This window comes from Ceratotherium simum, chromosome 9 (genome assembly GCF_057802395.1).
Source record: "Ceratotherium simum simum isolate JZ-2026a chromosome 9, ASM5780239v1, whole genome shotgun sequence".
NCBI lineage: Eukaryota > Metazoa > Chordata > Mammalia > Perissodactyla > Rhinocerotidae > Ceratotherium > Ceratotherium simum.
Window position 1 is genome coordinate 63,832,500 of NC_141908.1, and position 72,089 is coordinate 63,904,588.

The 72,089-nt window shown below is 35.3% G+C and overlaps 1 long non-coding RNA gene across 1 annotated transcript; it reads right to left on the minus strand.

The window, feature by feature from the left end:
* Positions 1 to 12,842: 12,842 nt before the first annotated feature.
* On the minus strand, positions 12,843 to 38,132 carry LOC147916321 (uncharacterized). The gene is made up of 4 exons (XR_015553234.1): positions 37,972 to 38,132; positions 31,093 to 31,316; positions 14,488 to 14,547; positions 12,843 to 12,883 (listed from the first exon to the last, which is right to left on the minus strand). It is a non-coding gene; the product is annotated as an uncharacterized LOC147916321 (long non-coding RNA).
* Positions 38,133 to 72,089: the final 33,957 nt, after the last annotated feature.

Below are 72,089 nucleotides of genomic sequence, written 5' to 3' on the forward strand. Positions count from 1 at the left end.
GACACATGTGTGTGGTGATTGACTGTAATTAGTATTTGGGTGGTGAACATGAGAACATGATGTAATCCATGCAGAAATAGAAGTATAATGATTTACGCCTGAAATTTATACAATGTTATAAGCCAATGTTACCACAATAAACAACCAAAGAATCAACTGTAAAAATAATCTAATTCAGAAATGGGCAAAAGATCTGAGGCGACATGTCACAGAAGCTATATCAATGGCAAACAAGCACATAAAAGATATTCAACATCACTGGCCATAAAGACCAAGATGATATCACTACACAGTTACTAGAACAGCTAAAATAAAAAGTGATAATTTTTAAATTATAAAAATAGTAACCTATGTTAAAAATATGTAACTAAAAGATTTAGTTAAATAATATTAATTCTAAAAATAGTGATAACCAAATGCTACAAGGATGCAAAAAACATGATTTCTCTTACATTGCTAGTGAAAATGTAAAATGATACAACCATTCTGGAAAACTAGTTTGGCAGTTTCTAAAAGAAAACTAAACATCTGCTTACCATACAATCCAGCAATTGCACTTCTGGGCATTTATCCCAAAGAAGGAAAACTTATACCCTCACAAAAATCTGCACATGATTGTTCATAGTGGCTTTTTTTTTTAATTGTGGCCAAAAACTGGAAACAACCAAAATGTCCCTTGATGAATGAGTGGTTAAACACACCAGAGTACATCCATACCATGGAACACTACTCAGCAATATAAAGGAACAAACTATTGATACACACAACACCTTGGATGGATTTCAAGAATATCGTGCTGAATGAAAAAAAGTCACATACAGTATGACTTCATTTATATAACACTCTTGAAATGTCAATATTATAGAGTTGGAAAACAGATTAATGGTTTCCAGGGTTAGTGGGGATACAGATTAGTGGTTTCCAGGGGTGGGGTGGCAGGGAACGGCCATAAACATGCAGCGTGAGGGAGAACTTTGGAGTGCTGGAAGAGTTCTGTATCTCTGCTACAGTGGTGGTTATATAAATCTACTCACGTGATAAAATGACATAGAACTGTACACACCAATGTCATTGCACCAATGTCAAAGTCCTGATTTTGATATTATTGTACTGTAATTATGTGAGATATAACCATTGGAAGGAAATTGAGTGAAAGGTACATGGGGCTTTCTGTCCTTTGCAACTTCCTTTGAATCTATAATTATGTCAAAATAAAAAGACTTTTAAAAAATGGCAGCATAATGTACATATTTCTTTGCACTTGGAAAAAAATTTATCCTGGAGATTATATACCATGCTGCCTACTTCTTTATCATGGCTGTTTATTATATCAATTATTTTATTCTGGCATTGTTTGATATTTTGTTTTTTCCTGACTTTTTGGTATAATAAACACTGTTGCAATAAATATAAATAGCATGTGATATCAGTAAGTGCTTATCACAGTACGTTCATAATAGTTGGTTGCAGTGGTAATCTACTCTAAAAGACTGGGCATATAATTTGATGGATAAATTGTATTAAAGTACTCGCTGTAAAAGTTTTATATGTTGTATTTATCTATATGATAAGTTTCTAAGAGTGAAATTACTGGATAATTCTATTTTTATTAAGCAAATTTTAAATTAGTTTTAATATTTAGAAATAGTATCTCTTTGTTACTTTTTACTTTTATACAATTTCCTGGGAATCTATTTATTTTAATGTGAATTTAGAATCAATTTACTAACTAAAAATTTCACATTGGCATATTATTGGACATATGTTGAAATTATAGATTAAAATAGGGAGAGATAGTGTCTTTCTCATATCGAGTCATCTCAAGGTCACACTGTGAGTATAATTACTACGATCTTCTTAACTATTCCTTAATTTTTCATATAGATTTAAAATATTTCTTGTTAAATGATTTCCATTTTTGAGGCTTTTGTAAACTATATGTGTTCTTCTAGTACATTTCCTAATTGTACTGAAATTTCTATATGATAAAATCATTGATTTGTGTATTAATTTTAAAAACTCCTCTCTACAGAATATAGTTCAATCAACTATGTCTATAACTTGTTTTGTTTTCCTCCTGAGCACACAGTCAACACCTCCCAGGCATAGCGTGCTTGCACACATGTGCGAACACACATACACACACACACACACACACACAATCACCTTGGAGTTAGGTATATCTATGTGATTAAGTTCTGACAAACAAATGTGGGCAGAAGACATGGGACACACATTCAGGCCTTACCCGTGAAAACTACCTGTATAATCTACAAATTCTCTCTGCCAACCAGTTGTGGAGGGTCTAACAAAGGACTCTAAATCCTAAGGGATAGCTTGGTCTTTAAATCATCCAACAGAAGGCCAAAGGGATGATCAATTGCTAGATGCCAGCATTAACCATGGGGAGAAATAAAAGCAAGCCGTAGAGGCTTTTCTGAAAGCAGTGTGTGTGTGCAACTGTTTCATCATCCTTCAACTGCTATGAACTTTGAAAATGTATTTTTATAAATATCAAGGGATTTTAAAATTTACCTGTGGAATTCCTTTTTATTTTTGGATTCAGAAGAAATCACTGATATTTTAAATAAAATTATATAGTTTCGGAGATGTCCAAAATTAGATTTTTTTAAATCCTTAAGACAAGGAAAAAAAAAAACCTAGTAAAGAATATTAAATTATCCACTGTGAAGTTTATCTTTTAAAGATAATCCTGCCTATTATTTAAATACAAGAAATAAAAATGCACTTTTAACTTCAAAAACTACTCACACTATGATAAAATTTTTAAATAAATGCTTCTATACATTGCAAATTTTATTTAAATAATATATGCATTCTATCTGGTTTCCTTCAAGGAACAGATACAGATATAGAAGCATGGAGATAGGTAGGTAAATAGATGATAGATGATCAGATAGATAGATAGATAGATAGATAGATAGATAGATAGATAGATATAAATATATGGATAGATATTATATATATATAATTTAAACTTTTCAAGATGTTATAAACATTAAGTGTTGGGAATTTTTCATGATTTCCAGTAAATTGTGTTTATCCAAAAAAAGTGCTATTCCAGATAAAGTGGTTTATTGAAGGGCACCTAATTTTTGCGGTATAAGGATAAAATAATAGGAATTTTAAGCATTTTGTTATCTAGTTTTCTATTGGACATCATAAGAATTAATATAATGTTCTCTCATTTATAGAAATAAGAAAATTTTATTAATTCTAAGTTAAATCAGAGTTTCATAAGTAGAAACGTATTTTCTTCTCATAATTCATATTTTTCTTTTTCTCATTTTTCTTATGGCATTTATCCTTCTTTATCATGTCTGAGATTATCTTCATTATATTGCTTTATTTTTAAATGTCTTTTGGTAAACAGGCACCTGAGGGTACCTCGTATTGCTTTTCTTTGTGTAAGGGATCAGCTTGAATTGGTCTGGAGGTTATTGAATAATGATGTTTAAGATACTCTGTAAAACTCATTAACTCACATAGCTCAGTACTGCCAGGAACTCTTAAAACATTTATTTCTCATTCCCACTGGTTTTCGAGTTCCATACTCCTCTAATATTTTATATTATTTTTAATTAATATCTCTATTCAATTGAGAAAAATTAACATCCTTCTATATTACTTCTAAATATTTTTTCTGAATGGGTTTCTTAAATCTAGTTATTATTTACTATTTATTTTCTTTCCCTAACGTTATAGTGTTTTCTATAACTTCCAAAAATGTTATTCGTTTGAGTTTATCACCCTCCCAGGATAGTTTCATGCAGCTTATATCTTTGTTTAGTTAGCCTTTCCTTTAAACAGAATTTTTTTCTAATTATTCTGACATAATTATTAGTTATTAAAATGTGTTACACTTCTCTGACTTTTACTATCTATTCCTTTTCTTATTAACAATTAGGAGGCACTGATAATTTTTATATATTCAACTACAACTTTTTCCAATGTTTACAAAATATTGTGAACAAGTCAGATAGTCAGCGTTAAAGAATTTTTCATTTTCTTTTTCTGTTATACTAAATTTGTATATTTTTTGGTTTTCAGGAGATTTAAGAGTATTTCTAATTGGGTCACAAGAGATATTTGAAATATTTTATTTATATATTACTTTTAAGTCCTTGTTTGTAGTGAATGTAGGTATTTGTGTGTGTGTGTGTATCTGTGTGCACAACGTGTGTGTGTGTGTGTGTGAGAGAGAGATTCTGCCTATGTGCCTCTGCATGTGCTTTTATTTTTTGTCTTGTTGTTTTCTAACTTTGTTATGTATGTGAAAGTAAATAAAGCAAACTTTATTTAAACTGAAGCCAGGAGGACCAGAAGGGGGCGCTCTCACACGCTATTGCTTGCCTGTTGTTTGCAGCCTCCACAGGGAGGACCTTCTTTACATACCTCAGCAAAGAGGAAGGAAAATATCCTCCTTGCCTAGCAACAGCCCAGCCAATGAGAAATGCTGCAGCTCAGCCAATGAGAAGCTGTCACCACTCTGAACTCAAATCTTCTTCCAAAGAACTTTTGTTCAAAATAGCCCTCCCCAATTTCCTCCTAAAACGTAATAAAAGTTCATCTTCTGTTTGTCTCTTCTGACTTGCTTATGGCCAGCCATAGCTTCCTTGTCCTAAATTGCGATTCTCTGCTATTCCCGAGTAAACTCACTTTGCTAAGAAAATGACTGGCTATATTATTTTTAAGTTTGACAGTGATAGAATAGTGTCTGTACTGGAGCAGTACAATACAACTGGAGCAGTGCAGGGGAAAATTCTGTTTTAAATATTTACATTTCAAAAAGGAAAAATGAACATGAATTAATTAAAAACTCACTTCAAGAAATTAGAAAGAAAACAACAAATGAACCTAAGAATATTTGATGAAAGAAATTAATAAAGAAAAATGCAAACATTAATAAATTAGAAGACAGTAAATGTATAGAAATAATCCATAAAACCAAGTGTTGGTTGTTTACAACAAAAGCAAATCGTAAAGTAGATAAACCATTAGCTCTCCTAAGCAAGAGAATAAAGACAAAAACATGCAAAATGAAAAAGAGCACACATTTTAATTTGTATGGGAAAAAAGCAATCTTAAATTTATTCATCCCTCAATTCAGGGTGAAGATTAGATGGCAATCTACTGAAAAGAAATTGATTATATCCTATAACTCTCCAGAATTTCAAATAATCATAGTCTATCCTAAAACTCAGTTATGTCACATAACTCAAACATTTTCTGCATTATCTGTATTCAGAGTCCAAAATATAAAGTGGAGACCAGAAAAACAGTATTGGGAATTATAGTAAAGTGTGGGTCACAGAATGCTAAAGTAAAAAGTATTGATTTTTCAGAATGTGTAAGAGTCAAGGGATTCAACCAAGCCATATCAAGGAATCAATGAAACTGATCACAGGCAGCACCAATCTCTTCACACTGAGTTTGCCTTTATTTAGATAGGCTTAGTCCTGGATTCTTTTTTGTGTCCTGAATTTGTCATTCCCTTGAATAAAAAGAATAATATCTTAGTTTCATGAAAAAAATAGAGTACACCACTTTATGACTGAGAACAGGGTTCAGACTGACCTTAACATGCTCTCCACCCCTGGGTTTCAGGAGTGAACAATCAGGGTGATGTCAGTGTTTCCATGAATGACATTACTGTAAGTATTGTGGTATGAAATACTCCAGAACCAAGTGTTCAAGCCATCTAGGAATCCAAATTGTCTAAACAAACCTGGTTTGTTGTTAAGCTGCCCATTTTTCTTCACCTTCTGCCAAAGGAGAGACTTGAAATTTGACATTGTTGAGTCCCTCTCATGAGGCTAAAGCTGTCTATAAACATCTGCACCTAAAAATAACAACAGCAAACAAGGAAATGTTGAGAAACTACTGATAAATATCTAGGGGAGGGTCTACAGTAACAGACCATGGAGAGCACCCTGGCAGCACACTGCAGTGGGAGCCAGAACCTGGCCCCCTGTCCTATTTCTCTCTAGTCTCCAGGGAGTGCAGTCATCAGAGTGGGTAGGCAGCAGAAATAGACACAAAATGGAGTGCCATTTTAGAACTCCTCCTCAGTCATCACAGAACTACCCTACACACACACACACACACACACACACACACACACACACACACACAGAGCTGACTAAGGGTTAGAGCTCTCGGAACATTCTGGGTGTTCCCCCATCAAGCAAGGGCTGCAGCAAGGCATGGTGCAAAGTGCCTCTTTGCTTTAGTAGAGTGTGGACCTAAAAGAAATCCTCCATATTTTGCATAAGAAATGTTTTCAGGTCAAAATCGAGAATCAAAAAATAAGTTGTCAATGAAGTGTCCTGGCAAATTCATGGAACAGAAACAAAATAGGGGCCAAAAAATCAGGTTATTTAAAACCTGGAAGAATACTGCAGAGGAACCCAGGTACTCCGAGTGACTTTTACATGTCAAGAACTAATGTGTCTACGTGTGTCTGACTCTTCAACAAGCGGCAGCTAGAGCAGTGGTTTCTAATCTTGACTGCTTGTGGGATCTTTAAAAATTACTAGTAATGATACCAAAGCACCACCCAGCCTTCTCACTTAACTCATCTTGGCCTCGGCATCAGATTTTTTAAAAGTTTCCCAGAGATTTCTAACATGCAGCAAATGTTGAGATCCACTGAGTGAGAAAGACACCATTAGGATAAACGTCCCTGTCCTCCCCCGCCATCCCATCCCCCAAAGCATGCAGCTTCTCAAGCGTCCCTACACCTGACCAAGTAACAGGATAATAAAAATAGGATTCTTTTTTATTTTAACTTGGGCTCTAGGGAAGAGATTGGCAAATTGTGTCCCTCTGCCTGTTTTTGTAAATAAAAATTTTATTAGAACACAGCCATGTTCTTTCGTTTATTTGTTGCCTGTGGCTGCCTTTGTATTACTACGGCAGAGCTGAATAGCTGCGACAGAGACTGTGTGTCTGGCAAAGCTGACGGGCCCTGTACAGCAAAGGTTTACTGACACCCTGACTGAGGACCTGGCTGGACCGTTCCTGCCACTCGCTTCTCCTCCATCCACACCCCCTCACTATAGCCAGTGAGCCAGAGGAGAGGCGAGAAGAGCAAAGCAGGCAGGGAGATACAAGATGCCACAGTTTTGAAGGCAGTTCATGATTTTTAAATTTTACTCTGCAATAGACATCAAAATTACTGAACTGATATTGCTTGAGACTAAAGAGAAAACAAAACTTTCTATTTACTAGCTGTTATGGACTGAAGGCTTGTGTCTCCCCCAAATTCATACATTGACGCCCTAACCCCCAGTGTGACTGTACTTGGAGATGGAGCCTCTAAGGAATTTAGGTTAAGTGAAGTCATAAGAGTGGGATTGTGATAAGATTAGTGTCTTATAAGGAGAAACAACACAGAGCTCAATCTCTCTCTCTCTCCATGCACACACAGGAGGAAAGGCCATGTTAGGACATAGTGAGAAGGCAGCTGTCTGTAAACCAGGAAGACAGTCCTCACCAGAAACCAAATCAGCTGGAATCTTGATCTTCGACTTCTAGGCTCCAGAACTGTGAGAAACACATTTCTGCAGTTTGAGCCTCCTATTCCATGGTATTTTGTTATGGTAGCCCGAACAGACCAAGACCTTAGCAAAAAGTCAAGAGAGAAGCTGCAAATCTGCTCAAGTTTAAACCCAGAAAGAGAGGAAAAATCAGCCTCCACATACAGCTTTGAAAGGTAGATATGGGGAGAATAAAATGGTTTTCTAATTGGATGCTGCCTCCGACTATTCTTTGAACATTTGCACAAAGCATTCATTGTCAACTTGACAATTTTTAAAACAAATTTTGGACACAAGACAGATGTTTCCTCTGATAATGACCAGGTTTTGTTTCTTCTTCTCTTTTCTGTGTTTTGTTTTAGTTTTTGATGTTATTATAGTTTGTTTCCATACTTTGGGGGAAATGTTTTAATTTACTTCTTTATATAAATTTGCGATATGTATACAGAATGTGTTGAAAAAATTACTCCTTGTTTAATTATGTAATAAAACCTGACTACTGTTGTGAGGGACTCTCCCTTTCTTTTTCAATCCACCCCCATCTATACCACATTCCATTAGCAGGATCTTATGGAAATAGGAGAACACACACATATATATATGCTTGTTCAACATATACATAAAATTTTCAGAGGAAATTGTCAAAGCTAATTTTCCCTAAAATTATTATTCAAAGTAACATACCTTGAAAAAATTAAAACAAGATGACAAGAAATATTTTCCTTTAATATATTCTGGTTCTAACTGGGAAGAAAAACTGTTCTGTTTTTTTTTTTATAAAAAGGCTTGCTTGTGGAAGCTGGGGAGATGTTTCATTTCACCCTTATTATTCTCTTGACACTACTTAAAAGAGAATTTCAGTTTAGCACTTTGGAAAGTCTGACTGGTTAGATTATTAACATTCTTTGCATCTACTTATGAATGACTTGTCATTTTGCATTTATTAAAACCAAATATGTTACATATATTTTAATGTTACCATAGAAACATTTTAAGTAGTTTGGAAATGAACTGTCATAGAACTCAAAACAGACAACTTATATAGTGTCTTTTTTTCAAAAACACTGGAACCACATTTTCTGCAAGCACAATTTCTGTTTACCAACAGACTATATAAGAGATCGTGGTGCCAATGTCTTCTCTCCCTCTAGAACGAAATGTAAGCAAGCTTACTATCCATTATTAAAGATTCATGCTCCCTAAGCTCTAAGTCCTCATGCAACACAGTCACTGTTTCTGCAGGCATTACCTGGCCCTCGTCACATCTTCCTGTGGGAATTGGGACTTGGGAAACCACTGCAAGAAAATTCTGATACTCTGGCTAATGCTATTTCTGTGAGAACTAAAGTCCTTTATCTATGACACAGAAGTTGTGTGTCTGCTCCCAGCATCCATGAAACTGTGGCAAGTGTACTTGCTAGCTTGCAAGTAGGGTGAAAATCTCAGACCATTCACAATTCTTAATAACTTTCATCCTTTAGTAAACTAGACCGGCTGTGATGGGCGGAGTCTTAATGTAGCCTCATGATCATCATCTCTTGCTGTTCACACCCTCATGTGATTCCCTCCTCTTCAGTATGGCCTGGACTGAAGATATGCTTCAAAACCAGTAAAATATGGCACAGAGGATGCTATATATGTGGTTATGTATATGTGATTATAAGACATAAGATTTTGGTACTTATCTTTTCAGTCTCTTTCTCCTTGGCTGGCTTTAAGGAAGTAAGTGATCATATCCAGGAGCCCCACATGGCAAAGAATGGCAGTATGCCTCTAGGAGCAAAGAACTGAATTCCTCCACCAACCTGAATGAGCATAGAAGCGGATCTTTACTCCGGCAAACCTCAGATGAGACTGCAGCCCCAGCCAATACTTTGATTGCAGCTTTATGAGACCTTAATCAAGAACTGAACTAAGCTGTGCTTGGGCTCCTGAATCACAGAAACTGTGATAAGATAGATAAACATGTGTTGTTTTAAGCCACTAATTTGTGGTAATATTGTTATGCAGCAATAGGTAACTGATACACAGTCTTTCTCACAGAGGAGCCTCGGGGAAGCATTCTAAGGGAATAAAAGTGGAAGCTGCAAGACCGCATAAGTTCTAGCCTCCAAAGTCAAATAACCTCACTCTAGTGACATTCTATTGGTTAAAGCAAGCCAGAAGGTCAGCTTGATATTCAAGGAGTGGGGAAATAATCTCCAAGTCTTGATGGGAGGAGAAAGTTACACTGCAGAGGAAAATGGGAGGAACTGTTTCAAACATCTTTAAAAACAATCCATCACAGTCTGCTCTGTGGTCTCAATAATTATCATCCCTACCACATGCAAAGTAAACTCATTCCCCTCTGTCAAGACTCCCCAAATCTCACTGGTCATGGCTTCAAGCTCAAAGTTCACGAGATGTAGATTAGACTTCTTGAGCACTATCATTTTAAAGGTTTTAAAACTTGTGTTTTTCTTTTTTGCGGCTAAAATAAGTCAAGAAGGAAATGTTCTCTGTTAATGTAACAATAATCATATGCTATCAAAACACCAAATTACTGGATAAAAGCCCATTCTAAAAACAGAAAAATATTACTATCTTCCACCTCACCTTTACTCCTTCTCCCCCTCTCCAAACTCTCAATTTAGTTTTACTTTCTGTCTTAAACTTTTCCTCTTCATATAAAAACTACAACCACCACTGAAATCACCAGCTCACTCACTTGCTTGCTCTTTAGCCAAGTAGAGTTTATAATCCATCTTTCTTAAAATTGGCAGCAATGAAGTTAGCAGCAAGAAAATATAACAAGAGCGTGTTAGAGCAGGAAGGGAGCATACGATTATCCTAACCCAGGAATAGGGATTAATGAAGTATAGATTATTGAAGTTTTTTGGTTCATATTATCATTGTTTTATCTTCTTTTTCTTTAAGTGAAATAGCTACAATTTCAGGCACTGCAACGTGTATATTTTTAAAATGATGGGCAGGTCCCCTACCTTTCCCCTTGCAGGCTTCTATTCTCACCCACAGATTCTTCTTGTGGGGATGAGAAAAAACCTGAAGATTAATGTTAAATAAATCTGCCCAATGTCACCTTATGCTCTAGAGCAAGGGGTTCAAACTTTTTCTGTAATGAGCAGGATAGTAAATATTTTAGGCTTTGCAGGCCGCATATTGTCTGCTGTAATTAGTTAACTCTGCCAACGTAGCTTGAAATTACCAATAGACAATGCGGAAACTCACTGGTGTGGCTGTGTTACAAAAATGGTCTGTGGGGGCTGGATTTTGGCAAGCAAGATATAGTTTACTGACTCCTGCCTTAAAGCAGCACTGTCACCTAGACATGTGAGCCACATACCTAATTTTACATTTTCTATAGCTTCATTTAAAAAAATAAAAAGGAGCAGGTAAAATTAAGTTTAATACTATACTTCCTTTAACCCACTATATCCAAAATATCATTTCAAGATGTAATCATAAAATATATATAAAATATATATTTTCTATTTTATAGCAATTTTCTTATAGATTACTATATTTTGCGTGCTTTTTTATATCTTAATAATATCTTTAAAAAATATCTCTAGATATTTCACATTCTTTTCCTTTTTTATACTAACTTAAAAATTTAGTGTGCGTCTTATCCTTTATAGTACATCTCAATTCGGACTAGCGGCATTTCAAATGTTTAATAACTACATGTGTCTAGTGGCTTCCTTATTGGACAGCACAGCCTTAGAGTATGAATAAAATGAAAACAACATGAAGTGTGGCCTCTTGTTAATCATGTAGAATTCTCCCAGAGAGTCCAATTCAATGGGACTAGAATTTGACCTAAAAATTTATATTTAAGAACAATTTCATATAGTTTTTTAGAACTCAAATATGTTTATACAAAGTTATCTAGTGAAGATTAAAACATGCATATGCATGTACATTGATTCCTATAATAACCTGGAAACTGAAGTTTATTCTTTAAACACTTGCACAAACAAAAATGAACAAGAAAAAGCAGTCCCTTGGTATAGAAGTGGATTTTGGAAATTTCCATCATTCCTTCACTCAACAAACAATCCTTATCCATTCTCCATTTTATTCGCTTTATTTTCTCATTTGTCCTTTCTTGGTTTTATTTTCTCTTCATTTTCCCATTATCCCTTACAAGCTGAACTTCTTTCTTCAGGTGACTTTTCTCTCACCATCTTTAGAGTTTTACTATCAATTTCTCATTAATAATTTACGCTTTTTCCTTTGTCTTTACTCTTACTTCCATACTTGGTTCTCTTAGTGCCACTGTATTCCTTATAACATTCCTTCATTAATCTACAACTGCATCCATGACTTAATCATCACTTCAATAACCAGCTTTCACTTTGTCTAGTTCAAAATTCTTCTTCAATAAAACTGACTGAAATAGAGCATGAGATTTCGTGAATTTGCCATAGACTATTAAAAATGAAACAGATCTCAAAAATATTTCCTGCCCTTAGAGATCCCTGCTCCAATGGAGAGAATTTTTCACTTACGTGATACATTCCAGAATGTTTCCAGAGGACGGGTGACTTGCTGTTTTCTACCTCAGTCTTCAACAGCTACAATAATTTGGTACAATATAAAACCAAGTAATAAATGTAAAACACTGTGGACATTTTAATTGAAGAACAGAAAGGGAAAAGCAGAGAAAGTAACACAGAAAAATAAAGAGGCAGAGATAGGAGTCAGAGAAAGGCAAAGAGGGACACAAACAAATACAGAGAAACAGAGAGACAAAGAAAGGAAAAAGACAAAGAGAAAAACAGGAAGGAGGACACTCAACAAGAGACAAGAAATACATAAAAATAGATAAAATTAGGGCCGGCCCAGTGGTATAGCAGTTAAATGCATGCGCTCTGCTGCTGGTGGCCCAAGTTCAGATCCCAGGCACGCACTGACGCACGGCTTGTCAGGCCGTGCTGTGGCAGCGTCCCATATAAAGTGGAGGAAGATGGGCACGGATGTTAGCCCAGGGCCAGTCTTCTCAGCAAAAAGAGGAGGATTGGTGTGGATGTTAGCTTAGGGCTGATCTTCCTCACCAAAAAAAAAAAAAAATAGATAAAATTAAATACATAAAAATAATATGATTAAGTATCTTTGGATGACATCACTATATTTTCATTTTCTATCTTTATTTTTCATGTTTTTTACACATAAGCATCCATTACTTTTATAACTAGTTTAAAGCTACATTGCATGTCACCATCAGAAAAGTAACATAGTTTTTAAGTAGAATTTAATATAAAGAAAAATAATTTTACTCACCGTTATGTAAAAGTATGGCATATATTCACATTATTGATCTGAAAAAAAAGTTTTAAAATCATAGATGACTCTAAAAAGTTTTAGTATAATTATGAGTTTTAACCTCAGAGCTGGTTAACAAAGTAGTAGTTAAGCTTTTGAAGTTGAATCTGGGCTCTCAAAATTCTAAATGCCCTTGTTTTCTAAAATGTTAGTTTTCTTATCATTTTTCTAATAAGCAAAGTTATAAGAGCATCTAAAATCTTGACAGTAAAGATCAAAATAAAACTGTAAATCTATTCCTCTGTAAAACTCTCAAATATTATTAAAAGACAATAAATTAGAAATTCTTTTAAAAATGAATTAACAACAGAAGTTTAATATTGAATTGTGTGAAACATACACAAACTCTCATCATTATATTCAATTCACATTTTGTATATAAGAGGTTCTGACTGGACTTCCTGAATTCTAAGGCATCCTCTTTCAGGGCTATCTATCCTCTTCTAAAAAACTTAATTACCTAAATCAACTATTTAGTCATTTGATAAATGTATTTTAGCTTCTGCTTTATGCCCAGAATTGTTACAAGTCCTTACTATAAAATGATAATTTTAAAGGGCACTGCCTTTAAGGTCTTGTAAAATAATATCGATAGGTTAGTGTTATAAAAGGTCTAGAAAAGATAGGAATGAAGGACTATATTCAATATCACCATGCATTCAGATGAAATTTAATAAATAGTAGATGCCCAAAAATATAATGATACATTTTAAATTAATAAATTGGGTAGTACATAGTCAATATATCTGACATTTACACAGAATAGATTTTCTCTATTTTTCACAAATTAAAAAGCAATGTTGTAATCTATGCAGAAATAGAAGTACAATGATGTACACCTGAAATTTTTACAATGTTATAAACCAATGTTACTGCAATAAACAAAAAATTTAAAAAAATAAAATAAAATAAAATAAAATAAAATAAAAAAAAAAAAAAAAGCAATGTTGGCATGGCCCAATTCCTTTATATATAACTTAGTCATGTATCTTGGGGAAATTATTTATTTATTTATTTATTTTTAAAAACAGAGTAAGTAGTGCTGCTGGGAAAATAATTTACCAACAAGCTATCTGAAGAACCAATACAAGATAAGTATATCCTTTGAGGATTTTGTTTGAATTCTGTCTTTTAGAGTTTTATTTATTCTCTATCTGCCCTTATTTTTTATAAATCCTTTCTATTTAAATATCCTTTAAATCTTATTCTTTTCTATCTTTTCTTTTGACATAATATTTGAAGACATTGTAACTTGAAATAAAAGACTAAAAGGGTAAAAAAATAACAAGTAAAAAAAGATTTTTTGAGGCATATTAACCTAAAACTCTGAAACAAAAATAAACTCAGTCTTCAAATGGCAGTAATTTTAGCATGCAGCAATTTGTATAGGTGTGCTTCACCTCCTTTTAAAAGCCCCTTAGTATCAAAGGAAGACATGCAAAAAGTAAGAGGGCTTCAGACAGCAGTTTTCAGAATGAGAGAATTAATAGGAGGAAGCAGTTCCTTTTATCTTTCAGTCCTTTGTATGTCAGATACTTGTGTTAACCTAACTATAATCTAGATTTGGAGCAATCAAGACACAAAGATGGTTGGTTTTTACCTTTTATTTATATAATCTGGTGTTGAGTAGATTCAGCCATTAAATCATGAGAAGAATCATCTATGAAAATAAATACCACATAAAAATAATAAATAATGAAATAAATGCACAAAAGAAGTCATACTGATTAATAGCATTTTATTATAATCCTCTAGATATACAGTATTGGTTTATTACGAGTTTCCTTGGAAACTATTCTAAGATATTTTGTTTTCGGAGCTAAAATGATTTTCCTGATGAGACTAAAGGAACAGTAAAGGTATGCAATCAATTCCTCTGCCACTCCTCTAAAAAAGAAATAATAAATGGAAATCCTTTGTGCTTGATGTTAGCTGCTTAATGCAACCACAAATTTCATACTTTAAGAAAAATTCTCTGTTTTCAATAGCAGAGGAGGGTAATGCAGTGCTGCTATTACAAAGTTGTGTTTCTGTGCTTTGTTACGAAGTCATTGTCCAGAAATTAAGCAAATGGTTAAGCCAGAAGGCTTTGGGACCACATGGCTTGGGTTTAAATCCCAGCTCTGCAACTTATAGCTGGGTGTTCATGGATAATGTTTTCAAACTCTCTGTGTTTAAATTTCTTCATCTGCAAAACTCAAAGACAGTTTTGTACATGGCTCATAGTACACATAGTACAACCCCATAAATGTTGATCATCACTGATAAAGAACAGGAATAACAGGTTACCAACAATACTGTGGGAACACAATCCTGTGAGGTACCTACTGCTATTTTCCAGTTTTCTCCAGTTTTCAGCTAAGAAAATGAGACAGTTAAGAAACATATCCGCTATTTAGTTACAATCTGTAGGACTAGGGTTCTTCCCCAGATCTTCTGACTGTAAATGTACCATCCTAATCTAGAACTTGGTTCATATCCTGATCAGCATCTTCCTCTATCTTACCTTCTTCTGCTACCCCACCCCACCCCAGGATCTTCATCATCATCACTACGACCACCACAGTCAGGAGTCAATGATTAATGATTTCTAACCATGTGCCAGTCACTGTGTTTGTTATTTTACAATCATTACCTAATTATGTCTCATAACTCTGGAAATTTGGTATAACTTATCCTCATTTTACAGAGGAAGACACTGGAGCTTTAGAGTGGTTAGGTAAATTTTCCAAAGTCTTAGAGCTAAGTGATGAAATGGAGTTGAAACTTTTTTTCATGCTGAAGTCGAGACTATTTTTTTAAAGCTTCATTGGGATATAATTCACATACCTTACAATTCACCCATTTAAAGTGTACAATTCAATGCTTTAGGCATATTATATTATGTTTTTAATTGTGGTTATATATGTATATAACATAAAATTTATTTTAATAATTTTTAAGTGTACAACTCAGTGACATTCATTACATTCACAATGTTGTACAACCATCACCACTCTCTATTTCTAAAACTTTTTTGTAACTCCAAACAGAAACTCTGTAACCATAACTACACATACCCCACTCCCAGTCACTGGTGACCTCTGATCTACTTTGTCTCTACGAATTTGCCTATTCTAGATATTTCATAGAAATGAAATCATGCAATATTTGTCCTTTTGTGCCTGGTTTATTTCATTGAGCATAGGGTTTTCAAAGTTCATCCATGTTGTAGCATGTATAAGAACTTCATTCCGTTTTATGGATGAAAATTATTCTCTTTTATGTGTATTCTACATTTTATTTGTTCATTCATATGTTGATGAACACTTGAGTTGTTTCCATCTTTTGGCTATTGTGAATAATGCTGCAATGATCTCTGATGTACAACTATCTGTTCAAGTCCCTGCTTCCAATAGTTTTGGGTATATGCCTAGGAGTGAAATTGCTGAGTCATATGATAATTCGAATCATCAATGTGTTTTCCTTAACAGCTGCATCATTTGATAGTCCCACCCGGAATGTAAGGAGGGGTTCAATTTCCTCACATCTTTGCAAACCCTTACTATTTCTCATTTTTTTTTTAACAATATTTATTCTAGTAGGTGTGAAGTGGTATCTCTGTGGTTTTGACTTGCATTTCCCTAGTGAATAATGATGTTGAACATCTTTTCATGTGCTTCTTGGAAATTTGTATATCATCTTAAAGAAATGTATATTCAAGTTCTTGGCCCATTTTTTAATTGGTTTGTCTTTTTGTTGTTGATTTATATTAGTTCTTTATATATTCTAGATATTATATCCTTATCAGATATATGATTTATAAATATTTTCTCTTCTTCTGTAGATTGACTTTACACTTTCTTGATAATGTCCTTGGATGCACAAAAGTTTTAAATTTTGATGTAGTACAATTTATCTTTTCTTTTATTTTGTTTGGTTTTCATGCTTTTGGTGTCATATCTAAGAATCCATTGCCAAATCCAAGATCATGAATATTTACAGCGATATTTTCTTCTATAGGCATCCAAATCATAAAGGAAGGAATTTTGTGGTTTTTAGCTCTATATGTAGGTTATTGATCATTTTGAGTTAATTTTTGCATATGGTGTGATTTAGGGGTCCAACTTCATTCTTTTGCATGAGGAAACCAGTTGCCCCTGCACCATCTTTTGAAGAGACTGTTCTTTCTCAATTAAATGACCTTGGTACCCTTGTCAAAAATTAATTGGCCACGGGTGTATGGGTTTATTTCTTTTTTTTCTTTTTCTTTTTTTTTTTTTTTGTGAGGAAGATCAGCCCTGAGCTAACATCCATGCTAATCCTCATCTTTTTGCTGAGGAAGACCGGCTCTGAGCTAACATCTATTGCCAATCCTCCTCCTTTTTTTTCCCCAAAGCCCCAGTAGATAGTTATATGTCATAGTTGTACATTGTTCTAGTTGCTGTATGTGGGACTCGGCCTCAGCATGGCTGGACAAGCAGTGCGTCAGTGCGCGCCCGGGATCCGAACATGGGCCGCCAGTAGCAGAGTGCGCGCACTTAACTGCTAAGCCACCAGGCCGGCCCTATGGGTTTATTTCTGAACTCTCAGTTCTATTCCACTGCTCTATATGGCTATCCTCATGCCAATATCACACTATTTTGATTGCTGTAGCTTTGAAATAAGGAAGTATGTGTCCTCCAACATTGTTCTTTTTTAAGATTGTTTTGGTTATTTGAAGCCTCTTACAGTTTCATTTGAATTTGAGGATCAGTTTTTTCATTTCTGCAAAAAAAGGCCATTGAAATTGATAAAGATTGTGTTGATTCTGTAGATCATTTTGAGTAGAATTGACATCTTGACAAAATTAAGTCTTCCTATCCATGAAAATGAGATGTCTTTCTGCTTAATCAGGTCTTCTTTAATATCATTTGGCAATATTTTAGAATCATTAGGATGCATTTCTTTCACCTCCAAGATTAAATTTATCCTCAGTATGTTATTCTTTTAGACGCTATTGTAAATGGAATTTTTTTCTTAATTTCTTTCTCTGATTGTTCATTACTGGTGTATAGAAATACAACTGATTGGTGTGTGTTGATCTGGTACCCTGCAATTTTGCTTCATTTAGGCATTAGCTTTAATAACTTTCTTGTGAATTTTTCAGGATTTTCTATTTTTGGATCATGTCACCTGTGAATAGAGAGTTTACTTCTTCCTTTCCAATTTGGAAAGCTTTCCAAAAGCTGTTTTTGCTTTTTTATTGTCTAGTTTCTCTGTCTAGACTTCCAGTACAATGCCAAATAGTAGTGGTGAAAGCAGGCCTTCTTGTCTTGTTCCTGATCCTGAGGGAAGTTTCCAGCTTTCATCACTGAGTATGTGTTAGCTGTGGGATTTTCATAAGTGCCCATTATCATGTTGATGTGTTTTCTCTCTATTCCTAGTTCTCTGAGAGTTGTTGTTGTTGTTGTCTCTTATGAAAGTGTGTTAGATTTTTTTCAACTGCCATTTCTGCATCAATTGAGATGATCATTCTAGTAATGGGATGTATTACATTAATTTATTTTCTTATGTTGAACCATCTTTGCATTCTTGGGATAAATCACTTGGTTATGGTATGTAATCTTTTTAATGTGCTATTAAATTTGGTTTGGTAGTATTTGGTTGAGGATTTTTTTGTCTATATTTATAAGGGATATTAGTTTCTAATTTTATTTTCTTATGATTTTTTTTGTTTTGTTTTATGGTGGTAAGAACACTTACCATGAAATCTATGCTGCTAAAAATTTTTAAGTGTACAATACATTATTGTTGATTATAGGTAAAATGAGGTAGAGCAGATCTCTAGAACTTACTCATCTTACTTAATTGAAACTTTATGCCTGTGGATTAATAAGCCCATTTCCTCCTCCCCCCAGCCCCTGGTAACCACCATTTTAGTCTTTGATTTTATGAAGCTGACTATTTTAGATACTTCATATAAGTGGAACTATACAGTACTTGTCTGTGTCTGGCTTATTTCACTTAGTATAATGTCCGTAATATCCATCCATGTTGTTCCATATTGCAGAATTTCCTTCTTTTTTAAGGCTGAATGTATTGTATGTATATACATTTTCTTTACCCATTTATCTATTGATAGGCATTCAGGTTGTTTCCACAGATAGCTCACTGTTGGTATACAGAAATGCAATTGATTTTTGTATGTTGATTTTGTATCCTGCAACTTACTAAATTTTTTAGTTAGTTCTAATAGTTTCTTTATGGAGACTTTGGGGATTTTCTATATATAATATCATGCCATCTGTAAACAGGGACAATTTTACTCTTCCTTTATGATTTGCATGCCTTTTATTTCTTTTTATTCTCTAATTTCTCTGACTAGGACACCATTAAACTGCTCAACAAAGAAAGGCCCAGGCCCAGATGGTTTCACTGGTGAATTCTACCAAGCACTAAAAAAGAATTAATGCCAACCCTTCTCAAACTCTTCCAAAAAATTGAGGAAGACAGAATACTTCAAAATTCATTTTATGAGGCCAGCATTACCCTGATACCAAAGCTAGGCAGAGACACCACAAGAAAAGAAAAACACAGGCCAATATCCCTGATTTACACAGATTCAAAAATCCTCAACAAAATATTAGCCAACTAAACTCAACGACACATTAAAAGAATTATACATCACAATTAAGTGGGATTTATCCCTGAGATGGATGGATGGTTCGATATATGAAAATCAATTAATGTGATACACCACATCGACAGAATAAAGGAGAAAAATCACATGATTTTCTCAAGAGCTGCAGAAAAAGCATTTGACAAAATTCAATACCGTTTCATGACAAAACTCTCAGCAAACTAGGAATAGGAGGAAAACATCTCAACATCATAAAAGCTATCTATTAAAAGCACACAGCTAACATCAAACTCGATGATAAAAAGGTGAAAGATTTTCCTGTAAAATCAAGAACAAGGCAAGGATGCCCACTTGCACCACTTCTATTTAACAGAGTACCGGAAGTCTTGTGATGTCTTTATCTGGTTTTGGTATAAGGGTAAGGATGGCCTCATAGAATGTGTTGGCATGTGTTCCAAAATCCAGGTTCTCAATCACTACCTAGACTACTTCTCTTGTTTTTTATAAAGGCAGTTTATTGGCAGGAACAGTAAGTCTGGCATAGTTTGGCTACATGAGGTATCATGAGTGCAAATGAAGAAGTACAAGGGTTTTTAACCCACAATCTGTCACTGACCTCACTTATGATTAAATATTTCCAATCTATGAAAAGAATCCAGCTTATAGCATTGAGGTAGGTAAAGGTTATAAAGAAAAAAATATGTCTTAGTTTCCTAAATTCATGACATTTTACTTTTGCTCTAATATTGTTTGTCATTCTCATTTAAAACTGCCTGAATCAGAAATGCCTATTTTAAAAACTAAAAAATTAAATTAATTTCATTTCCAAGTATCTACTCTTGCATGAAACAAAAGACATGATTATAGAAAAAAATATAAAAATTTTAAAAAGAGTCTATATCAGAGCCAAATGCATAGGACAAAATCAATGTAAAAGCCTTGGTTTCTGGAGCATTAAAAGAGTGGTTTTCAGAACACAGAGGTGCACAGACACAAAAAAAATAAATGTATACAATAACTCACTCCTTGTTGAAAAATTATCAGGTTGGAAAAAATGGCAATTAATGAAAGCAATTTGCAAGGAAATGTAAGTAAATTATGTATATCATATAGTCACAGATTTACTTTTAAAATTTTATTTTTTAATTGACAGAACAGAAGTAGAAAGGGCAAATATAATAATTTTGAAAAATTTTAAAAAGTTGATCATCTTTAATAACATTCAAAGAAAGTAATAGTTATTTAGAGGTTGCTCATTCCAAGAACTAAACATCTAATTACTGCGATGTATACTGATTCTCTGAGAAAAAATAGAAAAACTACAAATTATTGATACTTGGAAGTCTATTCACAGAAGATATAACAATTAGGAGAGTTAATGGTATAATTTATTATCAACCTACTGATTCAACCAAATTTAATTTGAGCTAAAGTCCATTTCAAGCTTTAGATAAGAGTTAGTGTTGCAACTTCTAAGTCTAATTATTTACTTTTGATTTTTAATTTATGTCTTTTTTTTAGTTCTGTATAAATAAAAATTGGCCTTTAAAAATAGCCTCTAACCTATTCAAATCTTTAAATATTAGTTAGAGGAAATTATTACTTTTAAGTGTCTATCAGTTTTGGAATAATATATGAGACATTATATTTTTCCTGGTGTTAATAATGGAAAAAGTGAATTTTGGATAGTTTTCCTCCAAATCTCACTTAATACTTGCAACAACTCCATTTAATTGCTGCTGTTCAACTCTCATCTTCACTTTCCTTGCCATGGTGATCGTGGAAGAACAGCAAGTTAATTGTTTCCACCTGTGAGTGAAACAGGTCACTCATAGTCACAATTTATTGGTCAAAGCAAGCAATATGGTCATGTCTCAGGCAACAGGGTGATATAATTCTCCTAAGAAGCCAGAAGTAGAGAAGAACCAGATATTGATGAATTGTAGTAATGCCCACTATAGTCCACCCTTCCAGTGACCAGTGAGGTCACTCCTCTACCTACACACATCATGCATTCTACTCTTGCCCAAAGGAGATAATCTCAAAGGTTATTCCAATAATACAATCATGTTCAGGGTTCAGAATCCCTAGGCGAGGAATGATAGTCTCTATTTCAGATGAATGTGGCAACTTTTGATTCATTGTCTTATGAACTAAAAAGACAAGTTATCTGACCCATGGACACTTAATAATCAACGGTTCAATGCTTAATCAATGTTAATCACAATAAACATTCCCACTTAGATAGGGAAAGAATGGGTGACACATATTAGTCAATGGCTTTAATGGATAATTTTATGTAGCAACTTGACTTGACCATGAGGTACTCAGACTTTTGGTCAAATGTTATTCTGGTTGTATCTATAAGATGTGTTTCTGAATGATATTAACAACATTGAATCAGTAGACTGAGTAAAGTAAATCGCCCTCCATAATGTGGAGGCACCAGTCAATCATTTGAAGGTCTGAATAGAGCAAAAGGCTGAATCTCCCACAAGTAAAGGAGAACTTCCTCCTGCCTGACTGCCTTGAGCTAGGACATAGGTTTTATTCCTGCCTTTGTGAAACACTGGCTTTTCCTGGATCTCGAGCCTGCAGGTCTTCAGACTGGAACTACACCATTGGCTTTCCTGGGTCTCGAGCTTGCCACATACAGATTATGGGACTTATCAGCCTCCATAATCATGTGAGCCAATTCTTATTTCTATTTAAGAAAAAGTTTTTAGGGAAACTCAAAGACAACAGGAAAGACAAAAACAAAGACACTAGAGGAATTTGAAGCCTCTGGTAACCACAGGTATAGCAACCATTAAACATAGTACAATACCTAACATATAATTATCAGACAGGAAATTTAAAATAACTATGATTAATATGTTAAGGACTCTAATAAAAAAAGTGCAAAACATGAAAGATCAGATACATTACCTAATGTAGGCAGAAATTTAAAAATTCTAAGAATGTATCAAAATGGTAAAAATTAAAAATATTATGACATAAATGAAGAAATCTTTTGATGAACTCATCAGTAGACTGCACATGGCTAAGGAAAGAATCAATGGACTTGAAGATATATCAATATAAACTTCCCAAATTAAAATACAATGAGAAAAAAAATGAGCAAATAAAAAAAAAACAATTACAAAAGGTATAACATAATGGAAAACCAGAAAGGGAAGAAAAGGATGAAATTACAGGAGAAATATTTGAAGTAGTAATGGATGAAAATTTTCCAAAATTAATGATGGACACCAAACCAAAGATCCTAGAAGCTCAGAGAATACCAAGCAGGATAAATATGAAAAAAAAACATCTATAGGTAAGCATATCATGTTCAAACTGCAGAAAATCAAACACAAAGAAAATCTTGAAAGAAGCCAAAGGAAAATAACACCTTACCTACAGAAGAACAAGAATAAAGAATTAGATCAGACTTGTCTTCAGAAACCATTCAAACAAGAAGAAAGAAGAGTGAAATTCTTAAAGTGTTGAAAGAGAAAACCCACCAACCTAGAATTCTCACCAAATTAAATTCCCATCAAAAGTGAAGGAGAAATACTTTTTCAAACAAAAACAAAATTGAGGGAGCTTGTCACTAGTAGACCTGCATCATAAAACGTGTTACAAGAAGCTTTTCAGAGAGAAATAATATTGTTACAATATCAAATCTTCCAACCTGATCCTGAGGTTTGATGCACTCCCAATGAAAATCCTAGCAAGTTACTTAATGGATAGCAACAGACTGATTCTAAAGTTTATATGGAAAGGCAAAAGATCCAGAATGGCCAACACAGTATTGAAGAAAAAGAACCAAGACAGAAGACAGACACGATGAGACTTCAAGACTTACTATAAAGCTACAATAATCAAGGCAGTGCAGCACTGGTGAAAGAGTAGACAAATGGATCAATAGGGCAGAATAGATAACCCAGAAAGCGATCCACATGTATATAATTGACTGATCTTTGAAAAAGTGGCAAAAGCAATGGCGTTAGAAAAAGGACTATCTTTTCAACAAATGATGCTGGAATAACTGGACATCCATGTGCAAAACATGAATCTAGTCAATGACCTTATACCTTTCACAAAAATTGACTCAAAATAGATCATAGACCTCATTGTAAAACACAAACTAAAATTCCTAGAAGATAATATGAGGGAAAATCCAGGTTACTGTGGGTTTGGCAAAATGTTTTTAGATATAATAACAAAAGCATGATCCATGAAAAACAATTATATGTTGGATTCCATTAAAATTAAAACTTATTTCTGCAAAAGACATTGGTAAGAGAATGAAAAGATAAGCTACAGACTGAGAGGAAATATTAGCCAAACAAATATCTAGTAAAGGACATGTATCCAAAATATACAAAAAACACTCAAAAGTAAACAATAAAAAAAACAACCCAATTAAAAAGTGGGGGGAAGATTAGAATAGACACCACACCTGAAGATATACAGATGGCAAATAAGCATATGAAAAGATCCTCCACATCATATGTCATTAAGGAATTGTGAATTAGAACAAAAATGAGATTCCACTACTTACTTATTAGAATGGCTAAAATCCAAAACACTGACAATATCAAATGCTGTCAAAGACGTAGAGCAACAAGAACTCTCATGCATTTTTGGTGGAAATACAAAATGGTACAGCCACTTAGGAAGATAGTTTGGTAGTTTTTTAAAAATACTAAACATAATCTTACCATATGATCCAGCAATCATGGTCCTTGGTAGTTACCCAAATGAGTTGAAAACTTATCTCCACACAAAACCTACATGTGGATGTTTATAGCAGCTTTATTTGTAATTGCCAAAACTTGGAAGCAACCAAGATCTTCTTCAATAGATCAATGAATAAATAAAGTGCAATAATCAATTCAATGGAATAAAAAAGAAATAAGCTATCAAGCCATGAAAAGACATGAGAGAACCTGAAATGCATATTGCTAAGTGAAAGAAGCCACTCTGAAAAGGTGGCATACTGCATGATTCTAATTATATGATATTCTGGACAGGCAAAATAATGGAGACAGTAAATTGATCAGTATTTCCAGACATTAGGGAAGATGGGAGAGAGAAAAATGGAATTATATAAAATGCTAAATTAAAACTAGAAAAGAGAGAAAGGAAAAAAGAAAGAACAAATGAAATAAATAGAAAATACACATATGGTAGATACTAACACAGTTCTATCAATAATCACCTTAAATGCAAATAGTCTAGATTTGCCAATGAAAGGATAGAGATTGTCAGAGTCAATTAAAATTGAAAAAGACCCAACTATATGTTGTCTACAGAAACCTACTTTAAATATAAGGACTCTGATGGATTAAAAGTAAAGGGATGGGGAAAGATATATCATGCTAATAATAATCAAATGAATGCTGAAGTAGCTATTTTTATTTTATGCAAACGACTTCAGAACAAAGAACATTATCAGAAATAAAGAGGCATTTCATAATGATAATGAAGTCAATTCTCCATAAAGACATAACAATCTATGTGTGTCTACCTAAAAACAGAGTGTCAAAATACATGAAACAAAAACCAATAGAATTGCAAGGAGAAGTAGACAATTCACCATTATAGTTGGAGACCCATAATAGTCAGCAACTCTCTTTCAGTAATTGATACATCGAGCAGGCAGAAAATCAGTAGGGATATAAATGACCTGAATAGAACTATCAATCAACTTGATCTCATTGACATTTATAGAATACTCCATTAAACAACAGAAGGATACACATCTTTCTCAAACTCACACGAAACATTCACCAAAACAGATTACATTCTAAGCAAAAAAATACCCCTTCACCAGTTTAAAAGGACAAAAATCATGCAAAGTATGTTCTCAGACCACAGTGAAAATGAATTAGAAACCAATAACAATCAATCACACAAAGAAAGCTGGAAAATATCCCAAATATTTTGACATTAAACAACACGCTTCTAAGCAAAACATGGGTCAATGAAAAAGTCTCATGACAAACTTAAAAATTTTTTGAACTGAATTTAAATAAAAATACAACTTATCAAAATTTGTAGAATGCATTGAAAGTAGTGTTTAGTGGGAAATTTACAGCATTAAATATATACATTAGAAAAGAAGATCTAAAATCAATAATCTATGCTTTTACCTAAGGAAACTAGAGAAAAAAGAGCAATTTGAGCCTAAAGCAAACAGAAATAAAAAAATATTCAAGTTAAAGCCATAATCAATAGAATTGAAAACATCAAAACAATAAATTAACAAAACTAAATGTTGGTTCTTGGATAAGATCAGTCAAACTGATAAACCTCTAGCCAGGCTAAGAAAGAAAAAAAGAAAGACAAAATTACCAATGTTAAAATGAAAGAAGTGCCATCATTATTGATCACATGGACCTTAAAGGATAAAAAGGGGTATTATGGCTGATTCTAGGACTGGGAAAAAAAATATACAAAATGAACATGGAACATCTTATAGTGCTAGAAAGTAGAGAGGTATTTAAAAAAGAAAAAAATCATTGATGAGAGGTATGTCAAAGGGCCACGGGAGCCAATTTGATGTGCTTCCAATGGCTTAAGCTGAAAAAATTTGAGCAAGAAAATAAAAAATTATTGGTTTATAACTCTAAGTATAAACTAAATATCCATAGTAATAATAATATGCATAAGTGATTGAATTAATAAATAAACAGGGGATAAGAGACAAATCTCCCATGTAAGAGAATTTCAAATAATTTATGTAGATACCTCCCCTTCAAGGATGTTGAGCGTTAACTCCCCACTCAAGTGTGAGCTATGCATAATGACTTCCTTCCCATGACTACAGTATGGAAAGTGGGTGGAAAAAAGAGTAACTCCACAATGAAGAAAGCTGAAAAACGCTAGCTCAGCCAGATGTTCAAAGTCAATATCAACAGTAGTAAATCTCGTTGATAATATGTACTCTTGATATGATGTAATAAAAATAGTGCTTTACTTCCATGGTATGCCTCCCCAAAACCTAGAAACTCGGTTTAATCACCAGAAAAACATCAGACAAATTCCCAATAGAGTGCATTCTACAAAATACCAGATCAGTACTCCGTAAAACTGCCAATGCCATCAAAAACAAAGTCTGAGAAAATGTCACAGTAAAGAGAATCCTAAGGAGTTGTCAGTGTTCATGAGTTGATTCCAACTCCTAGCGACCCTATGTACAGCAGAGTGGAACCCTGGCTGGTCTTTTTGCGCTATATCCCAAGGAGATACAACAGCTAAATATAATGTGGTGTCCTGAACAGATCCTGGAACAGAAAAAGGACATTAGGTAAAAACTAAAGACATGTGAATTATATATGGACTTTAGTTAATAAACCAATGTATCGATATTGGTTCATTAACTATAACAATGTACCATACTAATGTAAGATGTTAATAATTGGGAAACGGCATGACTATATGGGAACTCTCTGTACTGTCTTCAGTTTTTCTTTAAATCTAAAACTTTTCTAAAATACAATGCCTATTTAAAATTAAAAAAACACAAAAAATCAGTGGGCAGTGGCAATAAGACTGGAATGCAGAGAATTATGAAAAGTATGAGAAATACATCTTAAAAACAACTCTGGATGTGACTATTTCCATTTGTAGATCGATGTTTGGCTATGACAAATAGTTGCCTTCCCAACTTTGCAAGCCCTCATATTTTGCTTTTCTAGAGAGAAAAATGTATATTCTTAAATCACGTTCAATTCCTGAGCTCATCTCCTGCTCATTATAGCATGGTAAAGACAACCAACAATCTGCTCTATTAAATGGATCTTTTCTGATCTCCCCCCGTAGAGCAGTGGTTTGGTCAGTTTTGCTCTCTAGAGTCTATTTGACAATGTCTGGAGACATTTTTGGCTTTCACATCTGGAAGAATGCTACCAGCTTCTAGTGAGTAGAGGCCAAGTTTTCTGCTAAACATACTATGATGCAAATGACAACCCCTAACAAAAAAGAGTGATCATCTCAAAATGTCAATAGCGCTGAGATTGAGAAACATTGCCTTAGATTTACAAATCTGCCTCCTAAATTACTTCAGATCAGAGTTTACCAGTTATTTGCCATTATACAACATAGATCACCAATTTTCCAGTCTTCATTTCACTAACTAAACAAATGTCACATGTTTTGGGGTTTTGTTAATGAAGCACTCCTATTTCAAGACCAAATTCTGTATCAATCTGGTATACTAGGTTATGCTGAAATAATAAAGGGCCACAAAATAATTTTTTGTTGTTGTTGTTGCTGAGGAAGATCGGCTCTGAGCTAACATCTGTGCCCATCTTCCTCTATTTTGTATGTGGGATGCCGCCACAGCATGGTTTGATGAGCAGTGTGTTGATCCGTGCCCAAGATTCGAACCTGCGAACCCTGGGCAGCCAAAGCGAAGTGCGCAAACTTAACCACTATGCCACTGGGCCGGCCCCCCAAAAAATGTTTTTGTTTTATTTTTCCATCATATTAAATGTCCATTTCGTACGAGTTAGAGACCCTTCTCAATCCAGGACAAAGCTGATAAAAGCTCCATCATCAAGAACTTCACCAGTTATGATGGCAGGGAGAAGAAAGAGAGCTGAAGACCTTCCACCATCTATAATATAATGCAGCCCAAATTCACCCTTCTCCTGCAGCTTTTTGGTAAAAACTAGCCCTGTGGTACCCACACAACTGTTAGAGGGGCAAGGATCTATAACCACACCATGTGTCTAGAAGTAGATAATTATCAAATAGGATTAAACATATATGATTTTACATGGTTATTATCAGTATCGAGTGAATATTTTGTTCTGTTTTATTATATATAATATTATGCCTATATACTTTTAAATATTGTCACATAATATTCAAGATCATTATTTTGGTGTCATGGTATTTGATGAAATGAACTAACACTACCTCAACAGTTATTCCTCAGTTTGAGGTGTTTATATTATTTCTACTTTTTCTTGGTTTATATGATGCTTGGATCGGTCAGAATCAGCCAGGTTATACTGCAGTAACAATGTCCTAAAGTCAGTGATTTAATGCAACGAAAGTTTATTTCTTTCTCTTACTACATTATCAACATGATTGGGCTATAGGCTGGGCTCTACATCTCTCTCCCTCTGGGATCCAGCCTGATTGATCAAAATTTATCTGGAATATCTGGAATATTGCTGATTGCCATTGAAGAAAGAGACAGAGAGGGGATGAACTCTGGAAGATCTACTATCAGCAATAAAATCTCAAAATAAGAAATGACATATACAAATAATTGGCCAGATCTAATCACTTGATCCTAAGCAAACAAAAGATACTAGAAAGTATAGTCTTACCAGATGCCTAAGGGAAGGAAAGCTGTAAATATTTAGTGAAGAGCAGTCATGACTACCAAAATACTGAGACTTTGATTACCACCATTTTTTCTAGCATACTTATCGGTTCCACATGGAAATAAATATCTGAAACCACTGAGAGAATTTGAGCTGAAGTAACAAGAGGAAAGTTGAGTATATTAGTTATATATTGTTGCATAACAAATCTCCCCAAAAGTTGCCAGCTTAAAACAACAAAAATGTATTATCTCACATAGTTTCTAAGGATCAGGAATCCTCGCATTACTTAGCTGTGTGTTTCTGACTTAGAGTCTTTAATGAAGTTGTATTCAAGCTATCAGCTGGACACACAGCCTCTAAAAACATGATTAGGGTTGGAGGATCTATTCCAACCACACTCATATGGCTGATGACAGGAGACTCAGATCCCTCCCATAGGGTTATGCATAGGTCTACTCTCTTTAGCGCTGATCATGACTTGGCTTTCCCTAGAACTAATGATACCAAAGAAAGAGAACAAGAGAGAACCCAAGATGAAGGCCTAAATATCTTGTATACCTAAATCTCAGAAATGACATATCATCACTTTTTTTGTAATTCTCTTGGTCACACAAACCAATCATTGTAGAGTGTGGGTGGGAGAGGGAGACTACAAAGATGTGAATATCAGAAGGTGGAAATCATGGGGTGCCACCTTGAAGGCTGTCTTTTAGTCTAACCCCTGATTTTCAATGATTCATATCCATTCCATACACAAAATATATGAACACCTTCTTAACAACCCCAAATATCTCAACCCATGACTCATGACAATTAGTTCACAGTCTAGAATTTCATCATCTAAATCAGATCTGAGTGTGAATGAGATTCCTCAGGTGTTGCTCCTTATGTATAGCTACTTGGGTATGGTTCCTCTTGAGCTGAAGATTTGCACACTAAAGGGAAAGTTGTCTGTCTCACACACTCAACATACCATATTGAGATAGGTAAATGATAAATGCTATGGAAATTCTTCCTCATAGATGGAAAATAATTGGCACACAATGGTTACTGGTGCAGAGCAATTCTGAAATTCATATAAGCAAATGTTGGAAGTTAATTAGAATTTAGCCCTACTCCTGCCTGGAAATGACTCTCCATGTCTCTTGGCTCTGCCCACAGGGCTCTTGCTTCCATACTTCAATTCACCCTTTCAATTATATATAAAAGATAGCATGTGTTTTCAGATGATGAGTTTTTATCAACCTGCTTCCTGTTTGTAAAGTTTAGAGGTACAAAAGTCTCTTTTCATTTTACACTATTTCTTTCAACCCAAGATAGCAGTGTTTCTATCCTTTCAATCCAAGCTAGCAATGTTTCTGCTGATATAATTTCATTGAAAATATTGTGGATCTTCTGTGAATGTTGTTGTAATTCACTCCATTAGACAAAAGCCAGGCACACAAATCTGTTTGATATAAGCCCTTCTCTTCTTCGGGCTTCTGCTGAGATGACTGAGGAACAACGACCTTAAGCTTCCTAGAAGCCCTACTGTGTGATTGAGAGAATCTGAGGTATACCCTTAATCATTTACAGGGCCTTTTGTATGAGCTAGATCTCACAAAATGATTTTACAATCATACTTTTGGCTTCATCTTTAGACCATGCTTTCCTAAAAATTCCCTGGATTTGATCTTTGCTTGGAGACCATTTCTTAATTTTAGCTTTCTTTACCATCTGAATAGGTTGGTAATCTTCAAAATCAGCATGTCCCAGCTTTTTTTATTTAATGGTTTTTTCATTAGCTTATCTTTCTCCTCTTGCATTTTACTATAATCAGCATGAAGAAACTAGGTGGCATTTTCAACCCTGTAGTTATAAATTTCCTTAGCTATATAACCCAACTCATTGGGCACATTGCCTAACTTGCACATCACTACAGGCAACGAGGTTGAAAAATTTTATGCCACTACATAACAAGGATCCCCTTTCTTCTAATATCCAGTAATATTTTTCTCACTTTAAGATTTCACCAGCAGCCTCCTCTTGGAGTTCAAAATTCTATAAACAGTGTGTTCAAGGCACTTAATGCTTTAACTAATAGTCTTCTCAAAATCCTTACAGCTTTTCCCAATTCCATGCACTGCCTGATTCCAAATCACTCTCCTATTTTAGGTTTTTCTTATGGCAGTACTCAACTTCTGGTCCTAAATCTGCTTTGTTATTTATTTTTGTGCAAAAATTGCCTCCAAACTTATTGGATTAGTACAACAAATACTTATTAGCTTACATAGTGTTTGAGGTGCAGGAATTGAGGAGCATGCTTTCCTGGGTTGCTCTGGCTCAGAGTCTCTTATTAGGCTGTAGTCAAGTTGTCAGCCAGGGATATGGTCTCTAAAGACATCACTGGTGCTAAAGGATCCATTCCAAGCACATTCATGTGTTTGTTGGCAGGAAACTGCAGTTCCTCACAGCGTGAGTCATTCCATAATGCTGTTCATGAGCTGGCTTTCTCTAGAACAAGTGTAGAGAGAGAGAAAGAAGAAAGTAATGATATCTTTTATAACCTAATCTTAAAAGTGACATACCATCATTGTTTTTGTATTCTATTGGTCACACAGAACAACCCTGATACAATTTGGGCAGAAACTACACAAGGTATAATGACAGAAGTTAGAATCATTAGGGCCGGCCTGCTGGCGCAAGCGGTTAAGTGCACACACTCCACTGCGGCAGCCCGGGGTTCGCTGGTTGGGATCCCAGGCCTGCACCAAGGCACCGCTTGTCAAGCCATGCTGTGGCAGCGTCCCACGTAGAATAGAGGAAGATGGGCACGGATGTTAGCTCAGGGCCAGTCTTCCTCAGAAAAAAGAGGAGGATTGGCATCAGATGTTAGCTCAGCGCTGATCTTCCTCACCAAAAAAAAAAAAAAAGTTAGAATCATTAGAAGCCTTTGGAGGCTAGCTACTTCAGCAAGATATATAAGTTCCCATGCAGACAGAATAGTAGAGTTTGTTGTAAGGAGAAGTAGTTTGCTTTTAATTTTTTTCTTCATTATAAAGCAGAGTGAGCAGCTGGGATTGAATAAAGCAAAGCAGTCACTAGAGTTTTGTGGGAAGGAGTGAATGTATGTGAGAGACTCTTGGAGAATAGGAAGAAAATAGAGAAAGGATATATAGTAGGATTGTCATGCTATGCTGGGTTACCACTTATTCTTAGTAATAAATTTAAAGTGCAACCAATCAGCATAATGTGTTTTTCTCTAATTATGTTCTGTTGCTTGCTGGTAGGCTCAGTGTAGGTGAACTGTTAAGTTTAAATGAGGTGGAGGTTTTGCAACAAAGACGGACAACGGATTAAAAAAAAAAAAAAAGTTGCAGGAAACCAAAAGTGTTTGACAAGAAACTTTTAAAGGCAATCAAAGAATCTTCACAATGGGCAAATACTAGAGAGTAGAGCTCAGACAAGAGTAATGGTTGGAGTGAGCCACTTGAGAGAAAAAATTTGTAAGTTCTCGGAATGTATTATTGCTTTTTCAGAGAAAGAATTGCTGATATGTGAGTCGTTAGAAGGTATATGCTATTATACTTTGAGGAATTGTTTCAAGGAATTGTTTTCTTAATTAAAAGTAAAGAAATAAATTTAATTAAAAATTCACCTGAAAAGTTATGACAAAAAAGAGACGAGGTCCCAAAATAATTATCACACAAAATTGGTAAATGTATACTTTATGTTATATGTACATACTGACCACAAATATCTTCATGTTCTACTTGTCATAGAACTGATAGATCAGAAACAATACAGACTTTATTTTTCCATTTAATCTACTATTTATAAAAAACATCACAAATTCAAGACTTACCTTCAAGACTTAATTTCCTTTAATTCTATCTTTGACAGTGACAAATGCATGTCTATTGGGAATGAAAAATTATTCCTCAATACGGTTATAAATTTTGGTATAATAAAACTATAGTCCCTCACTTGGCAAATGAAATAGTCTAACCAAGCTTGAGAAGATCTTAGAGAAAAAATAGATTTTTATATTATCATATTTCATGTGTGAATGAGGAAGAGACTATAGCTTGTCTTCACGCTGATGCAAGTTATCTTTCTTTGATTGACTTCAACACAGAATAAGTATTTTTAACAAATACCTTAAATGTTATAAGTCATTCAGTAGAAAAAGAATCATGTTTAACCATGCTTTCTTTTAAAGATAACAATTTCTTATAAGTAGTTCAGGTGAGAATAGCAAACTTTAGTTTCCTATTTGTTAAATATCACAGCTTCAAAAGAAATGTATCACTTTAGCTACATGGAGGAAAAGCTGAGTGCTGAATTCTAGGTCATTCTCTTTCCCTCTGAAAATAACATTTTCTAATTATAAAAAATATTCAGTAAATGAATAAAGAATTATATCAGTAAAATATTTTTAATATTCTATTTTCTAAATATTTTCTGTTTGAAATAATGAGACAGAAAAAAAAATGATTCCTTTAGATTCTTGTATTCATCATAAATTGTACAAGGAGAGTTTTAGTTACATAATTGTTATAGTTGGAGGGAGAGTTCTCGTTAGGCCAGCTCTTTATTTATTGTTTTTGTGTGGATAAGGGAGAACTTATGATTAACTGATCCATTTCCTGCTTTTCTTTTTTTCTAATGTCAGCATTTAATATTATACATTTGTCTTTAACTATTCCTTTTTGTGCAGACTGCAAATACTGATAAAAGTATTTTCATTATTATTCATTATTAAATATTTCTAATTTTTATCATAATTTATTATGTGGCACTTGTGTTATAAACAAGGGTGGATTTCCCTTTCCAACTCTAAGGGGATTTTCAGCTACCTTTTTATTATTTAATTGTAACTTAATTGCATTGTGGCCAGCAAACTGGTCTCAAATTTTTTGAGAATTTTTTAGGGCCCAATATAGTCAATTTTTAAACGTTACTTGTGTGTTTGGAAAGAATATGTATTCTGCAGTTTTAGGGTACAGTGAGAAAGATAGATAGATCGATAGATAGACACACATAGATGGTAGGTCAATGTAGATGTAGATACAGACTCAGATACAGAGATATAGAGATAGATATATGCATAATACGCATATATGCATAATACGCATACAATGGATTAGCTATTTTCATGGTTTTCTTAAATTTTTCTATATTCTTATTGATTTTGAGTCTGAATAATCTATAAACTAGTGAGAGAAGTGTGTTAAAATGTCTCTTCTGAGAAGTTGTTAATTTCTCCTGTTTAATTCTGTGGCTTTTTGCTTTGCATATTTTCAAGCTATATTATTAAGTGCATACTACATTATTGTTATATATTCTTGGATATATCAATCTTTCAAAAACATAGACAATTTCTTTTTAATTTCTAGCAATATTATTTTTATCAAGCAGTCTATAGGTGTACAAACTTCTTTTTGGTTAGTCTTTTTCTTGTATTTTTTTGCATGCATTCACTTTCAACTTTCATCTGTCTATATTATACTCCAGGTATGATTTTAGTAATTGTGCAAAACCACATTTTTTTCTCATCCAATTTAGCAATTTTTACCTTTTATTTGAAGGGTCAGCCCATTTGGCTTGATGGACATATTAATTTCTAATTAATTTCTCACATCTTATTTTGTGCTTTTTATTTAAATCTACTTTGTACATTACTTTTCGTTTTTTGTCCAATCTACTTTGTACATCTTTTTTCTCCTCTCCTGACTTTTTTTGTATAGCTGAATTCGTTTTTCTTTTCTCTTTTTGCTTTATGTGAGATTCTCTTATATAACCTCCTACCCTCATCCTTGTCCCTTAGAGAATGGCTCATTAAAATCAAGGCTTTGTTTCCTGGTCCCAGAGAAAGTGACTCATTAAAACCAAGGTGCTAGGCCATCGAAAATTAACACCAAGAAAATAGATGCCAGATCTAGAGATTTTTAATTTAGGATCATCAGATTATTTTGTTCAGTTAATACCATTAAAATATCTCACTAGGGTAACAAAAGGAAAGCCAACCCAGGCTCCATGCAATAAACATATTTCCCTAGAGAAAAGGGTAACTCTTTTTCATTCTAAGCAAAGATCATGTTTGTTTTTTGCAACTCATACACCTAGATTAGTTGCCTTTTTGCAATGTGCACACAGTCTCCATATGCACTAACATGTGCCCTGTGCTTCTTGCTCTGGATTAATGCTTTCTTGTTGAATTGTTTAGTATCCTATCAAGAAAAGAGAAGCCTTTCTAGATATTTCAAGCAAGAGAGACTTAATGCAAAGAATTGGAAAAGGGACTGGGAGAGCAAAACGGAGAAAGAGATAATGCATGGGGAGCTGGAGGAGCAAAAAGGAAAAAGAGATCTAGAGGCTGCTTCCTCCTTCGTGCTGGAAGCTATGAGCCTGCGTGTGTCACTGAAATGCTAGAAGTGATGCCTGTGCTCCTGCTGCATTTAAAACTGGACTGCTGCCAACTCAGAAGTCCTCAATCTTGTTGATGCTGTTGAAATTGCCGCTGATCCTGAGGGAACATGGATCTATTTTCAGTCACCTGCTGCTGCTATTGCTGGCAATCACTGATAGATGCAGAATATAAATAGCTCCTGCCTTCTTTCTGCCTTTCAATCTTTCATCCAGACTTTCTTGCTGGCAAAAACTAACAAGAAGTCAAGTGATAAGCAACTCTGGAAAGTGTAATTTGCAGGCTTCCAATCTCAATGAAAAAGAGTGTAGATGTGCCAGTGTGGGAAGGAGAGCCAACACACACTAGATGTTACAGTCTACCCCTTTCACAACTCAGCATCCATACACATTTCTCTACTTGCTATAGACAGAATGTTTGTGTGCCCCCAAAATTCATACATTGAAACTTAATCTCCAATACGTCGGTATTTGGAGGTGGAGCATTTGGAGGTAATCAGGTCACGAGGACAGATCCCACATGAATAGGATTAGTGCCCTTATAAAACAGACCCCAGAGAGCTCCCTTGCCCCTTCCACCATGGAAGCACACAGCAAAAAGATTGCCATCTATGAACCAAGGAAGAGAGCCTCCACCAGACACTGAAACTTCCTGGGCCTTTGATCTTGGACTTCCCAGCCTTCAGAACTGTGAGAAGTAAATTTCTGTTGCTTATAGTCCACCAAGTCTATGATATTCTGTTACAGTAGCCCAGATGGACTAACACATTGCTCATATTTAAATTTCTACTCAACAAAGATAAAAATTATATCATTTTTCTACCTAGCAAGATGCAACTATGGATCATACAAGTGAAGACAAGTTCACCCTCTCCCTAAAAAGGGGAAACAAATTTTCTCATTAGTTATTGTATTTGATTCTGGGAGATATTAGTTCCTCTTCTGGTCCTCCTGGATACTCTAGAATTTAAGATTATATTTCAAACTTATCTACCAGGAATGTACTTTATATAGAATGTTAGTACAATGGGAAAATAATTAATATATTAAATTGCAAATCATAAGTAAGCACATATAATCCTTGTTTTGTAATTTGTTGTGAGTTCACACTTGATATTTATAATTTCCATGAGATATAACAGATTTGGTTTTTTTTTTTCAAACCTGAGCAAGTATCTCATATGGTCAAGGATCTGTGCTGATGGAGTGTCCCTGTTGTCATTAAATCATTAATGGTCCTGTTTTATTGTGTTGCTTTATTCTTTTATGACCTTTTAATAGATTATTTTTACTTTTTGTTGAAGTAAAAAAATATATATATAAGTACCCATATAATAAATGTACAGATCAAATTATTTTTCAAAATTGAACACACCTGTGTCATTAACATCAAGATAAAAATCAATATTACCAGGAGACTGGAAGCTCCTCTTGTTCTCCCTTCTATTCACTAGCTCCCCCTCTAAGAATACCCATTACCTTGAATTCAAACACCATAGACTACTTTTACCTGCTTTAAAACTTTACGAGAATGGAACCAACTTAATATAAATCTGTATTAGTCAGGGTTCTCCAGAGAAACCAGTAAGATAGATAGATGATAGATAGATAGATAGATAGATAGATAGATAGATAGATAGATAGATAGATAGATAGATAGATTTATTATGATGATTGGCTCACATGATTATGGAGACTGGGAAGCCCCATGGTCTGAGATCTTCAAGCCAGAGACTAGGAAAGCTGGCAGTGTAATTCAGTCTGAGAACCAGGGGAGACAACGATGTAGATTCCTATTTGGGTCTGAAGACCTGAGAACCAGGAGCATCAAAAGCAGGAGAAGATGGATATTCCAGCTGAAGCAATCAAACAATCAAGCAGGAAGAGGCCAATTCCTCCTTCCTCTGCCTTTTGTTCTATTCAGGCCTTCAATGGATTAGATGACACTCACATTGGAGATGGCAATCTACTTTACCGAATCCAGCAATTCAAATGCTAATCTTGGGCCGGCCCCGTGGCTTAGCGGTTAAGTGAGTGCGCTCCGCTGCTGGCGGCCCGGGTTCGGATCCCGGGCTCGCGCCGACGCGCTGCTTCTCTGGCCATGCTGAGGCCGCGTCCCACATACAGCAACTAGAAGGATGTGCAGCTGTGACACACAACTATCTACTGGGGCTTTGGGGGGAAAAAATAAATAAATAAAATCTTTAAAAAAAAAAAAAAAATGCTAATCTTGAGCAGTCAAGATGGCAGCGTAAGCAGACTCGGAACTCACCTCCTTCCGTGGACACAGCCAATTTACACCTACTCATGGAAAAATTACCCCTGAGACAGAACTGAAAACTGGATAAGAGGAACTCCTGCAACAACGGACAATCCTAACTGAGGTGGAAGAGGCAGACTCTCCCTTCTGGAGAGAAAAAAACGCCGCCTTCACAAGCCGCCAGCGTCACGGCCGCCGGGAGCAGCTCACAGGTATGCAGCCTCCCTGGAGGAGCGGGGCCCTGAGCCGGGGAGCGCCCCCGCTGTGGGCATTTTGTGGACCCAGCACAATCGAGACCAGCAGCATAATATCTGACTGTGCCTGCTACTAAAACATTGGGGAGCACCCCCAGAAAACCCGGTTCACAAAGAAACTAAAACTGGCTCTTAAAGGGCCCATGCGCAAACTCACCCATTTCAGAAAGCATCCTAAAATCACCAGAAAGAAAGGTGCACAGTGCTGTGGTGAAAAGAGACTTACCTAATAGGCCCTGAGTGCATCTCGGTGAGAGGTGAGACCTCTCCAGGGACTGGGACATTGGCGGCGGCCATTGTTGTGGCCTGGTGTGAGCGTGCTGACACAGACGCCATTGGAGTTCTCCCTGAGGCCTGCTAGCCCAGGGTCTGCTCCACCCGCTAGAGCACCGTTTAATCCAGCTCAGCCAGGGCAGGCAGCTCACCCCAGAGACTGGCCCCACCCAACAACAAGCCCTCAGGCAACTTGTGGGCCTGCATAGATTGGTGACTGGATTCTCTGCAGCCTGGAGACTGAGCCGACTTTAGCTGGGCAGGGTGTGCACAAGGAGTGGGTGGAGAGTGTGGGGCGGTGGCAGAGTGTGTGGGGCTCCCGCCGTGGAGAGACTGGGTCCCCTTGGGGAGGTCGGGGCATGCACAAGGGGCAGGACTGTGTTGACTGTGTGTGTGGACCTGTGGGCGGCAGGGCTTGTCAGCTGCAGAAGACTTGTGCTTCTCAAAGACCCACATAGGGGGTTTGCCCCACCTTCCAAAGCCTGAAACGATTGGGTGCTCCTGGGCCTGAGGCCAGCCCCACCCAGCTGCAATCCTCAGAGAGCTGACAAGAGACCTAATAGGCTAGAGGCTTACAGCAATTGTAAGGCCCTGAGCCTAACAACCTGCCACAGTGGGGGCGTACTCACTTAAAAGAAATTATGCAACACAAATGTAGTATTAGAACTTGCAGCCAACTGTGCTGGGGCTCCCCACACCTGATAAAGAGACTGAAGGGCCCACAACAACTACAAGCAGCTGAGCATTACAACAGCTGGCCAGGAGCATAACTTGGCCTCCCTGGGTGCCTACAGGGAGAGCAAACAGGCCACAACAGAAGGACACACGTAGCCCACACAGGGGTCACCACTGGAACATTGAGAACTGAGGGAAGCACACTGGAAACCTCCAAATGCATCACTTACATAAGGTCACCTATCCAAGAGCAGGAGACGTAACTGACCTACCTAATACGTAGACACAAGCACAGGGAAAGAGGCAAAATGAGGAGACAAATGAATACATTCCAAGTAAGGGAACAGGGCAAAACCCCAGAAAAGGAACTAAGTGAAACAGAAATGAGCAACCTACCCGACAGAGAGTTCAAACTAAGAGTGTTAAGGATGCTCACTGATCTGGGGAGAAGAATAGATGAACTCAGTGAGAATGTCAACAAAGAAATGGAAGATATTAAAAAGAACCAATCAGAAATGAAGAATACAATACTGGAAATGAAAAATTCATTAGAGGGACTCAAAAGCAGAGTAGAGGATACAGAAGAACGGATCTGTGAGCTGGACGAAAGACTAGAATAAATTACCCAAGCTGAACAGGTAAAAGAGAAAAGAATTAAAAAGAGTGAAGACAGTCTAAGGGACCGCTGGGACAACATCAAGCGCACTAACTTTCGTGTTATAGGTGTCCTGGAAGGAGTAGAGCGAGACAAGGGGGCAGAGAATCTATTTCAAGAAATAATAGATGAAAACTTCCCTAACCTAAGGAAGGAAACAGGCATCCATGTACAGGAAGCACAGAGAGCCCCAAACAAGATAAACCCAAAGAGGCCCACACCAAGACACATCATAATCAAAATGTCCAGAATTAAAGATAAAGAGAGAATCCTAAAAGCCGCAAGAGAATGTCAAGTTACATACAAAGGAAATCCCATAAGGCTGTCAGCTGACTTCTCAGCAGAAACCTTACAGGCTAGAAGAGAATGGCACAATATATTTAAAGTGCTAAAAGGAAAAAACTTACAGCCAAGAATACTCTACCCAGCAAGGTTATCATTCAAAATGGAAGAAGAGATCAAAATTTTCCCAGATAAGCAAAAATTAAAGGAGTTTGTCACCAAGAAACCAGTGCTACAAGAAATGTTAAAGGGACTGATTTAAGGGGAAAAGAGAAGACCACAAATAGGAAAAATTATCTATTTCCATGATAAGAACGTAATGGATATAAATGCACAAAAAAGAGGTTAGATATGATATCAAAAACATAAAAGGAGGGAGGAGGGGAGTTAAAGAGTACAGCTTTCAGACAGAGGTCAAACTAAAGTGACCATCAATTCTGTATCGAAGAAGAAAGGAACAGAGAAGGACTACTAAAACACTGGGGAAAAAAAAAGTTAAAAAATGACAGTAAGTACATACTTATCAATAGCTACTTTAAACGTCAATGGACTAAATGCTCCAATTAAAAGGCATAGGGTGGCTGACTGGATAAAAAACAAGACGCATATATATGCTGCATAAAAGTGACACACTTCAGACCTAAAGACACTCACAAACTGAAAGTGAAGGGATGGAAAAAGATACTCCACGCAAATGGCAATGAAAAGAAAGCTGGGGTAGCAGTACTCATATCAGACAAAATAGACTTTAAAACAAAAACTGTAAAAAGAGACAAAGAAGGGCATTCCATAATGATCAAGGGAACAATCCAACAAGAGGATATAACACTTGTAAATATCTACACACCCAATGTAGGTGCACCTAAATATATAAAGCAATTATTAACAGACTTAAAAACAGAAATAGACAGTAACACAATAATAGTAGGGGACTTTAACACTCCACTTACACCAACGGATAGAGCATCCAAACAGAAGATCAATAAGGAAACATTGGCCTTAAACGACACACTAGAACAGATGGATCTAGTAGATAAATACAGAGCATTCCATCCAAAAACCGAAGAATACACGTTCTTTTCAAATGCACATGGAACATTCTCCAGGATTGATCACATATTAGGCCACAAAACAAGTCCCCATAAATTTAAGAAGATTGAAATAATACCAAGCATCTTTTCTGACCACAACAGTATGAAACTAGAAATCAACTATAGGAAGAAAATCAGAAAAGCCACAAATATGTGGAGATTAAACAAAATGTTACTGAACAATGACTGGGTTAATGAAGAAATCAAAAAATACCTGGAGACAAATGAAAATGAAAATACGACATGCCAGAATTTATGGGATACAGCAAAAGCGGTTCTAAGAGGGAAGTTTATAGTGATACAAGCCTATCTCAACAAACAAACAAAATCTCAAATAAACAATCTAACAATGCACCTAAAGGAACTGGAAAAAGAAGAACAAACAAAGCCCAAAATCAATAGAAGAAGGGAAATCATAAATATCAGAGCAGAAATAAATGAAATAGAGACCAAAAAAACAATAGAAACAATTAATAAAACCAAGAGCTGGTTCTTTGAAAACATCAACAAAATTGACAAATCTTTAGCTAGACTCACCAAGAAAAAGAGAGAAGGCAAAAATAAGTAAAATCAGAAATGAAAGAGGAGAGGTTACAACAGACACGTCGGAAATACAAAAGATTATAAGAGAATACTATGAAAAGCTATATGCCAACCAATTCGACAATCTGGAAGAAATGGATAAATTCTTAGAATCATACAACCTTCCAAAACTGGATCAAGAAGAAGTAGAGAATTTGAATAGACCAATCACCAGTAAGGAGATCGAAACAGTAATCACGAACCTCCCCAAAAATAAAAGTCCAGGACCAGACGGCATCCCTGGGGAATTCTACCAAACATTCAAAGAAGACTTAATACCTATCCTTCTCAAACTCTTCCAAAAAATTGAGGAGGGGGGGAAGCTCCCTAACTCATTCTACGGAGTAGACATTACCCTGATACCAAAACCAAACAAGGACAACACAAAAAAAGAAAATTACAGGCCAATATCACTGATGAACATCGATGCAAAAATCCTAAACAAAATACTAGCAAATCGCATACAACAATACATTAAAAAGATTATACACCATAATCAAGTGGGATTTATTCCAGGTATGCAGGGATGGTTTAACATTAGCAAATCAATCAACGTAATACACCACATTAATAAGATGAAGAATAAAAATCACATGATCATCTCTATAGATGCAGAGAAAGCATTTGACAAGATACAGCATCCATTTATGATAAAAACTCTGATTAAACTGGGTATAGAAGGAAAATACCTCAACATAATAAAGACTATATATGAGAAACCCACAGCTAACATCATTCTGAATGGTGAATAACTGAAAGCCATCCCCCTAAGAACAGGAACCAGACAAGGATGCCCACTCTCACCACTCCTATTTAACATAGTACTGGAAGTCCTAGCCAGAGCAATCAGGCAAGAGAAAGAAATAAAAGGGATCCAAATTGGAAAGGAAGAAGTGAAACTCTCACTATTTGCAGATGACATGATTTTATATATAGAAAACCCTTAAGAATCCACCAGAAAACTTTTAGAAGTAATAAATGAATATGGTAAAGTTGCAGGATACAAAATCAACATACAAAAATCAGTCATATTTCTGTACACTAACAACGAAGTAGCAGAAAGAGAAATTAAGAATACCATCCCATTTACAATTGCAACAAAAAGAATAAAATACCTAGGAATAAACTTAACCAAAGAGGTCAAAGAACTGTACACCGAAAACTATAAAACATTTCTGAAAGAAATTGAAGAAGACAAAAAGAAATGGAAAGATATTCTGTACTCTTGGATTGGAAGAATTAACATAGTTAAGATGTCCATACTTCCTAAAGCCATCTATAGATTCAATGCAATCCCTGTCAAAGTTCCAACAACATTTTTCACAGAAATAGAACAAAGAATCCTAAAATTTATACAACAAAAGACCCCGAATAGCTAAAAGAATCCTGAGAAAAAAGAACAAAGTTGGAGGTATCAAACTCCCTGATTTCAAAATATACTACAAAGCTATAATAACCAAAACAGCATGGTACTGGCACAAAAACAGACACACAGATCAATGGAATAGAATCGAAAGCCCAGAAATAAACCCACACATCTATCAGCTAATCTTTGACAAAGGAGCCAAGAACATACAATGGGGAAAAGAAAGTCTCTTCAACAAACGGTGTTGGGAAAACTGGATAGCCATATGCAAAAAAATGAAAGTAAACCCTTACCTTACACCATACACAAAAATTAACTCCAAATGGATTAAAGACTTGAATGTAAGACCTGAAACTGTGAAACTTCTAGAAGAAAACATAGGCAGTACGCTCTTCGACATCGGTCTTAGCAACATTTTTTCAAACACCACGTCTGACCGGGAAGAGAAACAATAGAAATAATAAACAAATGGGACTACATCAAACTAAAAACCTTCTGCGCAGCAAAGGAAACCATCAACAAAACGAAAAGACAGCCTAACAATTGGGAGAAGATATTTGCAAACCATACATCTGATAAGGGCTTAATCTCCAAAATATATAAAGATCACATGCATCTCAACAACAAAAAAACTAACAACCTAATTAAAAAATGGGCAAAAGACCTGAACAGACATTTCTCCAAAGAAGATATACAGATGGCCAACAGACACATGAAAAGATGTTCAACATCATTAACTATCAGGGAAATGCAAATCAAAACTACAATGAGATATCACCTCACGCCCGTCAGAATGGCTAATATTAACAAGACAGGAAACAACATGTGTTGGAGAGGATGTGGAGAGAAGAGAACTCTCATACACTGCTGGTGGGAGTGCAAACTGGTGCAGCCACTATGGAAAACAGTATGGAGATTCCTCAAAAAAATCAAGGATAGAACTACCATATGATCCAGCTAATCCACTGCTGGGTATTTATCCAAAGAACTTGAAAACACCAATTTGTAAAGGTACATGCACCCCTGTGTTCATTGCAGCGTTATTCACAATAGCCAAGACTTGGAAGCAACTGAAGTGCCCATGAAGGGACGAATGGATAAAGAAGATGTGGTATATATACACAATGGAATACTACTCAGCCATAAGCAACGATGAAATCCAGCCATTTGTGACAACATGGATGGACACTGAGGGTATAATGCAAAGTGAAATAAGTCAGAGGGAGAAGGTCAAATACCGTATGATTTCCTTCATCAAGTAGTAGATAACAACAACAATAAACAAACACATAGGGACAGAGATTGGATTGGTGGTTACCAGAGGGGAAGGGGGGAGGGGGGAGGGTGAAAGGGATAATTCGGTACATGTGTGTGGTGATGGGTTGTAATTAGTATTTTGGTGGTGAACATGATGTAATCTATGCAGAAATAGAAGTATGATGATGTACACCTGAAATTTTTACAATGTTATAAACCAATGTTACAGCAATAAACAAAAAATTTTTAAAAATATACTAATCTCCTCCAGAAACACTCTCACAGACACATCCAGAAATAATGTTTAATCTGGGCACCACGTGGCCAGTCAAACTGATACATAAAATTAACAATCACAGTATTCTTTTGTGCCTAGCATTTTTTACTCAATATTATGTTTGTGAGACTTATCAATATTAGTTATGCAGTTTTAGATAGCTCATTATTCCATTCTATTGTGATGAAAATTTGGGTAGTTTCTAACTTTTAGATATTAAAAACTAGTACTTATATATACAGTCTATGTATATTGCTTTTGATAAACATATGCATTCATTTTAGTTGAGTATGTATAAGGAGTGGAATCACTGGATCGTAGGAAATACATTTAGTTTTAGCAGCTACTGCCAAACCATTTAATCTTTCACTAACTTGTACTCTCGGACATGGAATCACTAAGTGATACACCAGAGAATGCCTTGAGTTCCAATCATAGCCTTCTCTGCTTGCATTATGTGACAGAAACCCAACTTCTCCTTGAGTACTTGCATCAATCATTCCACTTTATTCAATCACTCCCTATTTTTCCTGTTGAAGCAGTGACATAAGAGCCCCAAATAGCCAGATGGCCATTTACCTTCAAGCTTGCTTCAACCATTGTTATGTTTCCTAGTAAAAATATTCCTCCCTTGCAAAATAACACTATTAAATAAGATTCAAGCTTCAAGAATGGAAAGGAAACTGTTGGAGTGGTTTATTAAACAAAGTTGTGAAAGCAAACACTCTCGCTTCTAACCCTTGATTCCAGACCCATGTATTCTGACTAAGCAAAAAGAGTTGTACATATTAATCTGCTTTAAATACAAATTCCACAATCTGTAGGACAGCAGCCCAACTTTGCAAGATGTTGTCTCCAAATGGCATGGTGAATGTCTTCAACTGGCCATTCTTATGCTATGCAATGCTGGCTGCTTTTAGATGATAGAGTGTGTAGCAAGACCAGTGAACTCAATTAACATAAGCTCATTATTGGATATATTTTACTGATATGACAATCATGATCAGAAGCAAGGTTGTGTGAGGCAACATGGTAGTAAATAAGCATTTTGTAAGTTATTGAATGGTGCTGCTAGCTGAAGCATTATAGCCAAAAAAGACAATACCTTATCTAGGACAAATGTCTATTTCAGTGCAATAAATAACTGCTCCTCTCTAATTAAGGCGAATTTAACTGACATTTAAATTCTGCAAGTAGTAATCAAGTTTTGGATTTGATATTCAACTGTGCCGGCCATTTAGCTTTTGTTATCTGCCCATGTTGTAGCTGTATGAGGGACTGGCTAAAAATTTAAATACTTGAACCACTCATTTTCTTTCTGTAAATTATTTAGTGTTGTCAGAAGATGGTGATTGCTGAGTGTCACGCAGGCTCTGAAGGAAGTTGAGGGATCGCGAAGGGTGATTATTCACAGTATAGGGCAAAGTGTGAAAGCTAGAGGACCTCTTTAGCAGTGTAGAAAAAGATCTTATCTACAATTCTGCACCTTCTCAGGATCTCCTCCAATCTTCCTCTCCTAGTCACCATGGAAAGAGGAGGATAAAATCACAAATTAACCAAGATAAGGAAGTGTTAGATTTCCTAAGAGAGGAAAGGGGTTATACTTCAAAGGAACTGCAGGATCTAGCTAGCAGGTACCAAAGGAAGAAAGTAGTATGTGTGGGACTGGATCCTGAGAGTGCTGGATAAAAGAGTGTAGATCGTAAAGTCCTATAAGCCAGATAAAGGAGAGCCTATTGATATGGCAGCCCTTTTCCTAAGACAAGATTAAACACTCTGAAAAAGAGCCTGGTAAACAGTGCTGACATCCTGCTAGGACGGACCTTGAAAACTTGGAGAAAGTGATGGTCCACATTAAGTGAAGTAGAAATGCAGGATGTTCACTAGCGATGGTGAAGAAAAGAAAATGGATGAAGAGACACAGAGAAGAAGATAGACTACACAAGACTGGAAAGCCTTGTGTTATGTTCTTCAGAAAAGATTAGAGAAAGTCAAAAGAATACTCCATTTATCAAGATGGTTATGTTCTTCAGAAAAGATTAGAGAAAGTCAAAAGAATACTCCATTTATCAAGCAATAAAGAATGTGCTGGTGAGAGGGACACTAGCACTGTCAAGAAGGTTAGTGGTAGCTGCACTCTTTAGACAAGGAATGAGTATGAGAGATGCTGTTACCTACCTAACCGCTCTGCTTGAAAGCAATGGGGAGGATAGAATCCTGAAATAATAGAGATCAGATGGCAGCACTTAACAGACAGAAACAAGGTAGGTGTAATTTCCATAATAGCAGCAAGGTTTGAATGGCAACAAGGGAGGGGGGAACCTGACTGGTCAGGAGCTATGAGACAGTTAACGGAACATGGCATCTCTAGAGGCAATATAGATGGAAGACAACAAATATATTTCTTGCTCTTTACAACTGAAAGAAATGCAGGAAAGGATAATCAGAAGGCTTAGACCAACCACCAGAATAAAAAGTCCTGATCCCTTGCCTAATTTCTGTATCTGAGATAACTTCCAAGTCCCAAGTAGGCGGAATCCTATAAAACCACAAAAAGTGTATTCAGTAAGTATTCACCCAATCTTCTCCAAAGGGTAAGTGTACTAAGAGAAAAGAGTAATACCCAAAGATGTTGAGGACTGTTGGACATGGGGTCCAACTTGACGTGAACACCCAAGGACCCAAAATTTCAGTTACAATAAGGAACATGTAATAAATGTAATCCTGATTCATGATCAGTACAGAGCGTAACCATAGGGTCCAGAGACACCCCCAGGAGCCATATAATCAATTCACAAACATGTAATTGGAATAGTATACTTTATGCTTGTCAGAACACCCACCTTGAAACCTGGCCTGCAAACTCAACCGAGAAGTATTTTCAGTGGCAGATGCCTTCCAGATGTAGAGTTTTGCTAGAGTAGAGGATATTAACACAAGACAAGTACATGATAGCTCAGAACTTTCAAGGATGAGGGTATGCATTACCCCACCAAGTAAGACGTGTAGACCAGCAGAGGTGTTAGCTTATAGAAGATAGTAGAGGAAGATAGTGATGAGTGTCATCGTGACCCAGAAACCACATGGTAGTGACAAGGGCTATAGTTACTCCCACTAATCTGTTTATAATTTTCGCTAGGAAAAGAAACCAACCAGAATAATGGAGGAGTGTTCCCAGATGGAGTGAAGTTAATACATGATCTGAGTAGTACAAGGGTGGTCAGGAGTAGATGCTGCCCTGTGCTGCCCAGCTCCTAGGATCAAGTCACTAACTCCCCCAGGTGCTGAGAGGGGTGCCTACTGGTGTCTCACACTTAAGTGCCTCCCCAAGAATTATCCTTGGCCAAAGAGAGTTACCTTGCCCAAAGTCATGTCCCTTCTCTAAAGGCATCTCACATCCAATGACTTGCTAATGAGTGAGTGCAAACTCTGGCTCTAGCTTCAGATCTTGCAATACAGTTGACTGAGGCCTCTGTAGTAATTGCATAACAGTTCAACTTCTCCCTCTGCCCAATCTTGCCTTCCTCACTCCCTAACAGCCACTGTTCCCCAGAGAACTACCCAGTAAAGTCGGGTACACAAATTTCCATTTCAGAGTCTATTTCCCAAGGACCCCATCTAAAATAAAGACTGAGAAAACACCACTATATTTGGTGGTTGTGAGTACATAGTGACAATGTAAAGAGGAAATCATTTGGTTCTGCTTCTGACATTAAAAACTAAAGAGCTTGATTATTAATTTTCTAGTTCATCCATTAAGATATCATAAAAAGGTACAAATAAAATAAAAAAATGAAATACAGGGCTAAGTGGTTTTTCTTTCTATATTGTAAAATATTTATGAATTCATATAAGTTTAAAATATTTCTCATATCTTCTGAGTGAGATTGGTATTTTATTATCTCCATTTTAAAAGTAGCAAGTGTTTTAAAATCAGCTGATAAATGATGAGATTTGTGATTAAGCCCTTGATCTCAAGGAGAACAATTTTAAAAAATTTCTATAGTTAATTCAAAACCTTTATAACTGATTACTTATCAAAGCAATTACAATACAAAGAAATAAATGCATTTCAGTTTATTCCAACAATATTCAATTATCTTTCCTTTATAAATATAACTTACTGGTTCTGAATTTGTCACTATAAAAAAATCATATCAGTATGTATTATAGGGCCGGCCTTGTGGCTTAGGGGTTAAGTGCGCACGCTCCGCTACTGGCGGCCGGGGTTCGGATCCGGGCGCGGACCAATGCACCACTTCTCCGGCCATGCTGAGGCCGCGTCCCACGTACAGCAACTAGAAGGATGTGCAGCTAGGACGTACAACTATCTACTGGGGCTTTGGGGAAAAAAAAGGAGGAAGATTGGCAATGGATGTTAGCTCAGGGCTGATCTTCCTCACAAAAAGTAAAAAAAAAAAAAAAAAAAATGTATTATATAAAATTGCCATTATATTACAAAGGCAAAATAATATGCCAAAGACTAAAGTAGTTTTTTCCAACAGTATATGAATCAATTACTTCAATTTTATTGATATTCAGAATAAGCAAATGCTTATAATCAAAAGACCAGGAAGAGAAAGTGTAGGATTTCTTTTTCATTTTTAATGCACTTTATAATAACAGAGACAAATTTAAATTGAATAAAACCCATAAGGGTTTGCATCCATTGAAGTGATTTTCTCACAGAAAAAAAAGTATATAACCACATAGTACATTCTACTAACAGTAGAATGGCCCTAAAAACCTTATCAATTTTGATAACATATCAGTTAATTCTCATTGCTTGATTTCTAGCTAGGGTGCTTTTGTTGTCAGAAAGGAAAATGCATTTAGGAGGACTCAGAAAAAAGAGAGGTTATTTGAAGAAGACACTAACCTGCAAAAAAAACAAAAAAAAAAATCCTAGGAATATTTGACACCCAGGCCCAAGGAGCATCAAAGACTGTTGAAGATCTGGGTAGCTACTCTGTCTGTCTTCCCTCTTTCTCAGAAGTTCTGTTTTGCTGAGTTTATCCCCATTTTTTTTCTTCTGTGATCGGTCTGCTCTCTCTGCTTATTCATCATGCACAAAGCTCCCACGCCTGCTCAAGATGGTACCGCCACTGACCCTCTCCTTTGTGCCTCCTAGAATTCCAAATAAATCCAATTTTCCCGGCTCAACTCTGTGAGATTGGCACAAATCATGAGTGCCCAGTCAGACTGAGATTGGTCCAAACATACACAGAAAAGGTTTGAGGTCACATGGTGCTGAGGTCTTAGCAGAAGTGAGTGGGAGCATTTTCCCCTAAAAGAGGTGACAGATTATAAACAAAAATATCTATCTTTAAATGGAATAGACTCTGAGATCTATAGTAGTTAATTTTTTTAATGCCTCCTAGGTTTTTTTATTGATTTCTTTTGTCCTTGCCAATTTATATTTGTTTTTAAATACTACATTGTCTGTTAACTCCAGGCATTGGAAAAGAACTAAGAATGTTAGCGGAGAAAAGTGCTAAGTGGCAAAAAAGCTGTTGCAAAGCCCTGGCAATCTGATTCCTAGGAGAGAAAAAATCTCCCTACGACCCTATGAAAACAACCGTGTAAGAAATTAAGGGGGAATTCTACTTCTGGAATGGCAATGTGAGAGCTCCATGGACACATTCCCTTGCAAAACAAGCAGAACTGGTGGAGAATATTTTTTAAAAAATGAAGTTTCTGGAAATTGTGCTAAGGGCATATAGAAAATAACTAACATTTATTTTTAAAAAACCCATTAGAACTCAGTAAGAACAGTGAGAGTCTATGATATTTGAACCATGACACATTTCCTCCTTCCCCTCCCAACTATGCCTGATAGAAACTCCATTTAAGATGGCTACAGCCAAGAACATCAGAATCCCTCTCCCTCCAGTTCCTGGTCACCAGCTGTAGTATCTTTCTGGGAGGAACAGGCTGCCAAGATTTCTCATCTCTGCCAGCTATGAGTTGCAGAAACTAAATCCCAGATGAGTGTGGCCAAGATGTCAGAGGCCCTCTTCTTCTACCCAGTCCCCGCTCATAGGGTAGAGGATCAACCTCAAGTATGACATGTGAGGAACACTGGGCCCCAATCTACCCTCACCCCGGCTCATTCTTAAGGTGGAGGTTCTATGCCAGGAGACACAACTGGAAAAGACCAGAGGCTACTGCCCCTGCCCAGTACTCTGCTCTTATAGCAGGGATGTCACTCAGAGAAAAATAGGCCACCTTCCCACCCCGAGACCCGGAGGCAAGGCTCAGAGATTTGGCCAGAGGAGAGGCAGGCCTTAAGAACAGAGAGCTGTGAAGTTCTCCCCAGTGGAACTGACTTTATTTGAAACAGAGTGTGGCAAACTTCAAAGATAATGGTGCTTTCAAAATAATGAAGGATTTGGTGGTAAGTAATTAAGAGAAGGCTGGTGGCTTCACAAGAGTTAACAAGTTAAGCCCTAGTTTATCAGAGAAAATAAAGTATAAGAAGAGCTTTCCTGGCATCAGAGCAAATCTCAAACACTGGCCTCCAAAACTACCCCTGTAAAGGGGCCTGAATTTAATTAGATCAGACTATGGAGCAATTTACATTCTAGGGCATTGTCAAAAACAGTAGAGCAATAGTGGAGTCTCATGGCCGGGTTTAATGAGGAAAAGAGACAGAGCCCTACTAAAAACACCTACATCCCGGGGTGAGTGTATGCATGCCGAAGACTGCACCTCTGAGGAATAACATCAAAGGCTGCACACTGCAGGGGAAATAGATGTTACTAAAATGGTCCAGCTAGTCACTAAACAAATAAACAAGCAAACAACGAGCCCTGAGGAGAGAGGAGGGGAATCAGTTTGCAGAGCTGCTTCAATATATTATCCAAAGTGTCCAGTTCTCAACAAGACAAATTACAACACATGCAAATAAACAGCAACATGTGACTCAGAAAAGCACCAAAACCATCTTGAAAAAGAAGAAAAAGATTGGTGAACTCACACTTTCATTTTCAAAACTTTCTACAAAGTTACAGAAATCAAGACTCTGTGGTACCAGCATAAGGACAGACATACAGGTCGATGGAATAGAATTGAGAAACCAAAAATAAAAACCGTCATATTTATGGTCAATTGACTCAAGAAAGATGCCAAGACCATTCAATAGGTAAAGAATATTGTTTTCAACAAATGGTTCTGTGAGAACTGGATATCCACATGCAAAAGAATGAAGATGGTCCCCTCCCTCAAGCAATATACAAAAATTAACTCAAAATGGATCAGAGATCTAACTGTAAATGCTAAAGTTATAAAACTTAAAGAAGAAAACAGAGGAGTAAATTTTCATGACTTTGAATTCAGCAGTGATACGACATTCTTAGATACAACATGAAAAAGAAAAGCTACAAGAGAAAAAAATAGGACTATGCCAAAATTTAAAAATTTTGTGCTTCAAAGCATACCATCAAGAAAGTATATGGACAACCCACTGAATGGGAGAAAATATTTGCTCTATTGACACTAAAAAAAAAGGCACTTCCTATTAAAAAAAAAAATTGAAAAGTGTAAAAAGCATCTGTCAGGTAATCATTTTTTTACAAAAATACAATATAGGTTAATTGAAATCTGTACATATAAATGGCAAAATTTCTATGATGTTTCAGTAGAGAGAACTTCGAGAAACTAAAAAAAGAATAAAAGATTGCAGAAGGTTTTGATGAAAATGAGCTGTCAAAATAAAAACCTTGTAATTTTAACCAATATTATTGTGACATTTTGATTTCAAAGAAAATTTTTTTTGAGCCACAGGAACGCCAGATACATATCAGAGTGATAAAAAGCTTGGCTTTTGTGTTCTCAGCATGTCAAGAAAATTGGAAGCATGTCAGAGTTAAGGACATTGGAGGATATCCAATGAGGGAAATAAAACTTTCTCTGATTGTTTAAAAACAACAAAAGGGACTTCAAATCCCTGCAGTTAGAAATGTTATGTTTCTGAAAAAATGATATGAGTGCATAATCTCATGAAATAGTCAAGACTATAAATTATGTCTTGTGAAAATACTGCTTAAAATGGCAATTTGAATATGCAATAGTTTATTAACACACTACGTAGGAATATTGCTAAACTGCAGATATTGTGTTATATATAGACACCTTTATGACTAATGATGCAACAAGGAGAAAATTCTCGTAAAGTAACATGTTCAAATTGGCTGCTTGTAACTCCTCCATTGAAACCTAGGGTTGATTTGGTACTAAATCATAAGTTCTTATACCAATATCTTACCTTTGTTTTATTGGCTCTCATGGTTTACAGAGAGTAGCCACAGAATCAACTCAATTTTTTACCTGCAGTGTATGTACTTTGTGGATTTTCCAGTGATTGTTATTTTTTCATTCTAGTCTCTTGCTTCATAAATTATAACACACTAACTAAATTAAAGCCATTTAATATAGGAAAATCATTCCATTAAAAGGATAGTAGGTTGAATATTATAAAGAAAATAAAAAGGGTAAGAAATAAAATACTGTTAGAATATGCAAAACCAAGAATTTCACATCTATAAATGTAGTTCTACCACAATGTGGCTCTATAATATATTCCAGAAATTACATAAGTACATGGAATATTATGTGGTCCCGTATAAACTCTAGTTTTAGAGAGTGGACCAAGGGGACCAACTTACAAATAGTGGAATGGACATGAGACCCACATGACTTTTTTTCTCTCTCTTAAACGATGCATTTTTATATGTGATGAAGTCTCCTGTCCCATTACAGTTTCATGATACCCAGAATGACAATTGTATTTAGCAAAATTTATCATATGTTCATGCCTTTTAAATTGTGAAAAATCATACATAGTTCTGTGGTCTATTTCCAATGTCAACTCACCAGAGAAATGATTCCATCATATGCTTTGATGAGTAATTTCATTTTATTCAATGTTTTGGGATGTTATTTATTGACTGACCCAAATTACAATAATTTAAAATGTTTCCTTGGATAACTATAAGGCGAAAAATGTCTATTAAAAAGAGTCTTCTAGTTATATTCCCAATATTTTATTTTACCCTTAAATATCAAAAACACCATGTAATCATAAAGAATTATTTCAGTTTATGGTATTTAAAAAAAAATACACACCTTAACTACAGCCATCTCTCCTCTATATTTACCACTTGCTTAGATAATTATTTTAGACATGTAAAGTGCTACCTATTGAGTTAACTGGTAGAATAATTAGGAGTACATAGCTGAAAGAGCCTTTCTTTGTTGTTATTATAATCCAGTTTCCACCATATTTCATCTCCACAATAAAATTGTTAATCTTTAATATATGTTTATATTAACTGCATTCATATTTGCTTAATTTTTCGTACTTTATGCTCCATGCACAAACTGTTTCATAAAAAGGGTTGGGAAAAATTTGTTCGCATACTGCATTTCAATTACATTAGCAAGTAAGCCATTTAGTTGATTACAAATTGTTAATAACAATTTTCTGCTCTAGCTCAAAAACTTGGAAAAAAAACTCTGAAAGGTAATAATTTATACCACTTTAATTTAATACCAAGAATATTGCTATATACGGTTAAGAAAATTTTTGAGAAAATGATTTATATGGACCTACTTAAAAAAATCAAACCAAATAAACATTTAATCCCTCATTTTGCAGACTTTTGCAACCAAAATATTACTTTTTTATATTTTTTGTGGCAAGTCATTAAGGGTATCTAAAATACTATAATTGGTAATAGACACAAGGTCTCAACTCTCCATCTTCAGAGACCATTGTGTGGTGCTGTATCTCCCATAGACAGAATACAAGGGTCAGGTAGCCAAGGGGTGGACGTGGCCTTGCTTACCATACCCAGATACTTACGTAGCGAATTTGTGCTTTCCATTCTTGATGATGTTGGTCTAGAGGTTCTGGTTCCCAGAGAGGGATTGTTTCTACCACAGGAAGCAGCAAGAGTCTTATTATATGACGGCTGCTGATTGGTTACTTCAGGTTCCTTGTGCTGAGAGAACAGCAAGTATGGAAAGGAGTCACCATACTGGCTGGTGAATTAACCTTGATTATCAAGAGGAGATAAGGATGCTATTACATACTGGAGGCAGGAAAGAATATGTTTATCTTCCTGGAATCCACTGGAGTGTTTCTTAGTACCCCCACTCTGCCTTTTGGGGGCAGCAAATAGACAAGTGCAGCAGCCCCAGCCATGGTAAACAGGACCTCAAACCCCTCAGGTGTGAAGGTCTTGGTCACTCCCTCTCATAAGTCACCTAGACTAGAAGAGGCCCTAGCTGAGGGTTAGGGAATTTAGAATGAGTCATAGATGAGGGAGATAATGAGCATTAGTAATATCCTTAAGACCTGTTGAAAATTCATACACGTACACAGTTGGGAGTCGAGTCCTTTCCACTAGCCTACTTCTTGTAAGCATCCCCTAAATCCTAGAGAAGGTATTTCTAGATGGGCTGAAGTTACTACCTGAAGGAAGTGGATTTGAGTGGCACAGAGCAGACTGTACTAGATGCTGTGGTGCCCCACTGAAACTGCCCTTCCGGCCTGAAGCATCTTCCCTCATCTACCGGGAGTCTTGCCTGCTGACGTCTCACATCTGATTCCCTCTCCAGGAAGTGCCCTCAACCCCAGCTTCCTCTCCTTCTTTCTTCCCATATCCAGTGATTGGTCCCAGCAGGGTACTAAGATCTGGACCCCTTCCATTGATCCAGGACAATTTGATACATCACCCAGCTCCAGAGTTCTCCATATAATTGGCTCCCATGTAATTTTTTCCCATCACAGTTGCATCTTTTTTGCCCAGCCTTACTTCTTTTGCTTCCATACAGCTAGTGTTCTCAAGAACACCTACTAAGAAAGCTCCTGCACAAAAATTTCTGCCTCAGAGTCTTAGATTGGAATAATTCACTCTAAGGCAATAGTAAAATTGCATGATTAGGATGAGTACTTTTCAGCATGTTGTTAAAGCATGTCAAGCAATTATGACAGGGAAGAGTACCAAAATACTAAATAACAACAGACTTTTTAGAAAAATGAAGTTAAAGATGTGTCTTCCATCACAACAAAAAAAATGAAAGCTATAAAAAATTTGGACAATAATAAATTTCTGTTATTCAATAGACAGCACTTAACCTATCTAATGAGAATGTATTGATAAAATTGGAATATCCTCATTTTGCAGCTCATAATGAAAAAAATCGATCTAAGCAATGATCATTAGTGGCTGCCAACATCACAAAAAGACAGACATATGTGCTTCCTGATGGAAGTATACAAAGATTTAAAGTACTTTACTAAAAAATAAATATATAAACCTACATTGTACAGGTCACTAGATCTAACCACTAATTTACAAATGTACAGGAATACATTAAATGACACTCTAGGACATGATCCACAAAATTCAAACAATAGGAACTATGGGATAAGCAAAATTGTTTTTCTAATAAATAAATGGAGAAAGGGAGGCAGAGAGAGAGACGGAGGTGTGTGTACAATCATGAGGATTTGAACATTGATGATGTTAAAGAATTATCAACAATATTTTACACATAATAATATTATAATAATTAGTTCAAATTAAGTTTGTATATTTTTTAGAAATACACGCTGAAATATTTACATATAAAACTTATGACATCTGAGATTTAACTCAAAAGAAATCTAATGAAGTGTGGGGAATCGGTTGGCATTTGGATGAAAGAAGATTGGCCATAAATTATGATTAAAGCTGGGTGAAAGGTTGGTAGAGGTTCATTATACTCTTCTCTCTACTTCATTATATGTTTGAATTTTTCCATGTTTAGAAGTGAAAAAAAATAATCCATAATTAAATGGAATGACAAGCCACCCACATTCTATAACTGAGAACGTTATGTTATGATTGGGTATTTCATTTAGCATATTGTTATTGTTATTGGGGTCTTTTCTTCAAATATAGTTTCTGTCTATGGTTTATATAGGATAAAATTGATTTCTTAACATTAATATTATACCCAGCATCTTGCTAAATTCTATTATTCTCTTAGATATTCCAAATAAACATAACTTTTACACTCAACATAGCAGAAGTATATCTACTATTTTGCATTAAGTGTAATTGTGGTTTTTAGATTGGGCCACATGTATATTGTTTCATAATTAAATAAGCATCCATTTATTCCTATTTCATTAAATGTAATCAAATATATTGTTGGTACCTATGGAGATGATTGATGATTTCCTAACACTGGATCATCTTTTCACTACAGAATAAACTTGACTTGTTCAACGTTTATTATTCTTTCATGTGCTGCTAATTTATTTTTCATTTTTGTGGCAACATTCAAAAAATTAGCTTGGTTTCTGATTTTCTTATGTGGTACTATCTTTCACAGGTCTTGGTATTCATGAAAAGAATGTGAAAAATTTTTTTAAATATTCTTTGTTGTTTTGTTTTTGTTTTTGAATGATCTTTTAAAAATGTCTTGAGCTGATGATATTTCAGAAATAGCCTTTCTCTTTTTTTCTCATTTTTTTATATGGAAAGTGTTCTGTTTAGATTTTGTCTCTCTTTTGGCATACACAGTTTATATTTTCCTAAAAATTCATCAATTCCAACCAGGTTTTCAAACTAATTTGCATAATTTTGAGTAAAGTGAGCTTATTATTTATTAAGATAAGCATTTAAGGCTATAAATTTTCACTCAAGCATTACTTTAACTATTCTCCATGTATTTGAATATGGAATGCTTATCTTGTTCATTTATTCTAGGACTTTTGCAATAATATCTTTAATTTCTTCTGTGGCTTAGAAGTTTTTAGAGGTATCTTGGGTCTTTTGTTTTTTTAATATATTTTGTTTCAGGATGGTAGCAATTTTTTTCTAGGCAAACTCTGTAGGAACAAGCAAAAAGTGAGACTTCCTAGAGGATATGGCACTTGGGCTGAGACCCTAGTGATATGTTTTCCAATGAGGGTAAGGGTCTTCCAGGAAGAGGAAATGTAAACAAAGGAGTAAAACTTTGGTACTTTGAGGAGTTATTTGTAGATGAATAGTATTGTGTCATATGCAGCATGAGGGGCATTTTATGTATTATGCTGTAGAGTTAAGCAAGAAGAGAGAGATGACAGAGGGCCTTATGTGCCATTCTATGCAATGTTTACTTCATTCTAAAAGCCATAGAAGTATTAGGTGTGGAAGTAACATCATCAAGTTTAAGTATTGCAATCAACCAAGACACAAGAAGGATGGAATGGAGAAATAAAGATTGGAGATTACTTTAGAGATTTTGACATTACTCAAGCAAGAAACAAAAAGAATCTGAAATAAGATGGTAGCAACGGCAGTATTGTCTTTACCAATTTTCCTGGGCTTGGTCTCTGTTATGGCCTGAATATCTGAGTCACACCCCACCCCAAATTCATGTTAACTCCAGTGTGGCTGTATTTGGAGATGGAGCCTCTAAGGAAATAATTAAGGTTAAATGAGGTCATAAGTGTGGGGCCCTGATCTGATAGGATTAATGTCCTTATAAGAGGACACACCAGAGAGCTCACTCACTCTCTCTCCACAAGCACTCTAAGAGGTCATGTGAGCACACAGCAAGATAGTAGCTGCCTACGAGTCAAGAGAAGAGGTCTCAGAATGAAACCTACCTGGCTGGCACCCTGATCTTGGACTTCCCAGCCTCTAGAACTGTGAGAAATAAATTGCTGTTGTTTAAGCCACGCAGGCTGTGGTATTTTGTTATGGCAGCCCAAACAGACTAATACAGTCTCTTATTGGATATTGGGATGTGAGGGGAGGAGAAGGGAATACATACAAAAGGAAAAGGAGGATTTCTTTGACAGAATGATTAAATAATGAATGCATTAAAGAAATTAAAAATATATTTAATTTTTAATGATTAATTAAATGATTTAATGATTGCTCTTGAAAGTGTTCCATGTCAATATAAAATACATCTTAATAGAATACATGTGTCCGTGTTATTAAACTGGTTAGAACGAATATCGATGTACTCATATTCATATAATTTGATTTAAAATAGCAACAGGATAAATATCATTAATTTCATAATTCCAGTTTTAAAAGTTACAATCTTTTTAAAGTACTTTATTTTATTTCTGAGCTCTGGGATTCTATTTAATTGATAATGCCTTCATGATTTCTCTAAATATTGTGAGCATGTGTAACTTCATATTCTGATGTCTCTAATGTAGCTGCTATTGCTTTGAATATGAAAGAAGCAAGGTGAGTGGATTCTTTGAACCATTTACTATGATAGAACTCTAGATATTCTGACCAAATAAATAGTCGAAAATAAAATATAATCAAAAGTCAAACCTATTTTTACAGATATTGTAATATGTGTACCATATTAAACTACATTAATTTAATGGTATGAATCACCCAACTGCAGGGAAAGATGGTCATTTCCATACCTATTAGATGGAGTCTTTCATAGATATGTTATAAAAGACCTTCATAATGCTCACACTCACCCCCAACACACAGTCTAAAAAGGCAATGCCTGTTCACCTTGACTAACAAAATATCAACCAAAGGATGGTGTGAAGGCCCTTGCAGGCATGTACACACACACACACACACAAACAGACATGCACACATCCCTCACTCTAAGTTAGAGTTTACCAATAGAGGTTATGTTTTACATTGTTAAAGAGAGCCTGGAAAGATGTCACACACTTCGAGTCTAATCAGTTATTAGTTCAAATCCAATAGAAATGATATCTGAAATTGAAATCTCAGGAATGAGACTATATTGAAAGACAATTTTAGAACACACCGAAAATAAATTTTTCTGATTTAGCCATGTTGCTTTTTGCTAACTCTTCAGGCATTACACCTTGTATTTAACAGTCTCTACACCTAGGAAAATCTTTGCACCATAGGTAAAATTGTTTTAGTGTCACATAAAGTAGTTAGTGTGGTGTGTATTAGATTATACAGTCTTGACACTAGGGAATCAGTGTGTATACTCAGCAAAGTGAGGAACAGATGATGACAGTGTGAAATCAATAATTTCTTAAGTCTCCAGGCATCAGTGCCCACTGGTGCTGACAAAGGTTATTGTCTGGTGGGATCCTTAGAGCTTATGGCCCTAAACACAGCCTTAGGGAGTGAGCAACTAAAATGCAGGAAAGAGCCTCTATCACCGTAAGAAGAAATAAGAAAATAAAGAGGTACTAGGAATGCTGAAGAATTCAATAATGCATATAAAACCCCATTCCTTCTTCCTTTTCCCCTCTTCTTTTTCCCTGCCTTTTTATCTCCTCTTCTCTCTCTCTGTCTCTCTCTCTCTCACACACACACATATCACAATGTCGTCATCATCTGCTTGTCACTGAGAGTAGATTACAAGAGGATAAGATTACTGTATTCTTACAAGAGAACGCAGCCTGTCAAAACCTCAAAACCTTCCTTCCCAACATCTGGTTTCACTAGTTCTTCAGTCACTCAATCTATAATTGAACATAATTTTCTAAAACATCATCAAGAATTAAACACAATATTTTAAGCATGTTGTAAGCAGGGACCATCTATCCCGCTTAATTTTGTATTCCCAGCCCAGTGGGACACCTGTTACAAGCTTGCAAATGTTTGTTGTTTAAACTAATTATCCAGTGATCCTGAATTCTGACCACGGCTTTATAGTGGACTTTGTAGATTTTTCTGCCCAGCTGCTTAACACCATCGCAAACCCCTCACCCTCACACTATCCATGGTGAGAGCAATAATGATTGTAGGATATGGCCAGGGACTAAGATTTGGAACCTGATTCCAATTCAGCAAATGAACCCCTCCCCTGAGTAACTTAGAATCCAACAAAGAGGTTCAACAATCAGTCTGACTGCTTTCTTGAAAGGAGAAAATGTCAACTCAGAAGCTGGGAAACAAGGATGCTTGCCCTCAAGGGTAGAGATGAACGAAGCTGAAGTGCAAAGCCAAAAAGGGATCAGAAAGCAGACTGTAACAGAAGTCCCCTGTGGGGCACCTCCCATGCTGGCAGGCCCGGGCCTCTAGTCTATCTCTGGGGCCTAGCCATGTCCCTGCTCGTTTTCTGTGAGAGATTTCTGTGTCCTTAAAATAAGTTCCCCTTTTACAAGATAGCTCGCAAGGAGATTTTTATTTATAATCGAAAGGGTCTTAATTAATTCAGTCCCATTATCATCTGTGAAGATTTTTCAAAATAAAAATGACAAGGCCCACCCCAGGAGATTCAGACTCAGCTTGAGACTCCGTGGGAAAGAACAGGGATGCTGGCCTCTCTCACTACATTTAAAAGCTTCACAGATCATTCTGATGCTCAGCCAGGTTTGAAAACCACTGAACTACACTATGTGTTATAGGAAAATGCAAAAGAAATTGAGGACAGTAACCCAGTACTCCAGGGATCTTGGATTTCATTAATTATATTGGACATGCATATGTAAATAAGACGTAAGCACACTTTCAAAGGAGTGCATCAAATGTTTGAACTATGTTTAGAAGTATTGAATGAATAGGGAGGGAAATAGGACGTTGGTATTATACCAAGCTGTGTCTTTTGGAAAAGTGCCATTTATCTCAATCTCAAAGATACCCTCCAGCACTATACATTAGAAAACTTTAACCTCTTAATAAGATGAAAATGATGGTCATTTAGGTAAAGATGACATAATTTGAGGTTAAATGAAGGTTCAAAATGTTCAAATCATGCAAATAAATTGTAAATTAGGATGAACTTCTTGAAATGTTAAGACCATAAAACTGAAATTTTCATTTGATTTATTGCCAGATGAATCCATCCTATGTAAATTCTGTATATCTGCTCTAGGCCATTCTTCTCTGAATTATATGCTATTCATCATCCTGACATTACTAAAATAGCATAAACTGCTATTGCTAAAGATAATGCATTTTAAATGTCATTGCTGATATTCTGCTTATATTTCCATGTATATCAAAAGACAGTCCTAGAAATTAGCAATGTGTAAATGTCTTATTGACCAACACACAGTTTGATCCCAAAGAAAAAACGTAAATATGTAATGATTTTTTCTCCATTAAAATAACTTCTTTATTCCTTACAACAACTTTCTTTATATGAGGAAACAAACACAGAGATGTTATTTACAAGTCTAGAACCACACAGGGCTCTCAATTCCTAGGCCACCTGTTTCCATTTCTGCCTCTATTTAAGCATTCATCTATATTTTGTATAGTATAAAACCTGCACATTCCTTCTGATTGGTAAATAAGAGACAGTCTTACTTTTCCTTAATTCCATTTTATCACCCTGTATTCCAATAGCATTTGTCATGCTTTTGTGGCTAGTCAATAATTTTTATTGAAATCAGTTATCATCATTGAAAAATTTTTCTCTTTCAGACAGATGTTATCACTGTTTCTCAATTTCAATCACTCTATAAAACCTGAATGTACAATTAATTAACTATTGTCGGTTTTGGAGGCAGAAGGTAGAAGTGTATCTTCTAGATGAGGAGGAGTCACCACCTTCCAGGGTCTAGTCTTCAACCTTAGAGACAGAAATGAGATGTTCATTTGCTGAGTTTTTTTTTCAAGTTTATCAATCTTATGCATTGCTATTTTTCTGAACTGACTATTCAATTTTTGTCCCATTCTTCTGTTGCAGGAATCAGCATTTAGTTATTGATTTGCAATAACTTTGTATCATAAATCTCTATCATATGCATTGCCAATATTTTTCCTAATTTTTCAATTTTCTTTGATTTGGTATTTGCTTTTTAGTTATCAGAAGTTTTAAATATATGTGTGATCCAAACTATCAGGGTTTTTTTTCTTTATTCACTTATTTGGCCTCATAACTATTCAGAGTATTTATTATAAATAACATAGAAATGAATATCTATCAAAAAAAAAAAAATCACGGCTAAAGTTAACTCTATCAATGGAGATTTGGCCAGTCATCTTTCTTGGTTCTTGGCAGTATGTACATGGTTGATCACTCCTTCTTTCTTGAAATTCTTCCTCTGTTTTCCACGATAATATAGTCTCCTGGTTTTCCTCTTTCCTCTCTTGCTCCTCCTTTTCTATCTTCTTCATAGGCCATCCTATTTTACCCGAACAATAAATATTGCAATTCCTTAAGATTTGGTGCTAGGACATCTTCTGACATTATTTTGCAGTCTCATCCTTGGATGCCTCATCCATATAACGAGTTTAACTTCTCTCTACGGCCCATTGATTACTCACATTTTTATCTCTCCAACCTGAATCACTCATCTGAGCCCCATATATATTCAACTGTCTACTTGATACATCTACTTATAAACCTCGAAGATACCTGAAACTCAGCATATACAAAACTGAGTCCCTTAATTCCCCCTCCTTACCCAATATAATCTTCTTCCAGTATTAACTAACTCAATGAATGCTGTCAACATGCACACAAAAGTCAGAAATTTAGGAGCCATCTTTGACATCACACTTTCCTTTGTTTCCATACCCAATGCATTATGAAATGGAGGTACGATTATACCCCTTGGATTCAACTATTTCTCTTCCTTTGAAAGCTACCATCAGCTCTTGCCCAGATCACTGCGATAGCTGAAATCAGGAGTCAGTAAACTTTTTCTGTAAAGAGCCATATAATAAATATTTTAGGCTTTTTGAGCTTTGCGGTCTCTGTTGCAACTACTAACTCTGAGGTTGTGGTGACAACAGCACCACAGACAGTACATAAATGAATGAGCATGGCTGTGTTCCAATACAACTTTATTTATGGACACTGGAATTTGAACTTCATATAATTTTCATGTGACATGAAATTTTATTCCTCTTTTGATTTTCTTTCAAACATTTAAAAATGCAAAAACAATGTTGAACTTATGGAATGTAGAAAAACAGGCAGCAGGCTGGATTTGGCCCACAGATCCTTAGTTTGCTAACCTCTTGTCTAAGGGGGCCTCCCTTTTTGACTTGCATATCTTTTAAATTTACTTTTAACACTGCAGACAGAGAGAATCTTGTGAAATTCAAATCTGACTATGTCAAACTCCTGGTCAATGATTTTCCTCTGCTTTCAAGGCAAATATGAAACTACTTGACATCGTCTCAAAGTTCTATAGGGTCAGATTCCTACCTTTCTCTGTTGTTATCTCACACTATCTTGATGGACATTTTATCTCACACTCAGTACATTTCTCTCACCCATAATTTTTGACCAGTACTTCTTATGAATATAAGATAGAAACTCTGATTCTTAATTGTTACGTCCTGCATCACGTGTATGACATGATTACCAAGTATATGTTAGGAAAAGTTTAGTTAGAAAAAGCTCTCTTACAAACTGCTTATGGAAAATAAATTTCACATCTTTGCTTTCTTGCATTACAATTTACAGACATAATATATGTTTTCTGGTTGCCAGATCCTATGTGATAACTGTGTGGTGTTATATAATTATAATCCTCAAGACACTTGCTAAATCTATTTCACGTATTTCAGAAAATCATGCTAACCACCTAAAAATCATAACCAAATACTTTAAATAAGACCTTGTAGTGGAATTTACATGGACTCACTCATTACGTGTAACAAAACAAAAATGCTTGCTATTCTGAATTAAATGTTGCTTTCTACATGAATAATGTGTACTGAGTGCCATTTTTAAATCAGTTTACTTGAATGAGTTTTGACAAGCAATTAAATAATGTCCATAAGCCAGTAAGTCAGAAATAGGAGATTGTTATTACATCTGACACTTGACTGTTTGGGGCACCCTGTACAATTTGCTCAAAAGAAAACTTACCTTGCTTCTATACCTATGCTGACATTCGACAGTGCCAATTAAATGGGTTATCTATGCTAAAGCTTATTAATATAATCATCACATTAAATGGTAAAGATATTAGTGGTTATATAAAAATGAATCTCTATAGTCAGAGTAATAGTAATAATGACAACTTGACTCTTCCTATTAAGAATCATAATTCATTATTCCAAGTCATTACAGAAAATTGAACTAAGTCTGGAAGTTATAAATTGTGATTTCTCACAATGGCCATCCAATAGGCCTAAAAAATAGCTTATGACAGCTGGACAACTTAAGAGTGAGTTAACTAACCATGATTTAAAGAATAAACAGAGCTGAAAGAACTAGCTAATCGACTTCAAGCAAGTCACTTAAGGTCTCTTAGTCTAAGATATGCCACATGTAAAATGGGCGAATAGCAGCAACTCAATAAAATAATAGATTTTAGATAATTATGTGTGTTTGTAAACATTGTCATACACGTATAAGGTACTATAATCTCATTGTTGCATGGTGCCTTTGCTTGGAAGATGAATCAGCCAACCTTTTATTGTTGTATTGTTTTAAAATATAATGAAATATCTGATACAAGCTGACCAATATCACTTTCAAAGTAGGTCTATTCTGATCATCCTATTTTAAACTGTAACTCGATGAACATATCCTGAACCTCACACTCACAATCTACCCTTCCCTTTTTATTCCATAGCATTTATCACAATCTAGCATACAATAACTTTTCTATATGTGACATTTCCTTTCCTTCTTCCTCTACTACACTCTTAAGTTCTGTGAGTGATGAGTGCAAAAACATTTTCCTATATTGTGCAGAGTTGAGAACAATGTTTGTCACATAACACTCTGAAACTATTTGTTAAATAAATGAATTAATGAACTTTACACTTTGACTCTCTGATGGCTTCATTACCCTACTTAGTCCCAAAGAGTTACTTTAAAGCCTCTAAAAATAACCTCTCATGCTAGTCGCATATGGTCCCATTGATCCAAAAGACCTTCTCGAAGGCCATTTTATTTCTTTACATCGCCCATCTACTCTATATCTAATTTTAGTAGTGTTAGTGATTCAGTTTTTGTAAATCATTTCAATCTGCTTTCCAAGAAAGCAAATAAGCGTTTCATCTAATCCTGTGGGAGTGATTTTGTGAATCAATGATTGATTTTTTTTTCCTTAGAACTCTTTGTTGTACCAGGGAAATATGTTGTCATAGTGTCTGCTGAATTTAACAACAAGCACAGATCAACTAATAAAAATTATTTAGCACAATCTAAATGATAGGGTAAAAGAACATGCTGCGTTAATTACGACCACTCATTCCAAAGCATATCATGACTTTACCATTTATTTTTCTTCTCTCATTCTTAGAAACATATGTATTTTGGTTACCTTGATATGACCATTTAAGAGTTGGCTATTTTAGAATATTTGAAGTAATACAAATTGGCATAAAAGAGTCTCTGGAACAAAAATTTTAGGCCATATTTCACTTTTGTAGAAGATACTCAGTGTTAATAATATTTCTGAGAAATTCTTTTGGGGAATGTCTGTCTCTAGGTGTATGACAGAATAACCATAGAATATGATACTTTGGAGCGGCAATAAATGCAAATGCTTCAATCAGTCAGAATGTACACTAAACCACAAGTCAGTGCCAAGGCTTCAAATAACTCCGAAGACGGCAAAATTCTCAAACTTCCAAAGGTCAGAATTGTCCCTGAAAATACGCCCAAAGGCATCCTTAAAAAAGACATATATGAATCCTCAGAATCTCTCACCAGGCAGGTAAAAATATTTAAATAAAATGAAGAATTTTTTTTAACTTGAAAAGACAAGTAATAAGAAAAAGAACAATTACAAAGAAAACCAATAATTCGGGCATTTAATCTATTCTTGTACTAGAAATTCATTCAGATTACAAAACAAGAAAATTTTAAATAAACATCTCAGAATTGGACTCAGTATTATTTATTTAAAAATTATTGGACTAATAAGTAGGCATGAATATTAATATAACAAAACAAAATATACTTTAGATTACATTTGCTTATATCTCTTATTAATGTTTTTAATGTAAATGTATCTATTGTGATGTCTTGAGTAGCAAGTAGCCAGAATTCTAACTCAATTTGCTAACAATAAAAGGAAGATGTAATACTCCACATAACAAAACATACCAACAGCAGCAACTCAAGTTTCGTTAACACTTCAACTACCTGTGTCATTCTATCATTCCCTCAGACATTCTCAGAGTGTTTTCTCTGCTAGTTTCCCTCATGGCTACAGAATAGCTTCCACAGGCCTAAATGTCCCATGCAGACAAGACAATATGTAGGGAATATGACAGATGTCTATTCCTATGTTTCTTACTAAGACTAAGGAAATAATTCTTAGAAGCCAATCAACACACATCACCTCACATCTTATCATCCAGAAAAATGTCACGTGTCTATTCAAAAGAACATTATTGTCAAAGGAAATGGGGTTATGATGACCAGTTACATGGGGCCTTGAGAAGGAGAGTGGATTAGCTGAACAAAACGAGTGTTCTGTATGAAAGGAATAGGGGATGAGGAGATTCCACTGAATGTTACATGAGCATTCGACAATATCTATTACATTGGTCATTTATTTTAATTTATTTATTAAGTAAATATTTATTGAATGGCCACCATGTTGCAGGCATTGTGTATGAGGGTTTGGAAATAAAATCATGAACAGGAAAAGTGAGATCTCTGCCCTCATGGCATTTGCTTGTTAATGAAAAAGAAAATGTCACTATGTTGAATAATAAAATTTAATATAGTGAATATTATTAAAGTAAAGTAGATGGATATGAGATATGTTTTAAAGAGATAACTGTATTTGCTGACGGACAGAATATGAATGGTGAGAGCAAAGTAGAAATCTGGATGGATGAGTATATTTACTGAGGCAGTGAAAATGTATGAGGACCAGCTGTGTGGTAGAAGTGTGGGGATATCAAGAGCTCTGTTTTGGCCGCATTGCTCTTAGGTAGACATGAGACATCTAAGTGAAAATATTGGCTATATGAACCAGGAGCTACAAGGAGAATCTCTATTGGAAGATTACATACTCCATAGAATTACCTCTTGTTCCCTAGATATTCCTTTTTTTTTTTTTTGTGAGGAAGATCAGCCCTGAGCTAACATCCGTGCTAATCTTTCTCTTTTTTGCTGAGGAAGACCGGCTCTGAGCTAACATCTATTGCCAATCCTCCTCCTTTTTTTCCCCAAAGCCCCAGTAAATAGTTGTATGTCATAGCTGCACATCCTTCCAGTTGCTGTATGTGGGACGCGGCCTCAGCATGGCCGGAGAAGTGGTGCATCGGTGTGCGCCTGGGATCCGAACCCGGGCCGCCAGCAGCGGAGTGCACGCACTTAACTGCTAAACCAAAGGGCCGGCCCCCCTGGATATTTCTTATGCTTACATTTTTAAAAATAAAGTTTATGGTGGGAATTCAAAACTGTACAGCCACCTTGAGAGACAGTTTGGCAATTTCTTGCACAGCTAAACATATTTTTACCGTACTATCCAGCAATTGAGCTTCCTGGTATTTATCCAAAGGAGCTCAAACTTATGTCCACACAAAAATCTGCACATGGGTGATTATAGAAGATTTATTCATAGCTACCAAAACTTGGAAGCAAACAAGATGTCCTTCAACAGGTGAATGGATAAATTGTGGTATATCTAGACAGTGGAACATTATTCAATACTAAAAGAAATGAGCTATTGAACCATGAAAAGTCATAGAGGAATCCTAAATGCATATTACTAAGTGAAAGAAGCCAACCTGAAAAGGCTGCATACTGTATGATTCCAACTATATGACATTCTGGAAAAGACAAAACTATGGAGGCAGTAAAAAGATCAGTGGTTGCCAGGGCTTTGGGGCTGGGTAGGCAGGAAGGATGAATAGGTGGAACATAGAGGATTTGGGGGCAATGAAACTATTCTGTGTGTTACCATAATGGTGGATACATGTCATTGTACATTTGCCAAAACCCACAGAATATACAACACCAAGAGTAAACTGTAACGTAAACTATGGACTTTGGGTGATAATGAAATGTCAATGCAGATTCATTGATTGTAACAAATGCACCACTTGGGCATGGCATGTTGATAGTAGGGGAGACCGTGCATGTGTGAGAGCAGGGGTATACGAGAACTGTGTAATTTCCATTAAATTTTTCTGTGAATCTAAAACTGTTCTAAAAGAAACATATTAAAAAAAAAAAAAGTAAGTTGCAGAAAGATATTTAAAAAACAGACTTTACAGGCAGAGATGTAATAATTTCAAATTGTAAAGAAGATGTTCTATTATCTAATACTTTGCTGAAGTAAGCTGAAACTATCACTGAAAATTGATTATAGAAAGTGAAAATATAAAATACTGGTTAAAAAATTATTTTCCAAATTAAGTTATCAGTAGGTATGTTTTTTATAAAAATTACAAGCATCATAGGTTCATCAACCCTCTTTCCAGCAGATTTGCTATTTCTTTTTCTCTTGTTTACAAAGAGGCTTGAAGTTTTTTATACAAATAGTTTTTGCAAAATTTGGAAAGCTAATTCCTTTTTTATTGACACTCAATGAACTTGTTATTGAAACCTGGACAATTTCCAAAGACAGTGTGCCCTTTTCCTTGCGATAATGCATAAAAATTGTTAATTATTTTTCCATATCAGATTTCTCTTATAACCTAAAGAGACAATTTAATGAACAATGATATATGATTGTACCAAAAAACTCAAGATTAAAAAATTAAATAAGAAAAATGACTAAGAACTTAACTCCAGGAAGCTAAATATAAGTGATATATTCTGTTAGTGGGACATGTATCTGACACGTTGGTGGACAGGGCACTGTACTAGACATCTTTTGACAATATAAGATGATGAAAAGACATAAGCAGTATGAAGACCATACATATAAAGAAGACGCAACATTTAGAAAATTTACTAACAACATTGTGCCTGTTCTTTGGTCACTTAGAATTTAGAAAAAAAGGAAGGGAGGCTTTGCATTTTTCATCTCAAATGTTGAGCATGTGACAATAAGAATTTTTTTTATCTGCAAGTATGTAATAAAAGGAACCAAAAGAGGAAAGAGAACAATTTCAATAGGACAATAAAGGACAGAATGAGTAATTATTTAAACAACTGTAGTAGATCCAGGTCTGTATTTTTAGATTACTATTTGTAACTTCATGGTTAAAACTATTTAGCTGTACATATATACAACAAAGTTAGTCATCAGATTCACAGCAAATCCTCTGCAGTACTTGGAATTTTTCATTATCTAGAACTGAGGAAACAGTTAAGAATATTCATAAGCAAAGTGTGAAGCTGATTTGTAGTTTCTGTGATCTTTGCTATTGAATATTTTGTGGCTATGCATCAAAATCCTAAACCGACCTTTCACCAAAACTGAGACTTAGTAAGCTTACTTTTCTTTAGAGTCTTAAGAAACTTTCTATACTTCTGCGAGATTTCTCAGTGAAAATGTTTTATTGCTGTATATTCCATCACTTCTACTCAAATTATTTTGCTTGTGATGCTATTTGTTATTTTTCTTTGACATATCCTTTCCCACCATTCTTGCTAAGTGAATTTGTTTCTCCTCCAGAGCTCAATAGAAAAAAGGTTTATTTTGAATTTTTATTCTGATATGTCAAAGTATTTTTTATATATTTACAGTGATAATTCTGCACTTTACACTTAAAAAGTGGTATCTCTGAATAAGTATATATCTATATAATATTTTAAAATCTGACATTCAGTTGGAAACAACCCATGAAACATTTAAATAAATGGAATGTTTCAACTAATACACAAATACCAATGTGAATTTGTAAACATTGAATTAAATTGAGACATAAAATTATGTCTACCGAAAAATAAAAATAAAATGAACCAATTTTCATGGGGATTACTATTTGGTTCTGAGAAATAAACTTTTTGCCACAACATATAATACAGTCATAATGGAATATAAAATATGTTGCATATACACAAACACCATAAAAATATACAATTACTTCAAAACAAATGAAAAAATTTTAGGTAGAAACATTGAGAAGGAATTTACTTGTGGTGATTTACTTGAACTTATAATATGCATTACTGTATATTCATGGTTTTATATTGATATGACCAGGATTATTTATGCCAAGCACAAGTGTGAGTAGTAAGATAGCTTTGATATTATCAATTTATTTATGTTATATTAAAGATACATACTTACAAAGGAACAGAAAAATGTCCTATAAGCCTCTAAAATGAAGAATGTATGCCATTATAAAGTAATTTTAATGTCCTTCTAACTTTTATATAGCTTTTCTCATAACTCTAGAATATGTCACTATGTAGCTACTTAGGAAGTATAAAACCACATCTTCAACCAATATTGTGGTATTTCCCTTGTCCTTTTCTATTGTCATACACAAATTCTTTCTACCATTGAATATTTTATATATGAGAGATTCACTCAGCTTTTCTGCCTATGAATGGAGAAAAGGAGGATAATGGTGCCCAAATCAGTGGAAGTGAATTAAACCAAAACAGGGATATTCTGATTCTATGGAGTAAAAATATCCTTACCATGTTGATAATAAAATGCTCATATGAATTACTCTGATGTATTAAGCCAGTTCTAATTCTAGTCAACGTAGATGACACATTCAGCAGTGTCAACTAAGTCAAATGACTTCTTGAAGTTCTTCCATGTCTATGTATCTATCATTTAATACATTATTTTGATTTATAATATATCTTTTTCATCCCCATGAGATTAAAATTGCTATATTTCACATATGTGTAAACACAGTCTCTTCTCTTCAGTAAAAGGCCTTTGCTCAACAAATATTTCCTTAAAAAACATCTACTAACTGCTGCTTCAAGCTAGAGAGGAGTAACAACCTAGGCAAAATCTCTTCTGTAAAAAAGTAGAAAATTTAAAAATTATTTAAAAACTGTTTTCAGAGACTAAAAAAGAGGCAGCTCAGAACTGTGATCCCTGAGACAAGGAAAATAAATCAGATGAACCACAAAATTACCACGACTTTCCGCCTGGGGGCAATTTAAGAGGAAACTAAACAAAGCCTGGTGGCCTAGTTGAGTTGAAGAAATAGAGACTGCAATTTGACATATTCATGAAGACCTAACAGGGTCAAGATTTAGTAGTAAGTTTCAACTATCCCTAGAATGAGCCTACTCTGGACCTGCCCTAGCACATCTAAAAAACTGGCTTTGAAGGGACCAAAATGATCTGCAATAACTTAAAGGTCTGCCCAAACAAAATAAAACACTCTTTAAAGGAAGAGAACAAAATCAAGATACTCAACAAGGCAATTTACAATGTCTAACATACAGTAGAAAATTACTATGTATATCCAAAAACAGAAAAATCAGCCAATAGAAACAGACTCAGGAATGGCAGAGATGACTACATTATCAGACAGAAGCATTCAAAAAAGCCATCTTAAATATATTCAATATGCCAAGAAGGTAAATAAATAGATGAATATGATAAGGAGAGAAATATAAACCATAAAAAACAACCAAATGGAAATTCTAAAGATGAAAACTACAATATGTGAAATGAAATTGTCCTTAGATGAGATTAGCAGTAGATTAAACACTGAAAAGAAAAGATAATTAAACTTGAAAGCATAAAAATGAAGCAGAGTAAAAGAAAAAAGCATCAGTGCCCTATGTTCTGGTTTTTTTCATTTCTTGTATTTCTTGTGTGAAGGAAATATACACAGAAGAATAAAGGTAAGAACACAGACTTTTAAGTAAAAACTATGAAAGTCAGAAGATCAAGAAATTACATCATTGTATGCTGAAGTAAAAAGAAACTGTCAATATAGAATTCTATATCCAGGAAAAAAAAAATCCTTCCAAAAACAAAAAGCAAAATAAAAACTTTCAGAAAACAAAAGTGGAGAGAATTGTTTGCCAGCAGAGTAACACCACAAGAAATGCTAATGAAAATCCTTTGGAAGTAGAAAAATGATTACAGATAGAAACTAAGATTTATACAAAG